The sequence below is a fragment of the Schistocerca cancellata genome, chromosome 2, assembly GCF_023864275.1.
Source record: "Schistocerca cancellata isolate TAMUIC-IGC-003103 chromosome 2, iqSchCanc2.1, whole genome shotgun sequence".
Classification (NCBI taxonomy): domain Eukaryota; kingdom Metazoa; phylum Arthropoda; class Insecta; order Orthoptera; family Acrididae; genus Schistocerca; species Schistocerca cancellata.
In genome coordinates this window covers 256,761,679-256,833,767 of record NC_064627.1, presented here as the reverse complement: position 1 = coordinate 256,833,767, position 72,089 = coordinate 256,761,679, and the positions used below count along the sequence as shown (strand labels likewise).

The 72,089-nt window shown below is 42.1% G+C and overlaps 1 protein-coding gene across 1 annotated transcript; it reads right to left on the bottom strand.

The window, feature by feature from the left end:
• Positions 1–21,270: 21,270 nt before the first annotated feature.
• Positions 21,271–70,466, bottom strand: LOC126161594 (hemolymph lipopolysaccharide-binding protein-like). Its single transcript, XM_049917541.1, has 5 exons — positions 70,344–70,466; positions 51,364–51,527; positions 51,154–51,289; positions 44,239–44,493; positions 21,271–21,771 (listed from the first exon to the last, which is right to left on the bottom strand). Exons 1-5 carry the CDS (start codon positions 70,393–70,395, stop codon positions 21,599–21,601), a joined length of 780 nt encoding a protein of 259 aa, XP_049773498.1. The 5' UTR covers positions 70,396–70,466; the 3' UTR covers positions 21,271–21,598.
• Between the last annotated feature and the right edge of the window lie 1,623 nt (positions 70,467–72,089).

The window sequence follows — 72,089 nt, the reverse complement described above, 5'->3', positions numbered from 1 at the left end:
CTATTTCGCAATCAAAACCATAATGTTACATTACTTCTGAGGTGTGGGACACAACCGGGTACCACATAGCCAGTAAAACCGGGTATCCTTGCGAGATGCCACGGTGGAGAACAGTTTGTGCCTTTTTAATTCTGACGAAATTTGCATGAGAACGTTGGTGGGTTGGGTTGTTTGGGGGAAGAGACCAAACTGTGAAGTCATCGGTCTCATCGGATTAGGGAAGGACGGGGAAGGAAGTCGGCCGTGCCCTTTCAATGCAACCATCCCAGCATTTGCCTGGAGCGATTTAGGGAAATCACGGAAAACCTAAATCAGGATGGCCGGACGCGGGATTGAACCGTCGACCTCCCGAATGCGAGTCCAGTGTGCTAACCACTGCGCCACCTCGCTCGGTCATGAGAACGTGACATGCACTCAGCCCCCTCCTTACCTACCACCTAGTTAACTATGTGCACAATGGCAATGAAGGGAAATGATGGTGGACCCTGCTAGTTAGTAAAATAAGCAGTGCACACTCACAATATTTTAATAAAAATCGTAATCTACACAGAATAAAAGAGAACTTTATCAGAATAACCAACAGGAAATGGGATTCTGCATATATCTACAAAATAATATGTGGCTTAAATATTACAATGAGATTTATTGTACATCAGAACATAGGCACATGATTATCGACAAAACCAATAGGTTAAAGGAAAGGATATTCTGAAGTATTATGCGAATAAGAGTTGGCTCGAGAACAAGGGCTACTACGCTCTGTGATGCAATAGCTTGATGATGATGACTAGAGGTCCTAATCAATCAAATACTACTCTCTCAACTATATTGCAGCATCGCGATTAGTAGTGAGAGCTGACTTGGGATCACATGCAGAAACAAGCAAGGTGGACTTGTGGCAAGGCGAGCTCGTGTACTACTGAGGACTTCAGTATAAAATTGATAGTTCCTACAATGCCAGAGCCGCAAAATACATTAACAATCCAGAAATTTGTAGCAGGTCATCGGTAGGCAGCTTTCTGATGTAGGTACCAACGTCTGGTGTGCAGCAACTCTGTTTCAACCCCTGGCCACGAACGTTGTCCGAGAATTCTAAGTTCTGCCGAAAAAAGGTGCGACTAAGTCGCAAGACCATCCGACTCTGACGAAGATCAGATCCCAAATACCTGCGCCCGCACAACGCAAGAGCGAAGCCAACATTGCTCAACTCCCTACCATCCACAAAAATCGCGAATCAGCATCCAGTTCTGATTCCAAAATTCCCTCACACTGTCTCAGAACATCATTCGCGCCAATAGCGACTGTTCCCTCCAGTTTCCAGCTGGGCTTTATGACCTCAACTAGCCTCAGTTTAAGTTGACCAATCATTCCACTGCTGTTCAGCTGAGGGCACTGAACTTGCCTTTTGACCAGCTACGAAAACAACATGCCTAGACCACCGGTCATCTGCCGCCAGACAGTCGCACTCAGTAGGGCACGGTCCACAAGTATTCTGAGAATCAAGAGGACAATGCAGTCAGTCGGTGCCAGGAGTCTTCCTTCTGGATGCCTGGAACGGTAAACATATAAACTGCGTCGACACTCAGACATCTCATAGGTCGTTTCGCCCTGCATAAAATAGGCGAAACTCGACCAACGTCAGTTATTCCGCCAGGCGCTAAAGTGCAGCCCCCAACCAGAAACGCAGTGTGCCGAATACTCCAATGCTCGCCTCGCACAGGCCACCCAGGGAAGTAACCCAACATGTATAGGAATCAAGCGAAAAGTATTTTGAGCTCTCAGTGCAACTACTCTCATTACAGTGACCTTATTAGGTCTGTTACCACTGAGCAATGACATGGAACATTAATAAAGTTGATGAAAATGAGAGGTGACATGCAAAAGAGGGCAAGGAACCTCTCATTTCCCCTCAGACACTTTAGATTATCTTTGATAGTGGTTGACTCACTTGACAGAGGTAGTGTGTCGATGACTCAAAGAGTCTAAACAGTTTCCAAAATGTCACAACAAATTGGCAGATTAAATTTGAAATTGATAATAAAATGAAAGGTAGAATTTTTCTTATGACTTTGCCAACATCTTACTCACCTTGACGAATAAGTCACGCCCAACACAGATTCACCCTCAGGGAGCCCACTGTAATTCATGGACATACTCACACAGTCATACAAATGTTGAACACATGCCAGAAGGCCAAGTTCGAAGTTGCAATAAAATGTTGACCTATGGGATCTGCAAGTTTCTCATTAAGGTAACATTTAAGAATTAGCTACTGGTGCCCAACTCAAACACACACATACTTCTGCATGAAGCCAAGAAGACAAACAATATTTCTATGCTTTGTGGTTGAAACAATTAACCACACTCACGCCGTCTCCCTGAATAGAAAGAATGATAATTTTTCACAGTGATTGATTGACTGATGGTCCATTCACCACTAACCAGAATTGCAACCGCAGATATCACGCTCACATACACATCCAAAAATACTCTCCTGTCACTGTGGCATTTTATTGTGTATAACATTTTGTAACTATTGGCATACACACAAGAAATTTGTAAACATAGTGACAATTGACAGGCAACAACATAAGTGAGATAGAGAGATATAGTGTACACAAAAGAAACAGAAATTTTGTATGTATACCTGTGTAATCAAAGATTATGTAACATAGTGTGCATCACAAAGAAGAACTTGTTCCAAAATGACATGGTGATAGGGAACCAGGATACCTTGAACACGAACATTTAGATAAAAAAAGGAAACTAGAAGCTATAAAACAAAACAATATACGCATAGTTGACATTGTATTTCCAGTTTCTAGTCACTGAAATAAAGTTTGGGAGGCAAAAAAAAATACAATGTTTTCATTAGGGGCACGAATTTTACTATGTTCAGTCAGTTGTCTGACCGAAAAAAAATTGATCATAACATCCTTCGCACGCTAACATCACATAACGAATCACTCAGCACATGGACATTCCACAGGCACTCGTCTGTGGAGTGGGGTGGTGGTTCCTGGTGTGGAGAAAGGGGCGCCTGTTGGGAGGAGTGCGACTAGTGGTGTGGGCCACCAATCTAATGTTTCTCGGAACCAGGGGCGGCACCCGGAAGTATCTCCAGTCATCCTTCCCTCTTTTTATAGGCGTTGTCAGTCGACAGTAAGCCCTTAGCGTTGTAGGACAGCCTATTGTTGACTTGCAGTACTGTGCGGTATGATGGCAAGCACATGTACAGGCTCTGATTATCACTGAGGACTGCAAGATTTGGGACACATCCATAGGGCAGGTGATTGGCTGTCCGAAGACAGTAACACTTGGTCTTATCTAGACCAAACACTACTCTGCAGGTATCTGCAACACTCATGGAGTCATGTGATGGGGGTTGATCGATAAACGTGGCCGATTGCTCGGAACTGTTCTCTGTAGGAGATTATCTCCTCAGATAATCACGACAAACTGCAGTCCAGCAATACCCAGCACAGAACTGCTTTATGCATGCAGTCCGGCCTATTACGGTGAGTTACGCGAACTCGTGCTGGAACTGTAAACGGCGTCAGTCATAAGTGCTTCGTGCCGCCATTGTTAGAGCATACCCTCATCGTGCGGCACCTCTTCTGTAGTGGAATCCCCATTTATGCGTCACTGCTGAGTGGCGCCGTGCTGTCTCCTCGGCCAGCCGCTCACGGGTTCGCCTGTCCTGGTGGGATTCCAATTGTATGTCCACCCTCAGCTGACCCAAAGCTGTCCGCCATATGAGCCGTCGCCTTACTTCCACTGCGCTGAGAACGTAGATGGCTCGCTCCTATGAACCCTCGGGTAGAGGGGGGATGTGTCATGACTGACAACCGCCTCCCTCAGGCTTCTCCCTGCCGCTTGGGACCATTTACTCCACACCGACCACCTTGTAGTGTCAATTCTCGTCCAGCAGTCACTCGTTGTTCCCAGTACCTGCACAATACTTAAATCCTTTTATAAAGTGTGCCTCCCCAAAACTTTTTACAAATACAGCATTACGAATTTCATACAACTGTCTCAGATAGTACATTGCACATTCAATAAAAATATTAATAGAAATGAATATTTACTTGAATAGAACTATTACGCTAATTCAATGTAAAGGATCTTATACTCTGCTGACAATAATTACCATAGTATTACATATAAAGAATAGTGACTTCAACTATGGGCCGGCCAGTGTGGCCATGCGGTTCTAGGCGCTTCAGTCTGGAACCGCGGGACCGCTACGATCGCAGGTTCGAATCCTGCCTCGGGCATGGATGTGTGTGATGTCCTTAGGTTAGTTAGGTTTAACTAGTTCTAAGTTCTAGGCGACGGATGACCTCAGATGTTATGTCCCATAGTGCTCAGAGACATTTTTTCAACTGTGAGCCCATTGTTAATACTAATGTGTGTGTGTGTAATTATTGATTCATTAAGATATAGAAAAGCTGAATTCCTCCACCCATAACCCTAAACTACCATATGTAATCCCAACTATAGCCTACTCATCACTGGAGCATGCTCACAACTACGGATGACAATTTAAATTTGCTAGCTACGCTATCTACAGTCGCCACTGCACGTCCCTCTCCCTCTCTGATCCCAGAGGCCTCGATGGACCCTGAAATTGCTCAAGACATGGCGGCCGCACTCATACACAAAGAACACATATTAGATGAGATAAAATTAGCCGCAGTTGCATTAGTAATGGAAATTAATAAAAATACTATATGTAACTTATCGGCTACATCCGTTTGCAATACATACACCCCCGTCATGCCCCGCTGAGACAAGTCGATGGACGTTGCTGTCTCTGGCGTGGCCTATACGATGATCGGTCGCTGCTCATCTGGATATAGTGAAACTTACGGTGGAAAATTTATAGAAAAAAACACGGCAGACTTCGCAAGTTACAATGAAAAGAATCTACCTCTGTAAATAAGTTCTTATAAATATCATACTTTTGGGCTTCTCTTGTGTGCTAGATCTCACACCAAGACACCAGTTACCGGACTTGTTGAGGAATTCCATACCTTCTGCATTACACCGCTCATATGATAAATCCCGACGACCGCACACGCTCAGAGACGTGACGTACCATCGTACGAGAAACTCGCCACACTCCAGAAAGGTTACGCCGAGCAGCACCGACATGGGCTGGCACAGTTGCCACCTTTGTACAGGGTGTTTCAAAAATGACCGGTATATTTGAAACGGCAATAAAAACTAAACGAGCAGCGATAGAAATACACCGTTTGTTGCAATATGCTTGGGACAACCGTACATTTTTAGGCGGACAAACTTTCGAAATTACAGTAGTTACAATTTCCAACAACAGATGGCGCTGCAAGTGATGTGAAAGATATAGAAGACAACGCAGTCTGTGGGTGCGCCATTCCGTACGTCGTCTTTCTGCTGTAAGCGTGTGCTGTTCACAACGTGCAAGTGTGCTGTAGACAACATGGTTTATTCCTTAGAACAGAGGATTTTTCTGGTGTTGGAATTCCACCGCCTAGAACACAGTGTTGTTGCAACAAGACGAAGTTTTCAACGGAGGTTTAATGTAACCAAAGGACCGAAAAGCGATACAATAAAGGATCTGTTTGAAAAATTTCAACGGACTGGGAACGTGACAGATGAACGTGCTGGAAAGGTAGGGCGACCGCGTACGGCAACCACAGAGGGCAACGTGCAGCTAGTGCAGCAGGTGATCCAACAGCGGCCTCGGGTTTCCGTTCGCCGTGTTGCAGCTGCGGTCCAAATGACGCCAACGACCACGTATCGTCTCATGCGCCAGAGTTTACACCTCTATCCATACAAAATTCAAACGCGACAACCCCTCAGCGCCGCTACCATTGCTGCACGAGAGACATTCGCTAACGATATAGTGCACAGGATTGATGACGGCGATATGCATGTGGGCAGCATTTGGTTTACTGACGAATCTTATTTTTACCTGGACGGCTTCGTCAATAAACAGAACTGGCGCATATGGGGAACCGAAAAGCCCCATGTTGCAGTCCCATCGTCCCTGCATCCTCAAAAAGTACTGGTCTGGGCCGCCATTTCTTCCAAAGGAATCATTGGCCCATTTTTCAGATCCGAAACGATTACTGCATCACGCTATCTGGACTTTCTTCGTGAATTTGTGTCGGTACAAACTGCCTTAGACGACACTGCGAACACCTCGTGGTTTATGCAAGATGGTGCCCGGCCACATCGCACGGCCGACGTCTTTAATTTCCTGAATAAATATTTCGATGATCGTGTGATTGCTTTGGGCTATCCGAAACATACAGGAGGCGGCGTGGATTGGCCTCCCTATTCGCCAGACATGAACCCCTGTGACTTCTTTCTGTGGGGACACTTGAAAGACCAGGTGTACCGCCAGAATCCAGAAACAATTGAACATCTGAAGCAGTACATCTCATCTGCATGTGAAGCCATTCCGCCAGACACGTTGTCAAAGGTTTCGGGTAATTTCATTCAGAGACTACGCCACATTATTGCTACGCATGGTGGATATGTGGAAAATATCGTACTATAGAGTTTCCCAGACCGCAGCGCCATCTTTTGTTGAAAATTGTAACTACTGTAATTTCGAAAGTTTGTCTGCCTGAAAATGTACTGTTGTCCCAAGCATATTGCAACAAACGGTGTATTTCTATCGCTGCTCGTTTAGTTTTTATTGCCGTTTCAAATATACAGGTCATTTTTGAAACACCCTGTATATCCGCCTCCGAACCCTAACACTATGGTGCAAGGCGCTGTGGTGTGCCCAACACGCCAACGAAAACAACAAACAAAGCCTCACTGAAAATAGGTGCAACACTGCAACTGTGTGCCCATAACGCCAGTGACAAATACCGCGAAAACAAACAAATGGTGCGAAGCTGTAAGGCGTGCCCAGAACACTGTCGATGTGCAGACAGTAGCTCTTCCTCAACAAAGACACAATAATAGGTGTGGCGTAAAGACAAAACACACATGAAGATCGAGTCTGTGTTACCACTGACTCGAAAGAGTGGTGGCACCCCCATGTAACGGAAACATCTACATCTATATGGATACTCTGCAAATCACATTAAAGTGCCTGGCAGAGGGTTCATCGAACCACCTTCACAATTCTCTATTATTCCAGTCTCGTATAGAGCGCTGAAAGAACGAACATCAATATCTTTCAGTACGAGCTCTGATTTCCCTTATTTTGTCGTGTTGATCGTTCCTACCTATGTAGGTTGGTGTCAAGAAAATAGTTCGCATTCGGAGGAGAAAGTTGCTGATTGGAATGTCATGAGAAGATACCGTCGCAAGGAAAGACGCCTTTCTTTTAATGACATCGAGTCCAAATCCTGTATCATTTCTGTGACACTCTCTTCCATATTTCGCGATGATAGAAAACGTGCTGCCTTTCTTTGAACTTTTTCGATGTACTCCGTCAGTCCTATCTGGTAAGGATCCCACACCGCGCAGCAGTATTCTAAAAGAGGACGGACAAGCGTAGTATAGGTAGTTTCCTTAGTAGGTCTGTTACATTTTCTAAGTGTCCTGCCAATAAAACGCAGTCTTTAGTTAGCCTTCCCGACAACATTTTCCATGTGTTCCTTCCAATTTAACTTGTTCGTAACTGTAATACCTAGATATTTAGTTGATTTTACGGCCTTTAGATTAGACTGATTTATCGTGTAACCGGAGTTTAGCGAGTTCCTTTTAGCAGTCATGTGGATGACCTCACACTTTTCGTTATATAGGGTCAACTGCCACTTTTCGCACCATTCAGATATTTTTTTTCTAAATCGTTTTGCAGTTTGTTTTGATCTTCTGACGACTTCGATAAACGACAGCGTCATCTGCAATCAACCGAAGACCGCTTCTCAGATTGTCTCCTAAATTGTTTGTATAGATAAGGAACAGCAAAGGGCCTATAACACTACCTTGGGGGACGCCAGAAATCACTTCTGTTTTACTCGATGACTTTCCGCCAGTTACTACCAACTGTGGCCTCTCTGACAGGAAATCACAGATCCAGTCACATAACTAAGACGATATTTCGTAAGCACGCAATTTCACTACGAGGCGCTTGTGCGTTACAGTGTCAAAAGCCTTCTTGAAATCCAGAAATATTGAATCTGTCCGAAATCCCTTGTCAATAGCACTCAACACTTCAGATGAATAAAGAGCTAGTTGTTTCACAGGAACGATGTTTTCTAAACCCATGTTGACTGTGTGTCAGTAGACAGTTTTCTTCAAGGTAATTCATAATGTTCGAACACAACATATGTTCCAAAATCCTGCTGCATATCGACGTTAACGATATGGGCCTGTAATATAATGGATTACTCCTACTCTCTTTCTTGAATATTGATGTGACCTGTGCTACTTTCCAGTCTTTGGGTACGGATTTTTCGTCGAGCGAACGGTTGTATATGATTGTTAGGTATGGAGCTAATGCATCAGCATACTCCGAAAGGAACCTAATTGGTAGACAATCTGGACCAGAAGACTTGCTTTTATTAAGTGATTTAAGTTGCTTCACTACTCCGACGATATTTACTTCTACGTTATTCATGTTGGCACCTGTTCTCGATTCTAATTCTGGAATATTTACTTCGTCTTCTTTTGTGAAGGCATTTCGGAAGGCTGTGTATAGTAACTCTGCTTTGGCTGCACTGTCTTCGATAGTATCTCCACTGCTATCGCGCAGAGATGGCGTTGATTGTTGCGTGCCGCTAACATACTTTACATACGACCAGAATCTCTTTAAATTTTCTGCCAGGTTTCCAGACAAGGTTTCGTTGTGGAACCTGTTATAATCGTTTCGCATTGAAGTCCGTGTTAAATTTCTAGCTTCTGTCAAAGATCGTCTTTCTTGGGGATTTTTCGTCTGTTTAAATTTGGCGTGTTTGTTTCCTTGTTTCTGCAACAATGTTCTAACCTGTTTTGTTTACCAAGGAGGATCAGCTTGTTAATTTATTTGGTATAAAACTCTCAATTGCTGCCGATACTATTTCTTTGAATTTAAGCCACATCTGGTCTACACTTATATTATTAATTTGAAATGAGAGGAGATTTTCTCTCAGGAAGGCATCAACAAAATTTTTATCTGTTTTTTTGAATCGGAATATTTTTCGCTTTCGAGGATTTAGGGATTACGATATTCAGTCTCGCTACGACAACCCTTTGTTCTCTAATACCTGAATCGGTTCTGATGCTCGTTATTATTTGTTGCCAAGAGGTCAAGTGTGTTTTCGCAAACGTTTACTATTCGCGTGGGCTCATGAACTAACTGCTCGAAATAATTTTCAGAGAATGTTTTTAGCACAATTTCGGGTGATATTTTATGCGTACCTCCGGAATTAAACATGTATTTTCGCCAACGCATCGAGGGTAAATTAAAGTCACCGTCAACTATTATAGTATGAGTCGGGTACGTGTTTGAAATCAAACTCAAGTTTTCTTTGAACCTTTAAGCAACTGTATCATCTGAATTGGGAGGTCGGTAAAAGGATCCAAGTATTATTTTATTCTGGTTGTCAACAATGACCGCTGCGCATACTAATTCACATGAAGTATCTACTTCAATTTCGCGACAAGTTAAACTACTTTTAACAGCAACAAACACGCCACCGCCAACCGTGTTTAGCCTATCCTTTCGGAACACCGTTAGGTTCTTCGCTAAAATTTCGACTGAGCTTATTTCCGGTCTTAGCCAGCTTTCAGTGCCTATAACGATTTGATCAGTGCTTTCTATTAGCGCTTGGAGCTCTGGTACTTTCCCAACACAGCTACGACAAGTTACAACTGTTATACCAATGGTTCCTGTATCTACGTTATTCCTGTGTTCAGCCTGCTCCCTTTGTGACTGAAGCCCTTCTTGTGTTTTCCCGAGACCCTCTAACCTAAAAAACCGCCCAGTCCACGCCACGTAGCCCTTGCTACCCGTGTAGGCGCCTCCTGCGTATAGTGGACACCTGACTTATTCTGCGGAACCCGAAACCCAACCACCCTTTGGCGCAGTCGAGGAATCTGGAGCCTACACGGTCGCAGAACAGCCTAGTCTCTGATTCAGGCCCTCCACTCGGCTCTGTACCAGAGGTCCGAATCGGTCCTGTCGACTATACTGCAAATGGTCAGCTCTGCTTTCATCTTGCAAGCAAGGCTAGCAGCCTTTACTACTTAGCCGCTCGAAACCAGACGGAATCTCTTGTGATCCAAAGCGACACACATCATTGGTACCGACGTGAGCAACCACGCTCTGCTCTTCACGGCATCCGGGAGAACCCTCTCCACATCTGGAAAGACTCCACCCGGTATGCACACGGAGTGCACATTGGTTTTCTTACCCTTCTTGTCAGCCAAGTCCCTAAGGGGCCCCATGAAGCGCCTAACGTTGGAGCTCCCAACTACCAATAATCCCTCCCTCTGTGATTGCCCGGATCTAGCAGGCTGAGTGGTTCCCTCTGAAACACAACAGGTGACAGCATCTGGGTCAGCGACAGTGTCAGCCACAGACAGCACCTGAAACCTGTTTGTCAGACAAACCGGGGAGGCCTTAAGTGCGGCTGCCTGGGAAGTCTTTCACCGCCTGCTTCGCCCTGGGGCGACCTCCCACTCGACCACAAGTGAGGGATCAGCCTCAGTGCGAGCAGTAACTGGGTTGGCCACCGGTGGGGACCGATCGGAGGACTCGGACGTGCTGGACGTCTGTGGGATCCCCACGGTCGGCCGACAACAGTGGTGCCCATCCACTGCAGCCTCAAGCTGTGTAACCGAAGCCATCACAGCCTGAAACTGAGAGCGAAGTGTCACCGACTTGGCTCACATCCGCACACAACAATCGCAGTCCTTGTCCATACTAAAGATCGTGGAAAACTAAAGTATGCAGATAAACGGACTATTGACACGTGCTGCGCAACACTGCTGTAGACCCTGACTAAAACGCAGGAACTGTGTTAAGTAATACGCAGATATTGAAAAACCTAACTACCGAAGCACTCAGGTGAAACTAAATAATTCGCCCCTGATTAGGAACCCGTAATATTTCACAAAATCGGTTTACTTTCCGACGCAAACGAGAGCGCGAGGACTGTGGTTATTAGATTTTAAATTTGTACGCTGAAACTCAAGAATCTAAACTATTAAAGCACACACATGATATAATAAAATTCGCTCCTGTTTAGGAACTCGTAAATTTCACTAAAGCCATTACTTCCCTGTTGCTGCGTCTGTCTCGGTCGGCTACTACTGCCTGACTGAAAGTCTGGAAAAGTGAGTTAGACCGACACTTCGCCTTCAGAGTTAACCAGTATCGCGTAAGATCATATGTCGCTTCGTAGCCCCTTCAAGTTACACACGTGCATGTTAAAGAATATAAATAAAAACAAATTATCACACTTAATGTCTAATCTGTACACAACAGAAAGATGTTTTCTAGCCCAGCTTTTTTCCTTTTGTTTCACACACAAGACTTATTTCACTAACGGCTTGATGTGGGATATGTGGTGAGTACCCATGGATTTCTTGCCCTTCAATGTCTGCAGTTCGTACTTGTTCTGGTGGACGATTCTTTTAACCCTATAGGGCCCATTGTACACTAAGAAAAACATTTGGCATTTCTGTTTTTGTTTATTCGAAAGCCGAAAAGATTTCACCAACACTTTTTCTCTATAAAAAAATACATTCTCGCGCTTCTTACATTTCAACATTTGTACAAGGCTCTGTTCGCGTATTTATGCGGATTTTCCGTGATCCGAATCTGCACGGTCCTGGCTTCAATCTCGCCCTCCATTTCTGTTTCGGTGATTGGATCTCGTGTTAGAACCACGTATTTCGATTGACTCATCCCGCCGTTCGTCTGAATCTCTGCGCCTCCAGTTCGTGTCGTCCTGAATTTTGTCTCCCTTAGTCCTGCCTCCTAGATGTTCCATCATGTTCAATCCTCCTGTCATTGTTGATGCTATTGCGCGGTGCTCCACGAAAGTCACCGTTGTAATGGTTATATTGCCCTTTCCTTCGATCATGCGCTGCTTCTTTTTCAAAAATTAACTCCGACTCTCGTAGGAGGCTTTCGAAGGTTTCAATATTCAATCCGTACTTTCCTACACCCGCTTGCTGGTAGCTGCTTGCCAGTTTCGCGAAACAGAACTTAATTATTTCATCTTCACTAAGTGGCACATCAAGAAACTGATTCTTTTTAATTAAAGCCTCAAAGAGCTGCGTGGGGCTCTTGTATCCTAACGCCTCCAGATTTGGACACAAAATGATTTCTTGTTTTATTCGGTCTTGTATTTCGTGCGATCAATACGCACAGAGAAACGCGTCGGTGAATTCTTGGCACCTTCGACATGTACCCGCAACACCGCGCATTTTCTCAGCAGCCTTGCCCTCGATGTGCCCGCAGATAAATTTTAATTTTGCTGTCAATGGGCAAGATACTGGTAGCGTGTTACAAAATTGTGACAGCCAAATTTTTGGGTGAAGTGAGCCTCCATTTTCCCGGAAATTTCGGAATTTGAAGACCGATAAAGAGTGTTTGTAATCAAACTCTGATCCATCTTGAACATTTCTATTGGTTCTAGTATCACACATGCCCGTCTGTTCGACGCGAATTGACATCATCCGGTGCATACGGTGACCACAGAGTCCTGCCTCATAATAATACTGGAACTGAGCGTTAGTTGGTCCGATCGGGCTGTCATTTTGCGTCCGTTCGCTCCCTGGGCTGTAGTGCGCGCTTGGTAGTCCACTATGACCAAAATGGTACTGAAACAGAGGATGACAGACTAAAGGCCGAAATACTAAATGTCTTTTTCCAAAGCTGTTTCACAGAGAAAGACTGCACTGTAGTTACTTCTCTAGATTGTCGCACAGATGGCAAAATGGTAGGTATCGAAATAGAGGACAAAGGGATAGAGAAACAATTAAAATCGCTCAAAAGAGGAAAGGCCGCTGGACCTGATGGGATACCAGTTCGATTTTACACAGGGTACGCGAAGGATCTAGCCCCCCTTCTTGCAGCGGTGTACCGTAGGTCTCTAGAAGAGCATAACGTTCCAAAGGATTGGAAAAGGGCACAGGTCATCCCCGTTTTCAAGAAGGGACGTCGAACAGATGTGCAGAACTATAGACCTATATCTCTAACGTCTATCAATTGTAGAATTTTGGAACACGTATTATGTTCTAGTATAATGACTTTTCTGGAGACTAGAAATCTACTCTGTAGGAATTAGCGCCGGCCGCGGTGGTCTAGCGGTTCTGGCGCTGCAGTCCGGAACCGCGGGACTGCTACGGTCGCAGGTTCGAATCCTGCCTCGGGCATGGGTGTGTGTGATGTCCTTAGGTTAGTTAGGTTTAAGTAGTTCTAAGTTCTAGGGGACTTATGACCTAAGATGTTGAGTCCCAGAGTGCTCAGAGCCGTTTGAACCATTTAGGAATTAGCATGGGTTTCGAAAACGACGATCGTGTGAAACCCAGCTCGCGCTATTCGTCCACGAGACTCAGAGGGCCATAGACACGGTTTCCCAGGTAGATGCCGTGTTTCTTGACTTGCGCAAGGCGTTCGATACAGTTCCCCACAGTCGTTTAATGAACAAAGTAAGAGCATATGGGCGATCGGAGCAACTGTGTGATTGGATTGAAAAGTTCCTAGATAACAGAACGCAGCATGTCATTCTCAATGGAGAGAAGTCTTCCGAAGTATGAGTGATTTCAGGTGTGCCGCAGGGGAGTGTTGTAGTTCCGTTGCTATTCACAATATACATAAATGACCTTGTGGATGACATCGGAAGTTCACTGAGGCTTTTTGCAGATGATGCTGTGGTGTATCGAGAGGTTGTAACAATGGAAAATTGTACTGAAATGCAGGAGGATCTGCAGCAAATTGACGCATGGTGCAGGGAATGGCAATTCAATCTCAATTTAGAAAAGTGTAATGTGCTGCGAATACATAGAAAGATAGAGTCCTTATCATTTAGCTACAATATAGCAGGTCAGCAACTGGAAGCAGTTAATTCCATAAATTATCTGGGAGTACGCACTAGGAATGAGTTAAAATGGAATGATCATATAAAGTTGATCGTCGGTAAACCAGATGCCAGACTGAGATTCATTAGAAGAATCCTAAGGAGATGCAATCCGAAAACAAAGGAAGTAGATTAGAGTACACTTGTTCGCCCACTGCTTGAATACTGGTCAGAAGTGTGGGATCCATACTAGATAGGGTTGATAGAAATAGAGAAGCGCGCTTCGTTACAGGATCATTTAGTAATCGCGAAAGCGTTACGGAGATGATAAATAAACTCCTGTGGAAGACTCTGCAGGAGAGACGCTCAGTAACTCGGTACGGGTTTTTGTTGAAGTTTGGAGAACATACCTTCACCGAGGAGTCAAGCAGTATATTGCTCCCTCCTACGTATATCTCGCGAAGAGACCATGAGGATAAAATCAGAGAGATTAGAGCCCACACAGAGGCATATCGACAATCCTTCTTTCCACGAACAATACGAGACTGGAATAGAAGGGACAACCGATACAGGTACTCAAAGTACCCTCCGCCACACACCGTCAGGTGGCTTGCGGAGTATGGATGTAGATATCTTGCGCTGAGCCGGTGCACGGTGGACCGCCGTCCGGCGCCACACTTCCATGTCCAGTCGTCGCTTTTGGACGCGATGTGACAATTTGTACTTGGCGTTCCAGGCGTGCTACACGTTTTTCTACGCTTTCGTATCTTTGCGTGGTATCCGCAACTCTTTCTTCAACGCTTTCCATTATTTTCCTAGTACTCGCAAGTGCTTCCTTCTCCTGAGCTTGTATCACATCAGTTCCTACCACATTGACGTGTCCAATTCGTCTATCGATTCTTTCCCGGTTATTTGCGGTTTTTGCCAGTTTTTTGGCACCAGCTGCTTCTACCCTTGCTAACTCTGCACCCTTCTTGGCTTCAACGGCCCTTTTCTTAGCCTCGACAATCGTCTTACCGACCACAGCTGTTTCACTCTTGACTTCGTTCACAACCGCAGGTTGTCCACTGGATCTGACGGGATACCAATTCGATTCTACACATGGTACGCGAAAGAACTTACCCCCCTTCTAACAGCCGTGTACCGCAAGTCTCTAGAGGAACGGAAGGTTCCAAATGATTGGAAAAGAGCACAGGTAGTCCCAGTCTTCAAGAAGGGTCGTCGAGCAGATGCGCAAAACTATAGACCTATATCTCTGACGTCGATCTGTTGTAGAATTTTAGAACATGTTTTTTGCTCGAGTATCATGTCGTTTTTGGAAACCCAGAATCTACTCTGTAGGAATCAACATGGATTCCGGAAACAGCGATCGTGTGAGACCCAACTCGCTTTATTTGTTCATGAGACCCAGAAAATAGTAGATACAGGCTCCCAGGTAGATGCTATTTTCTCTGACTTCCGGAAGGCGTTCGATACAGTTCCGCACTGTCGCCTGATAAACAAAGTAAGAGCCAACGGAATATCAGACCAGCTGTGTGGCTGGATTGAAGAGTTTTTAGCAAACAGAACACAGCATGTTGTTATCAATGGAGAGACGTCTACAGACGTTAATGTAACCTCTGGCGTGCTACAGGGGAGTGTTATGGGACCATTGCTTTTCACAATATATATATAAATGACCTAGTAAATAGTGTCGGAAGTTCAATGCGGCTTTTCGCGGATGATGCTGTAGTATAGAGAGAAGTTGCAGCATTAGAAAATTGTAGCGAAATGCAGGATGATCTGCAGCGGATAGGCACTTGGTGCAGGGAGTGGCAACTGACCCTTAACATAGACAAATGTAATGTATTGCGAATACATAGAAAGAAGGATCCTTTATTGTATGATTATATGATAGCGGAACAAACACTGGTAGCAGTTACTTCTGTAAAATATCTGGGAGTATGCGTGCGGAACGATTTGAAGTGGTATGATCATATAAAATTAATTGTTGGTAAGGCGGGTACCAGGTTGAGATTCATTGGGAGAGTCCTTAGACAATGTAGCCCGTCAACAAAGGAGGTAGCTTACAAAACACTCGTTCGACCGATACTTGAGTATTGCTCATCAGTGTGGGATCCGTACCAGATCGGGTTGACGGAGGAGATAGAGAAGATCCAAAGAAGAGCGGCGCGTTTCGCCACAGGGTTATTTGGTGACTGTGATAGCGTTACGGAGATGTTTAGCAAACTCAAGTGGCAGACTCTGCAAGAGAGGCGCTCTGCATCGCGGTGTAGCTTGCTCGCCAGGTTTCGAGAGCGTGAGTTTCTGGATGAGGTATCGAATATATTGCTTCCCCCTACTTATACCTCCCGAGGAGATCACGAATATAAAATTAGAGAGATTCGAGTGCGCACGGAGGCTTTCAGACAGTCGTTCTTCCCGCGAACCATACGCGACTGGAACAGAAAAGGGAGGTAATGACAGTGGCACGTGAAGTGCCCTCCGCCACACACCACTGGATGGCTTGCGGAGTATAAATGTAGATGTAGATGTAGATGTATCTTGTTCTCTACTTCGTCCATTATCCTTTCTAGGTTCTGCTTTATGTCCTTTACCACCCTCAAAATCCCTAGTAATTAATCCTTCGGCTGACTACGTCCGACTTCAAGAATTGGTGATTTTACTCTAGACACTTGAGCACTGTTATATTGTCGTGGCCGAATTTTCCTCGGTGTGTTCGTATTTATACACTCCTGGAAATTGAAATAAGAACACCGTGAATTCATTGTCCCAGGAAGGGGAAACTTTATTGACACATTCCTCGGGTCAGATACATCACATGATCACACTGACAGAACCACAGGCACATAGACACAGGCAAAAGAGCATGCACAATGTCGGCACTAGTACAGTGTATATCCACCTTTCGCAGCAATGCAGGCTGCTATTCTCCCATGGAGACGATCGTACAGATGCTGGATGTAGTCCTGTGGAACGGCTTGCCATGCCATTTCCACCTGGCGCCTCAGTTGGACCAGCGTTCGTGCTGGACGTGCAGACCGCGTGAGACGACGCTTCATCCAGTCCCAAACATGCTCAATGGGGGACAGATCCGGAGATCTTGCTGGCCAGGGTAGTTGACTTACACCTTCTAGAGCACGTTGGGTGGCACGGGATACATGCGGACGTGCATTGTCCTGTTGGAACAGCAAGTTCCCTTGCCGGTCTAGGAATGGTAGAACGATGGGTTCGATGACGGTTTGGATGTACCGTGCACTATTCAGGGTCCCCTCGACGATCACCAGTGGTGTACGGCCAGTGTAGGAGATCGCTCCCCACACCATGATGCCGGGTGTTGGCCCTGTGTGCCTCGGTCGTATGCAGTCCTGATTGTGGCGCTCACCTGCACGGCGCCAAACACGCATACGACCATCATTGGCACCAAGGCAGAAGCGACTCTCATCGACACGTCTCCATTCGTCCCTCCATTCACGCCTGTCGCGACACCACTGGAGGCGGGCTGCACGATGTTGGGGCGTGAGCGGAAGACGGCCTAACGGTGTGCGGGACCGTAGCCCAGCTTCATGGAGACGGTTGCGAATGGTGCTCGCCGATACCCCAGGAGCAACTGTGTCCCTAATTTTCTGGGAAGTGACGGTGCGGTCCCCTACGGCACTGCACAGGATCCTACGGTCTTGGCGTGCATCCGTGCGTCGCTGCGGTCCGGTCCCAGGTCGACGGGCACGTGCACCTTCCGCCGACCACTGGCGACAACATCGACGTACTGTGGAGACCTCACGCCCCACGTGTTGAGCAATTCGGCGGTACGTCCACCCGGCCTCCCGCATGCCCACTATACGCCCTCGCTCAAAGTCCGTCAACTGCACATACGGTTCACGTCCACGCTGTCGCGGCATGCTACCAGTGTTAAAGACTGCGATGGAGCTCCGTATGCCACGGCAAACTGGCTGACACTGACTGCGGCGGTGCACAAACGCTGCGCAGCTAGCGCCATTCGACGGCCAACACCGCGGTTCCTGGTGTGTCCGCTGTGCCGTGCGTGTGATCACTGCTTGTACAGCCCTCTCGCAGTGTCCGGAGCAAGTATGGTGGGTCTGACACACCGGTGTCAATGTGTTCTTTTTTCCATTTCCAGGAGTGTATAAACAAGATCCTCCACATGTCTATTCACTTCTACCTCCCTTTCTTTCTCACTCATTTCACCGCTCATATCCTCCTGCTCTCGGTCTGCTTCCGATTCGCGTCTATTGTCTGTGTTCCACACCTCCCGTCCCGTAGGAAAACTCAACATTTCTTCATCTGGCAACTACCCTGATCCTGCTCCAACGTGTGCAGTCTTTTTATTTGAGATGCGTTCAACAACAGTCGCGCCCCGCTACGAGTGAACATTCATTCACGGAACATCAACAACAAAAAATGTAACAGCGAAAACGACATACAACCTTCGACTCAAAAGTTGCTATAGTCCACTCCTAGTACTAAAAAAATGAATTTAACCTAAATTACAAAATAAATTGAAATTACAAAATAAATAACCAAAATCAATGGCTATTACATGCCCGCCGCAAAATGTATCTAACGCGAATTCTAATTACAGCATAGAAAATTAATTATGATGTTTTTCTTTAATCAGAAAAGTTATCGTTCAAGTTCTGACAGCGTCTCAGCAGTCACAGGAAATAACCGAGGCAAGGGTCGCCGTATTATGCGAGGTGCCGGGGAGGAGACGAGTTTGTACCTCTTAATTCTGACGAATTTGACATGAGAACAAGACATGCCCTCGACCCCCTCCTTACCTACCACCTAATTAATTATGCGTACAACGGTAACGAAGGGAAATGATGGTGGACCCTGCTAGTTGGTAAAATAAGGAGTGCACACTCACAATAATTTAATAAAAAGCGTAATCTATTCAGAAGAAAAGAGAAATTTATCATAATAAACATCAGGAAATGGGATTCTGCATATATCTACAAAGTGATATGTGGCTTAAATATTGAAATGAGATTTATTATAAATCAGAACATAAAGGCACATGATTATCGACACAGACAGTAGGTTAAATGATAGGGTATTCTGTACTACTATGCGAATAAGAGTTGGCTCGGGAACAAGGGCTCCTACTCTCTGCGATGCAACAGCTTGACGATAATGAGTGGAGGTCCTAATCAAACAAATATTACTCTCTCGACTATATTGCAGTATCGCGATTAGTAGTGAGAGCTCACGTGAAACAAGCAAAGCGAGCCCGTGCTACTGAGGACTTCAGTATAAAATTAATAGGACCTACAATGCCGGAGCCGCAAAATACTTTATCAACCCTGAAATTTGTAGCGGGTCATCGGTAGGCAGCTTTCTGATGATGTAGGCTCCGACTTCAAGTGTGCAGCAATTCTGTTTCAACCCCTACCGTCGAAGGTTGTCCGAGAATTTTAAGTTCTGCCGAAAAAAAGGTGCGACTAAGATCGGATCCCGAATACCTGCGCCAGAACAATGCAAGAGTGAAGCCAACTTTGAACTCCCTACCATCCTCGAAAACCGCGAATCAGCATTCAGTTCCGATTCCAAAATTCACCCACACTGTCTCACAACACACGCGCCAATAGCGACCGTTGCCTCTAATTTCGAGCAGGGCTTTATGACGTGAACTAGCCCGAGTTTAAGTTTACCAATCACGCCTCTGCTATTCAGCTGAAGGCACTGAACTTGCCGTTTGACCGGCTATGAAAACAACATGCCTAGACCAACGGCCATCCGGCGCCAGACAGTTGCACCCAGCAGCGCAGGGTCCACAAGTATTCTGAGAATCAAGAGGACAATGCAGTCAGTCAGTGCCAGGAGTCTTCGTTTCAGACGCGCCAGAATGTTAAACACATAAACTGCAGCGACATTCACACGTCTCGCGAGTCGTTACGCCCTGCATAAAATGGGTGAAACTCGATGACGTCAGTCGTTCCGCCAGGCGCTAAGCCCATTGTACGACACTCTCAGTATTCAGAGAAATGCAGCCCTCAACCAGAAACGCAGTGTGCTGCGTCCTCCGATGCTCTCCTCGCGCTGACCACCCAGGGAAGTAACCCATCATGCATAGGAATCAAGTGAAAAGTATTTTGAGCTCTCAGTACTAATACTCTCATTACAATAACCTTATTCGGTCTGATACCACCGTGCAATGACGTAGAACATCAATAAAATTGATGAAATTTAGAGGTGACATGCAAAAGGGGGCATGGAACTTCTCACCCTGTTCTAACCCACACTTAGACACCCAGTTTGACCCAACAGCGACTTGTTGACATGAAAATGGCATCACTAGGTTATGTATTGCTGCAGGAGTATGAAAAGAACGTCAAAATATGCAGTTAAATATACTTAATCAAGATATGCACTTACCTCTATGTTTAGACAATGTTATACTGCTTCAGACTCATTAAACAAACAGAACATGACTGAAAAATTTACGGCTTAATACTTTAAAAATTCATAGAAATAAGAAAACGTGCTTCTCTGCTGCTGTTGTTCTCTCCAACTGCATGAATTGGCTGCCGCTATTAGTACCAGTGTTCAACCGCTAGACAGAAGCACCCGTCACAAAATTTGCGAGGTACCCGGTTTGACCCTCCTACCCAGTTTTGTTCGATTCTCCGCTACACGAGCTCATGTGATTACGTCTGCAAGCACCGAGATGGACGAAGTAGCTCAGATCACGACCGCCTCTCGTGCGCGATTGCTTTATAGTGTTAGCATTTGTAGAATTTTTACCAGTTGTAAACAAATAGCTTTCTATCGCTATCTATACTTCGGTGAAAAAGATAAATATTTTGTTCCTGTGTGTGACAGACTGCATTAAACAAAATGATGCCGCTACGTTCCACTTTAGAGACATTCAGTACCAAATTCAGAATTATTCTGACTGTAGAAATCTAATTTTTTTCTGATATTAGGCAAAGGGCATGATGAGTTGGAATTGTCGCCATCTTCTTTACTATTTTCACACCGCAGATACTAATGATACTTGGTAGGAATCCAGTCTAACATCAATTCCCGTACGCATCTTTCAAATTGCAAGTGTTTGTAGTTATTGGCACACAGAATTATTACCGATGTATGAAAACAAAAATTCATGACAATGCATTTTTCTGTGGGTTATTGGAGGATTAATTATACTGGCTGCTAGCAAGAATGTGAGTTAAAGTACTTGCTGCCAACTCATCCACGGAACCGAACGCTTTAATAACATAAATTTGCCTTGTTTTGACATTCGTAGTAGAGTTTGAATACGTAGATAATGAAAGACTAAACATGGGAATAAAACTTTTAATCTAACATAGGAGGTAAATACACCCAAATGTGAATTTAAACATGAGAGTTTTGATACAAAGTATAGTGATAATGAATGCAAGTTCCACACACGTTCTCATTGGCTCCTTACAGGAATAATTAATGCCAACAGAAATAGAAACCATTTTTATTTTATATTTTGCGTTGTAACTTCTTCCTATTGGTGAAAAAAGAAATCTGACTCGCTGTTTGTTTCCTCCATAATTCGCAGCCGGCCACAGTTGTCGAAGTTTCACCATTTCACCGCTGACGGCAGAACATGAAAGAGAAAGAGTGAGTCCCTAGAAGCACTAGAGACTCTGCTCGCACACAAATAGCCTCTCCGCGTTGCACCTGACGTCGTTGAGGGTTCCGTCGTTGTAAATAGTCCCACAGTCCTCGCCTTCTGGAGAATTTTGGAGCTCTACGTTATTAGGCTCACCTTCTCTCCAGTTTACGTGGCCACTCGATATCAAAGGATGACCTGGAGCACAGGAAATAATCATTTCATTCACGTATAATGTATTATGTGGTTAAATGTGAAAATTGAGCAGTCAGGAAAAAACTCTTATGTCTGGTTATAAGAACACAACTCTGTGGATGATCATACAGTCTGTTTGAATAAGAACTACCTAGTTTTAATGTGTTCTAGAATCTGTACAAAGTGACACACTAGTCTGTGGTGTTTGACTCATCATCTCTCCAAGTTTGGCTCCACTGCAGTTGGCAGGCCTGCTTGACCTTGACACGGCACCAGTGCTGTTTTTTTCCACTGTTCCTTCAGTTCAGTCCAGGTTTGCGTGCAGTGCAGTGCAAAGCAACTGAGCAACAATGTGTACGTTGAGTCTACAATTAATCTCAGTGGAACAGTTAATCGTCATAACTGCAGAATTTGGGGGGGGGGGGGGCAGAGCATCCACATCAAGTTATTCAGCATCAACGTTACTCTCCCAAAGTTAATATCTGGTGCTGTTTGATGGAAGATCATGTGATTGGTCCTTTCATTTTTGTAGAAAAAACAGTGAATGGAGACGATACTGCGACATGTTGAATGTCTTTCCCTAAATGGACTATATTGAGGTGGAAAAGGGGCTTGTGTTTTCCCAACAAGGTGGCACCTCACCTGATTACAGTAACCATGTGTGTGCAGTTATTGACACTCGCTTTCCAGGAAGGTGGATAGGCAGGCCTGGCCCAATACCTCTTCCACCACAGAGCCCAGACTTAACCCCACTGGACTTTTTCTTTTGCGTCCATACAAAAAAATGTTGTGTACAGTGAAAATATCAGAGACATCAATCGCTTACAGGAAAGAAACGGCGGTTGGGACAGTTACACATGAAATTTGGTAAATACGTGGCGAGAAATGGAATATCCTCTCAACGTGTGCTGGGCGACAAATGGATCCCACGTTGAAGTCTATTAACATTAAAAAAAATTTGAAGGAATACTCTTTCATGATACGTACTCATTGACGTATTTTTTCATTAACTTCCCCATTAAATTGATACTTAAAACTAGAGAGTTCTTTTTCAAACATGCTGTAATGTTCTACGTGTTTTACGAAATTTGTTTTATTAGTTCTGCTGAATATTATTCTTGTAAATATGTTGTCAAGTTACAAAGGCCGTTTGATACTTAAGAAAGAGAATACGCATGAAATGTTGACTTTTGTAAGTAGACACGCTGGCCCAGTGAGGGAAAGTATAAAAAAGTGTAAATGCATTATCGTTGAACGTGCGAGCGCACCAAGAAAGTAGCAGTTCGGAGTCACAAGAAGACCGTTGTTGTCGTTGGTTGTGTGTATTCGCCGGTGTGGCTATGCAAAAGTGCGGAGATAAAAAGTCTGTTTCCGAAGCGCAGAGCAGCGAAAACTGAAATGGTTGTTTTGGCGGATGTTTAATATGGACAAGCTATGTGCATGGCATTTATTGGGCACAGTACAAATGCAGCAAGAGTAATTCACATAACGTCAAGAGTGGGCCCTTGTTATTGGCTAATGTATGGCAAGAAGATCAACCTGTGTCCTATTTTACCGCTAAATGATGCCGCTCGACAATTCAACGACATCATAAAGTGCGGTAACATCTAGACTTTTTACAACTAAAATTCTAATAGGCTGGCCAGCATAGTCGGACGTTTATTGCTTAAATAACATTGTTTTCGTGCATATTGTCATGTAAATAATTTTCCTAAGTCGTTAGCCAAGTATTATCCCTCGCATCCCTTTGTACGAACCGAGATAATCAGAAAATGAACTGAAAATGAAGTGAACATTAATTTATTAGATTATCGAAACATAATTTTTCCAGCTTTTTGACAATTATGTAATAATGTAATCTTGAGCTGCAGTACGAATAATGTTACAATAGAATAATGCAAAAGCCAGTATTAATTGATTTGCTAAAAATAGAGGAATTTTCACAATAAAAAATTGGTAGCATGGACACTGAATTTCACTGTCAAAGCGCAGTCTCTAATTTATAGCTTGTGGCATAATTTATAACTTTTATTACAAAGAAATATGAGAGTAACTGCTAGGTAAATGGCAGTCCTTACCAATGAGTAAATTCAAACAATCTTTCTGCTTGCTACAATTACGACAGTAATATGGTGAGTAAAATTAAAATTTTCTGTCCACATCCAGTAAACAATCTTACTTTAATTGATCCTCGAAAATTAATATATGTTTTATGTGTTTGCTATTTGATTATTGTTTGTCTACTGTGACATGTGTGGTGTGAAGTACTCTAAATATTGCCTTAGGTACTGTTCCTACGTCATGACGCCAATAACTGTTCTTACGTTAGATTCCTTACTAGTATAAAGTTCAGTTTCAGTTTAATTATTCTCGTTCCAGTGAGGAACTGGAGACCTTTGGTTATTTTTATTAATGACATACTTTGAGAACTTTATCCCAAATTTTCCACTAACTATGTTAATTAAAAATTAGTTTACTCCATAAAAATATATAAAGTTAACCAAACTTTGTTTGTAATCATAATTCCTAAAGTACTGAGCAGTGGTGATTCGGTTATAACTTCATCAACTTCAGTCTATGTTGCATTATTCTTTGGAGTAGATGCCTTTTCCCCACACATGAAATGAAATGAAATGTCGTGCAGCTAGGACCTCTCGTCCGGTAGACCATTCGCCTGGTGCAAATCTCCGTCCCAGCGCGCAATCGAACCCGGGTCCCTTTGCATAACATTCCGTCGCACTGACACTCAGCTACCGGGGCAGACACAGTGTGGTAATGTGGAGCCGGATAGGTGAAATCCTCTGGATTCAGTATGCTGCCGCATGATAGCACAGTGTAGGTGTGAGTATTCTGATTGTACCAAAACTACTGTCAAGTGCTTTTCGTGGTGTACCAAATGGAATTTGACATTTTGATTTTGAACCTAAAAATATAGCCATGACATATTTGGTGTCCTAGTAATAAGTTATAGGGTCTTATGCTTGTCTGCATTTTCATAGCCATTCCTCCAACACCAACCTCATACAAAATTTTTGTCGGTCCATTATGGTCGGAGGACATCGGCTGGTATATAGTTCTCGATTCAAAAAACTTCACCAACAGCCGCATATTTCGCTTTATTTTATTTTACACTCCTGGATATGGAAAAAAGAACACATTGACACCGGTGTGTCAGACCCACCATACTTGCTCCGGACACTGCGAGAGGGCTGTACAAGCAATGATCACACGCACGGCACAGCGGACGCACCAGGAACCGCGGTGTTGGCCGTCGAATGGCGCTAGCTGCGCAGCATTTGTGCACCGCCGCCATCAGTGTCAGCCAGTTTGCCGTGGCATACGGAGCTCCATCGCAGTCTTTAACACTGGTAGCATGCCGCGACAGCGTGGACGTGAACCGTATGTGCAGTTGACGGACTTTGAGCGAGGGCGTATAGTGGGCATGCGGGAGGCCGGGTGGACGTACCGCCGAATTGCTCAACACGTGGGGCGTGAGGTCTCCACAGTACATCGATGTTGTCGCCAGTGGTCGGCGGAAGGTGCACGTGCCCGTCGACCTGGGACCGGACCGCAGCGACGCATGAATGCACGCCAAGACCGTAGGATCCTACGCAGTGCCGTAGGGGACCGCACCGCCACTTCCCAGCAAATTAGGGACACTGTTGCTCCTGGGGTATCGGCGAGGACCATTCGCAACCGTCTCCGTGAAGCTGGGCTACGGTCCCGCACACCGTTAGGCCGTCTTCCGCTCACGCCCCAACATCGTGCAGCCCGCCTCCAGTGGTGTCGCGACAGGCGTGAATGGAGGGACGAATGGAGACGTGTCGTCTTCAGTGATGAGAGTCGCTTCTGCCTTGGTGCCAATGATGGTCGTATGCGTGTTTGGCGCCGTGCAGGTGAGCGCCACAATCAGGACTGCATACGACCGAGGCACACAGGGCCAACACCTGGCATCATGGTGTGGGGAGCGATCTCCTACACTGGCCGTACACCACTGGTGATCGTCGAGGGGACACTGAATAGTGCACGGTACATCCAAACCGTCATCGAACCCATCGTTCTACCATTCCTAGACCGGCAAGGGAACTTGCTGTTCCAACAGGACAATGCACGTCCGTATGTGTCCCGTGCCACCCAACGTGCTCTACAAGGTGTAAGTCAACTACCCTGGCCAGCAAGATCTCCGGATCTGTCCCCCATTGAGCATGTTTGGGACTGGATGAAGCGTCGTCTCACGCGGTCTGCACGTCCAGCACGAACGCTGGTCCAACTGAGGCGCCAGGTGGAAATGGCATGGCAAGCCGTTCCACAGGACTACATCCAGCATCTCTACGATCGTCTCCATGGGAGAATAGCAGCCTGCATTGCTGCGAAAGGTGGATATACACTGTACTAGTGCCGACATTGTGCATGCTCTGTTGCCTGTGTCTATGTGCCTGTGGTTCTGTCAGTGGGATCATGTGATGTATCTGACTCCAGGAATGTGTCAATAAAGTTTCCCCTTCCTGGGACAATGAATTCACGGTGTTCTTATTTCAATTTCCAGGAGTGTATATCTCAAATGCTACCAGTTTCAGCAGGTCAATATTGCAATCTTGAGGCCCCTGCATAACAAGGGGTATACCTGTGGTGATATAAGGGTGTACATTTCAAGTTTACAAGTGACAGGTATTCATAATAGCTCTTAAACTTGAAAATAATGGAAATAATAACTTTAAATCCAATCTATGTGTACATCCAGCGCAAGTATGCTAAAACATTTGTATATATTGTTAGTAGCATTAAACCAAACCTCTCTGTATATATAGGACAATAGATTAAAACATGTGTACACATTTGTTATTCATAAAACTATTTTACATGACAGATTTACTATGGAGCATGTAAAATCATTAAAATGATCAGTACTAGACAGCATACATTCAAGAGCTCCATACAAACAAAACACTTCATTCTTTTAAATAATGATGAGGGACCTCCTATTGTATATGAGACCCAATAATTCATTTAAAGTAAAATGTGACATAATAATATATGAATTACAATAGTTCGCATATTTACAGCCTAGGCAATATCACAGATGGTAAGACAAGTAGTTGTCACAGTATCAAAAATAACTTGACACAAAACCCAATGGCAATCAACATGTTAAGGGAAAATAGCATGCATAGCGAACACTACGAATAATTACAATTATTTATTCTTTTATTTTATTTACCTTCTATTCCTATCCGTATCTCCATACCTTATCGCTACATAACTTGTTAGTCTTAGTATTTAGATGGTTTTTCATCTATAGATAGGTCGTGTTAGGAATGCTTTATCCTCCCAGTGACATCTTCATGGACTCGCCCTGCTTAAGCAGGATTGGCTTTCTTAGTTATTTAGTTCACTGTGGTAATGCCAACCTGTTCTGAGATATAAATTAAACCAATCATATCTTTTACTGCGAGTTACTGTAAAACTTAGGCCACCAGTTATTTGTCAATATCCGTAGTGTTCGCTATGCATGCTATTTTCACATTTAGTAATCAGATTTGTTCTGAATCACCTGAATTAAGTCGACTACAGTCACTTACCATTGCCTGTTAATGTTCACCTTATACTCTCTTTTCAAAAAGCTACCCATTTCACCCAACTGCTACTTCACGTCCTTTGCTGTGTGTGAGATAATGACAGTAACAGTGCGAAAGGTCAGAAGTGTAATTCCCTCTCCAAATATTTCCTTAGTTGCCCTTATTGCTTGCTCAAAGTGCATGTTGTATACCATCAGGGAAAGGCTATAACCCTGACTCACTCCTTTTCCACCGTTGATGAGGATGATGACCATCGACTCTTATAACTGCAGTCTGATTTGTGTGCAAGTTGCAAACAACCTGTTACCACTGATGCCTTCAGAATTTCAAAGAATGTATTTGAATCAACATTGTCAAAAGCTGTCTCTACATCTACAAACGCTGTAATCGTGATCTCCCTGACGTGCGTTAAGCCCAGTATTTTTTTTTTCATTTTTATGTAAATAATTCGTGTCAATAAGTTGCAAGTGTTAAACAGCAGAAATGTATTACGGACGACTGTAGCGTTTTTTCAGTGTCCTCTCTAACCAGTCAAACGCCAAGGCAAGACAGGCCAGTATCCCGTGTCGCAATCAAAACGATAAAGAGGCAGAAAGCCGACATTGTCGAAAGCAGAACAAAACCGCAAAAATTGTCTCACTTTGCGCTAGTGAGACGCCGAAGTTGTAAACTCAGTAGCATGACCTCAGCAAGGATAAGATGTCATTCATTCTAACAGCACAGTTTGATTTAGCAAGAAAAAGTGGTGTCAAAAGAACGCTGATATGGTGGAAAGGAAACAATCAGAAGCCCAGAAAGCCATTCTTGTGAAATAGAGGGATGGTCAAGACTAGTGGTGAACTCAGAAAAGTAGTCCACATTTGGTCATCGCAAGGTAGGCATATTGTCATTGCCTCAGACGAGCAGTAATACACAAGCTTCCAAGACTTGGCATCTTTTCGTTGCAGTATACCGGCTACTAGGCCGAGCCTGTGATATGCTGCTAGCATTCGCCAAGATGGCTTCAGTCTTCGAAACTGCTACCTATCTGGTCTGCTGCTCTCATTATGTTAATTGAGGCTGACGAGGGGAGAAAGGAAAGGGAAGGGAAGGAACTAATGATATCAGCTGCATCGAAACAGACACCAAGCACTCATATAATTGATTCACATCGATGGGCAATGAATCCACCAACTTCAGTGCAGGTGCACAATTACGTTCGATTTCCTGTGGGAATCTCAAAGTAGTGAGCATGGAGGACGTGGATGGGGACTGCGAATACCTGGTGCTGGTTGAGAACGAGGGTCTGCTGGGGAGCGAGGCGACTCTGACCACATTAAATACTAAGTCCGGATGGTGCAGTGGTTAACGCAACTGCCAACTAAGGAGAAGGTCCCGGGTTCGAGTCACGACATGGCACAGATTTTCACTCATCGCTGCTGATTCCGCATGATGTCCCGAGGCGGCTGATACCATTAGTTCCTTCCCTTTCTCTTCCTTTCTCACCGCTCCAGCCTCAGTTTGCATAACATGTATCACAGCTGCAGATTCCGTGTGGTGTCTGTTCTCTCAGAAATCTAGGAAAGAACAGACACTACACATTCATACTCCTCTCGCACTCGCTCACTGTGAGTTGTCGAACTCACACCGACTGATGAGAGGACTAGGAGAATTCTGCCTCAAGCCTCTCGAGCCGAAATGTTGGTGTTTGGCACACAGACCATTTGTTGCATTACATGGAGATGAATGAAATAGATGTAACAGTGAAAAATTGAAGAACGGAAATGCAACGGGGACAGACAATATGAATGCCGAATTGCTTAAATACGGAGGTCTTTCACTGAAGGAGCGCATACTTCCTCTCATTAACCTGCGTTGGACAGCGGTTAAGGTACCGTAGGAGTAGAATATGGCCAAAACATTCTCGATATTCAAGAAAGACAACAGAAGCGACGCAAATAATTACAGAGGAACTGCATTTGTTAATACAGGCTATAGAATCTGTATCAGTATCATAAATAATTAACTGTGCCATGCTGGTGATACAGTTTTAGTAGAAAAAGAAAATGGTTCTAGGAAAGGACGATCCTGCACTGATGGTATTTTTATTAAAAACAATGTGCAGAGCAAAGGAAAAAAATTAGCTTACAGATACCACATAGCATTTATGGATTAAGCAAAAGCTGTGGCAGATTATGGAAACAAGAGTCTTCCCATCTAATTACAGCTGCCAAAGCTTTTTACAAAGATGTTAAAATTATAATCGAAAATGAAGATAACTTGCCTCTACAGTTAACAACAACACAGGGAATTATACAAGGATGTGGACTGTCTCCAATTCTTCTGCATGGACGACCTGGTCAGAGCTTCGAAACAAAGCATAACCTACGGCATTAAAATCAACGGAGAGAAATATTTTAATATCCTATGATATCCTATGGTTCAAATGGTTCAAATGGCTCTGAGCACTATGGGACTTAACATCTGAGGTCATCAGTCCCCTAGAACGTAGAACTACTTAAACCTAGCTAACCTAAGGACATCACACACACCCATGCCCGAAGCAGGATTCGAACCTGTGGCTGTAGCGGTCACGCGGTTCCGAACTGGAGCGCCTAGAACCGCTCGGCCACCGAGACCGGCCCAACGTCCGAATACTGCGTCATGAAGGAAGTGGCCGACCTAGAGATACGCCATAACTAGCGGATCGACAATCATCGGGGAAATACTCATAGCCCATGATTTATCATTATTACCGATCCAACGTGCAATAGTTGCTTGGGTGACCACAGTGGCCGTTAGTAGGTAGCTCACAGAAACGGGGCTGAGATCATGGCGCCCCTTGCACCACTTCTTTGCACCAACAGCCCGATTACAGTGGTATTGGACAAATTTGGCCTGGAATATAACTGACTGGCGTAGTACTGTCTTCGATGAAGAGTTCCACTTCGAACTGAGCCCCAATGACCAGTGAAGAAATTTCTGGAGACATCCCAGGTAGCGGTGGAACAAAACCTGACCCGCCCACCATACGATCCGAAAGCAGGGGTTGTGGTCTGATGTGTCGTTTCATTTCATAGCAGGAGCCCTTTTGGTTCTCATCCACTGCATCTTTACAGCAGAGCGTTACGTCGACGACATTCTACACTACATTTTGTTATTCTTCATGGTAGGCCATCCTGGGATTACATTTCAGCAAGAATAATGCCCACATACACAGAGGTTCTACTGCTTGTGTTCCTGCTTGCCAAACAATACATCGGACAGCAAGGTCATCGCATCTCTCGCTAATTGAGGAAGTATAGATCGTAATGGGTGGTGTCATTCAGCCAGCGCGAGATTTTGACGACCTAACGCGCCGACTGATCAGAATTCTTCACGATATCCCTCAGGAGGACATCCAACAAGTCTGTCAATGAATGGAAAGCCGAATAACCGCTTGCATAAGGGCCAGGGATGGACCATCTCATTACCTGATGCCGATTTCCGTCCCATTCGGATAAATCCTTCGTTGTACGTCACTTTTTTGTCTTAGCTTGTATATACGGTGTAGTCAGAAATAGTCTGAAATGCTTTGTAAGAATGTTGGAGGGTAGATTGTGCTGAGAAATGATTGTTAAGGGGAAAAATTCGATCTGTTGCGGCGCTCCCGAGTTAATTATCATCGAAATTATCCAATCAGACTGTTGCACGTGCGATTTCAAGCAGCCTGCCAGAGAAGGTATTGCCAGGGGCCCTATTCTGTACCGTTCATATCGATCGGTGTAGTTGGTTTGATTCGATAGTGACGTCATTTTCGGTTCTTTATCGAAATATCCTATTCAGTAAGCTTCTGAGACCTGTTATCGAACGGTCCCCCCTACGATTTTATGACAAATGTACCGAGAGGCTTTGGATTTCGGTGTGGCCCTGTCGATTGGTGAGCTGTGGTTTATGAAACCTATAATTTGTTACTTTAAACATATTTTAGCTTTGGATTTAGTGATTCTGTTACTAAAGAAACACCAGAGGACGCATCCAGTTGGAAAGTGAGTTCATAACAGACTATTTCCCTTTGTTAGAAATATGGTTGTGCTTGGTTGTTACTGTGAATGATTACATCCAAAAATAAAACGTTTTCGGTCAATATTCTCTCAAAATACGTGTTATTTTAGTGCAAATAAGAGTTTAAAGATCATTAAATAGCAAGACATCGGCTCTGCTTACGTATATTACATGAGTGTGAACTGACGTTACTAGTGACTTTGTGTACTTTTTCCCACAAATGGTTTAGTTAGTAACTATCGAAACGTGTTAATATTTTTCTGCAATATTACTTACATGTAAGAGCGCACTTTCTCAGTAATGATTTCGTGATTTCTGTGTGTTTAAAATACGAAATATGAAATTGTTAGAGATGAAGTTGCTGTGAGTGAAACAACCGACAGCGACCTTTATATTTTTTCTTGTCACAAATAATTCACCATTTTTTCCGAATATGTAGCGATTTCCGAGTATGTGGTTAGACAGGAATAATAAGAGCACAACTTAAATTACTGGGAATGTAACTAGTAGTAGTCATCTTCATAATCTTGCTTGTCACAAGTCTTTATCTGCGATCGAATCTTCAACAACAGTAAACATATATGAAAGATCTCCGCCGTAATATTTTTAGACTGTAGCACCATATACGATACATTTTCATTCTTGAGATGCATGTTATAAACTTCAGTGAACTGCAGGAGGTCTCGAAAACCCGTTTTTTCAATTTTATCTTTAAGACCGAAATCGTTGACGTATCATATAGGGAAATGGGCTACTTAATTATTTGGATCTCTAGGAGCGAGTTATAACCACATTCTGTTTATCTTCTTATTCTTTGAAACTCTCAATCAATTTTTCGGGTGTTTTTATAGAAGTATCAGTGCAATGTGGTACTACACACTATTCCTAACGCATTTTCCGAAAATTAAAATCCAAAACACGATGTCAGTGTGAATGAGAATAAGATGACATAATGTGGAATATACGACAATGTGCAGAATATAGTCAAAAACACTAACGTTATTATACATGCATGGAAACATGCGGTCAGGGAAACTGTAAAAATTTCTATGCATTTCAGCTGAGAATCATTTTCGTCCGACGTTTCCACTGGTATTTTAGCAACACTTCGTACTGCGAAAACCCAAGTTAATACTGCGAAGAATAGTGCGTCTGCATTGTCTGCTAGCCGCTTTGTGTTCGTGGCGCTGTGAGCGCTACAGTGCGCATGCGCGGATGTGCGGCCGCTTGCTTTTGATTGGCTTGCGCGACGCGAACCGACAACAGCGCTTCGGTTCTCTAGACCCGAACGGTATCGCTACCGAAATGCATACAGAATAAAGATGGGATTCTAATTCGAGTACTAGACTGTTCGGTGCTCTTGAGTACCTAAACGATCGGCACAATGGCGGAAAAATACAGAATAGGCACCCAGATGTGTTCTTCGTTTGATTTCGTAAAACCGAACAACAGGCCGTACTGGAAATGGGATGGCAGCAAGGATAGAAAGCCAAAAGCTGAGCAGTCTCGTGCGCTATCATCTGCGCCAGAGGTTCCCAACATGGGGGTAATTAACCCTGAGGGGTAAAACGAGAATTTATGAGGGACAAATAAGAAGTGTTCAACTGAGTTTCGGCCATGAAACTAAATCCTGTCTGTTATTTCTAATTCGTGAGAGTGTAATAGTGATTACATAAGTTACTAAAAATCCCTTTTTCTAAATACTAGCATTAACATGTGACACAATGTGGTGGAGATTACAGCTTGTGAAACGAATTTATGAACAAAATTTTACTCACATAGTCCATTCACAACATACATAAATTTTACAATGCATTTCAGACAGTAAAATGTAAACTTATACGTCACAGCATAATATTAATATGTGAATGAGAAAATTAAAGTATCAATTTTAATATTAATGACACAAGCAGGACAATGAGACTTAAATAATTTGAAAGATACTGTGACACAGAAGCGTACAAAAACAAATTTAAAAAATTTGTGTACATTCCTGTTAAGAGCGATAAAAGGAAGCAAATGGTTTCATATTCATATCTCTGTTTTGCATTAAAATCTCCAATACGTGAGCATCGAAAATTTACGTACTACCAACTTCTGCCCTGCATACTGATCACGTGTTACTATAGGAATGATACCCAAAACGACGTTTCGTGAAATCGTATTCTAGGGTCATTCATGTTCACATGGTTCATTTGCATTAACACACGCGTACAGGGCAGCTGCAACCCAACAGCAACTAGGTTGATGGTGCTATCTGCAGTGGAAATCAGAATGTTGTGTTAACGAATTCTGTAAATTACGTATTTAGGCGTCGTTATTTTACTTACTTCTCTATATGTGTAGCTTTGCAGACATATGCAGCCTTTACCAGAAAATTTCGAGTAAGATCCTGATATTTAATTTATTCGTTTTGAACAACTACGACTTCCACGTTCACTTATTATATGGAAACTGTATTTATGCCTAGAAGGAGAAAGTTGAAGGGTTGGACTGAAAAGTAAAGAGCCATAGAAATTTATTGTGTAGATGAAGTAACAGGAATAACGTTGGCAATGATAATTATAATTCTATTGTTATTTTCAAAGATACATTTAAATGTTCACTGAATGTAATTGTAAACAATTTTGACGGTTATAAATGTGGTTCGATGAATTTACAGTGCGGTATTTCGTACAGCGAAACAATTCACATCTGAGGTTACTTCAAGTGATACAATGGCATTCAAATTGTATTGTCGTAAGTTAAAAGTTAAGTTGCCACCGTTGAAACAAATTTATTTTTCAACACACTTTATCAAAGACTCACTTGAAATGCTCCAAAAGTTAAAGACAAATCAAAGAATTATTTCAATATTCGTAACTACAATGTAGCATTTTTTATGGTCCAGTCTAAGCCTAAAAATGCAGAAGTAGTTTTACATGCAGTATATCACTTTCAAGATACACAAAAATTATTTTATCATTGATCAGGTCCAGTGACTTCCAGTACGATCGTTCTCCATGTTATGGCCTGTTATGTTATTTCGACATTGACACTCTTCACCCTTTCTTATTCTTTCTTCATAGCGTTCATGTAAGAACTTAAGTTTTGCATGCATTCAGGTGAGAACTAAGAATTAGTGTATGAATAAATTTCAGTTTGTTAAGTAAAGATATCGAACGAACGTTACTTGACAAATACAATACGTCGAATTTCGACTACAGGAGGTACTTTTTTTTTTGGGGGGGGGGGGTGTACTCAGTCTTCGGACTGGTTTGATGCGGCCCATCACGAATTCTTCTCCCGTGGCAGCCTCATCATATCAGAGTAGTGCTTGCATCCTACATTCTCAATTATTTGCTGGATGTATTCCAATCTCTGCTTCCTTCTACAGTTTTCGCCCTCTACAGTTCCCTCTAGTACCATGGAATTCGTTCCCTGCTGTCTTAACAGTTGTCCTAACATCCTGAACCTTCTCCTTATCAGTGTTTTCCACATGTACCTTTCTTCTTCGTGTTTGCGCAGAACCTCCTCATTCCTTACCTTATCAGTCCACTTAATTTTCAACATTATCTGTAAGGATAAGAATGTCATCAGCAAGTATTATCATTGATATCGTTTCACCTTGTATTTTAATTTCACTCCTGAACCTTTTTTTATTTCCATGATTGCTTCTTCGACGTCTGTATTGAACAGTAGAGGTGAAAGACTACATCCCTGCCTTACATTGTTTTTAATCTGAGCACTTCGTTTGTGGTCGCCCACTCTTATTATTCCCTCTTGGCTCTTATACATATTGTATATTACCCATCTGTCCCTGTAGCTTAACCTTATTTCGGACATCTTGCACCATTTTACGTTGCTGAACGACAAATCCTATGAATGTGTCATGATTTTTCTTTAGTCTTGCTTCCATTATCAACCGCAACGTCAAAATTGCCTCTCTGCTGCCTTTACCTTTCCTAAAACCAAACTGATCGTCTTATAACACATCATCAGTTTACTTTTATATTCTTCTGTATATTACTCTCGAAAGTAACTTGGATGCCTGAACTATTAACCTGATTGTGTGATAATTCTCGCAGTTGTTGGCTCCTGTAGAAGTCGAAATTGTGTGGATGATAATTTTCTGGAAGTCAAATGGTATGTCGTGAGACATACATTTTACACACCGACGTGAATAGTCGGTTTGTTACCAATTCCCAGAATGCTTTTAGAAATTCTGATGGAATGTTAGATCCCTTCTGCCTTATTTGATCTAAAGTACTCCAAAGCTCTTTTCAATTCTGATTCTAATACTGGATACCCTATCGCTTCTAAATCGACTAATCAATATTCGGTGACTTGTGCTTCTGTATTCCTGAATTTCCTTGAACATTTTTGTACTTCCTTCTATCCTACATTAACTGGAGTACGTCTGTTAGCCATGGTTCCTTCACAGTTATCATCTTTGTACCTTTGTTTTTCTGTCTAAGGCGATACAAGTATACTAAAATATCTCATTAAAATGCCTTGTCTGAGTTGTGTACAGTTCGCGCAATAGACCAGAAATTGCTTCATTATTTACTTCACAACACAAATCAAAATGATTGGCACTGCAACGCAACAGTAACTATGTAATGGCTACTCACTGATGTAGGGCCTGCACTGTATTATTATTATTTCTGTCCTTTCTCAGACGTTATGCCTGGTTAAAAATGCAAAGTGACGCGGACCTTGATCAAGCGTGACTTCCTTTTAACTGTACAGTATATGTTACATTGCATTTAGGAACTTTCGGGTAATTGAACATGTATCAATAATTACAGATTTCTATAGTTGTATATATATATATATATATATATATATATATATATATATATATATATATATATACGTTTGGATGTAGCTGTATTGCGTTGATGTACTGGTGGATATTGTGTGGTATGACTCCTGTAGTTGATAGTATAATTGGTATAATGCCAACTTTATCCTGATGCCACATGTCCTTGACTTCCTCAGCCAGTTGGATGTATTTTTCAATTTTTTCTCCTGTTTTCTTCTGTATATTTGTTGTATTGGGTGTGGATATTTCGATTAGTTGTGTTAATTTTCCCTTTTTATTGTTATGTGGTGTTGTTTTATCTGTTATAACGGTTCTGTTCCAGTATAATTTTTATTCATCATTCTTCAGTACATTTTGTGGTGCATACTTGTATGTGGGAACGTGTTGTTTTATTAGTTTATGTTGTATAGCAAGTTGTTGATGTATTATTTTTGATACATTGTCATATCTTCTGGTATATTCTGTATTTGCTAGTATTGTACATTCACTTGTGATGTGATCTACTGTTTCTATTTGTTTGCAAAGTCTGCATTTATCTGTTGTGGTATTGGAATCTTTAATAATATGCTTGCTATAATATCTGGTGTTTATTGTTTGATCCTGTATTGCAATCATGAATCCTTCCGTCTCACTGTATATATTGCCTTTTCTTAGCCATGTGTTGGATGCGTCTTGATCGATGTGAGGCTGTGTTAGATGATACAGGTGCTTGCCATGTAGAGTTTTCTTTCTCCAATATACTTTCTTTGTATCTGTTGATGTTATGTGATCTAAAGGGTTGTAGAAGTGGTTATGAAATTGCAATGGTGTAGCCAATGTATTCATATGAGTGATTGCTTTGTGTATTTTGGTAGTTTCTGCTCGTTCTATAAAGAATTTTCTTAAATTGTCCACCTGTCCATAACGGATTTTTTTTATGTCGATAAATCCCATGCCACGGTGGTCTAGCGGTTCTGGCGCTGCAGTCCGGAACCGCAGGCCTGCTACGGTCGCAGGTTCGAATCCTGCCTCGGGCATGGGTGTGTGTGATGTCCTTAGGTTAGTTAGGTTTAAGTAGTTCTAAGTTCTAGGGGACTTATGACCTAAGATGTTGAGTCCCATAGTGCTCAGAGCCATTTGAACCATTTTTTTGATAAATCCCCTTCCTCCTTCCTTTCTGCATAATGTCAATCTTTCTGTTGCTGAATGTATGTGATGTATTCTATATTTGTGGCATCGTGATCTTGTAAGTGTATTGAGTGCTTCTAGTTCTTTGTTACTCCATTTCACTATTTCAAATGAATAGGGCAATATTGGTATAGCATAAGTATTTATAGCTTTTGTCTTGTTTCTTGCTGTCAATTCTGTTTTCAGTATTTTTGTTAGTCTTTTTCTATATTTTTCTTTTAGTTCTTCTTTAATATTTGTATTATATATTCCTATTTTTTGCCTGTATCGTAGATATTTATAGGCATCTGTTTTTTCCATCGGTTCTATGCACTCGCTGTGGTTATCCAATAAGTAATCTTCTTGTTTAGTGTGTTTTCCCTTGACTGTGCTATTTTTCTTACATTTGTCTGTTCTGAAAGCCATATTTATATCATTGCTGAAGACTTCTGTTATCTTTAGTAATTGGTTGAGTTGTTGATTTGTTGCTGCCAGTAGTTGTAGATCATCCATGTATAGCAAATGTGTGATTTTGTGTTGGTATGTTCCAGTAATATTGTATCCATAATTTGTATTATTTAGCATGTTTGTTGGTGGGTTCAGAGCAAGGCAGAACCAGAAAGGACTTAATGAGTCTCCTTGATATATTCCACACTTAATCTATATTGGCTGTGATGTGATATTATTTGATTTTGTTTGTATATTAAATGTGGTTTTCCAATTTTTCATTACTATGTTTGGGAACTGTATCAGTTTAGAATCTACTTTGTATATTTCCAATATCTGTAGTAACCATGAGTGGGGTACATAATCAAAAGCTTTTTGGTAATCAATGCATGCGTAGTGTAGCGACCTTTGTTTAGTTTTAGCTTAATATGTCACCTCTGCATTTATTATCAGTTGCTCTTTACATCCTCGTGCTCCTTTGCAGCAGCCTTTTTGTTCTTCATTTATAATTTTGTTCTGTGTTGTATGTGTCATTAATTTCTGTGTAATAACTGAAGTTAATATTTTGTATATTGTTGGTAGGCATATTATGGGGCGATATTTTGCTGGGTTTGCTGTGTCTGCTTGATATTTATGTTTCATATGAGTTATTCCTTGTGTAAGTGTATGAGGGACTGTGTATGGGTCTGCAATGTAACTGTTAAATAATTTAGTTAGATGTGAATTTGTTAAAGTGAACTTCTTTAGCCAGAAATTTGCTATTTTATCTTTTCCAGGGGCTTTCCAATTGTGCGTAGAATTAATTGCTTGGGTGACTTCATGTTGCAAAGTTATCACTTCAGGCATTTGCGGTATCATCTTGTACGTGTCTGTTTCTGTATGTATCCACCATACATGTCTGTTCTGTTGTACCGGGTTTGACCGTATGTTGCTCCAGAAGTGTTCCATGTCTGTTATGTTTGGTGGATTGTTTATTTTAATGTGTGTGTTATCTATTGTCTGATGAAATTTCTTTTGGTTTGTGTTTAATGTTTGGATAGTTTCCTTCTATTTTCACTTTTTTTGTCTCTTCTAAGTCGTTTGGCCAATGCTTGTAATTTCTGCTTCTTTTCATCTAGTTGTTCTATCGCTTCTTGTTGTCTGATTTTACCTTACCTTTTTCGTTGTTTGTCTGATATTTCATTTCTTATAAATTGTTTTAGCTGTCCGATGTCTTTTCTCAGTTTTTCTATTCTGATCTGTAGCCTGTGTTGCCGTGCTGGTTTTGTGGGTTTCTTCTGTGTGTTGATTGGTTCTGATCTCTGCCTAGTGTGTATATTTAGTGTAGTGAGTGCTCCTATATAAACCAGTGGTTATAACTCTTCCATAGTTGTATTTTCATTTATTTTGTTGTGTATGATTGTGTTCATCATCATCATCTTGGACAGTTTCCAGCCACTGGCTGGGTCTGTCGGGAACACAAGCCTCTCCATCGTGTTCTGTCTTTCCACCATTCCCCCTCTTCCACCTTCGTCCAGTTCTCTCCTCTTCTCGTCACACATTCCTTCACTCCCTTCACCCATCTATCTCTTGGTCTTCCTCTGGGCCTCTTCCCCTCCAGTTGCAGATCAAACATCCTCTTTGGAATTCTTCCCTCATCCATTCTCTTCATGTGTCCATACCACTGCAGTCTTGATTTTTCTATCCTGTCCTGTACTGGTTCCTCCTTTAGTCTTTCCCTCACATACACATTTCGCAATCTGTCTCGTCTTGTTACACCCAACCTGCTCCTCTGGAACTTCATTTCGCTAGCCTGTATTCTACTTTTGTCGCTTTTGTGCATTACCCATGTCTCACTTCCGTATGCCAATATGGGGACAAAGTAGGTTCGGTATATAATTCCCTTGGATTTCTGTGGCACCTCCTTGCTCCAAATAAGCCCCCTAATGCATTTGTAGAACTGCCCTGCTTTTCTGCACCTTTCATTTATTTCCATTGCGTTTCCCCCCTTACTTTCAATCACGCTTCCCAGGTACTTGAAGTTCTCTACCACTTGTAGTTTTCCCCCTCCACAAGTTATATTCACATTTGGCCTATTCGTCTTCCTTGTTGTGACAATTATTTCACTTTTCTTTGGAGAGAAATGCATTCCATATTGTGCTGCCGTTGCCTCCCATGCATCTAACTGCTCTTGCACCTCCTTCTCGCAATTTCCCCATAACATCAAGTCATCGGCAAAAAGCACTGCTTTCATTTTATGATCTCCAATTGCATCTGACACTTGCTGTAGGATTTCATCCATAACAATAATAAACAATAAAGGCGAAAGTGCACTTCCCTGTCGCAGCCCATTTTCCAGCTTGAACCATGCAGTACGTTCCCTCCCCACTTTCACACAACTCTCACTTCCCTCATACATTTTTCTGACTTTTCGTGTTATCTCTTCATCTATCCCTTTCGCGTTCAGCACATCCCAGAGCTTGTCCCTACAGATACTGTCATACGCCTTCTCAATATCTAAAAAGGCCATGATTAAGTCCTTCCCGTACTCATAGTGCCTTTCCTGCAGTTGCCTTACCGCAAATATGAGGTCCGTTGTTGATCTTCCCGGTCTGAAACCATACTGCTCCTCTTGCAGTCTACTTTCAATACTGCTTCTTATTCTCTTCTCCAGGATCTTTTCATAGATTTTTCCACAGTGGCATAGCAGGGTGATTCCTCTGTAGTTCTCACATCTCCTTTTATCCCCTTTCTTGAAAATCGGGACTATAATTCCTTTCTTCCAATCCTCAGGAATTCTGTTCTCCTTCCACACCACCCTCAGCACTCTGTATAGCCACTGGGTTCCTACTTCTCCTGCTGCTCGTATCATATCCACTGTTACTTCATCCCAACCTGGTGCCTTGCCCCCTTTCATCCTCTTTATGGCTTCTTCCACTTCATTCCAAGTTAGATCATCAATTTCCCCACTATTATCATCGTCTGCTGCCTTAGGCTCTCCATCGCTGTTAGTTACCAGCTTGGCGGCATTCAACAGATCTTCAAAGTACTCCTTCCAAATCTTTTTGAGCTCATGCATTTCCTCCACAACTCTTCCATTATTATCCATGATCCTCAGGCACTCACTTCTGTCGTTCCTCCTATTTCTTACCATGGTGTAAAGTACTTTTTTGTTCCCTTCACTGTCCTCTTCTAGCATTCTTGTCCATTTTTCCATCCACTTCTTCTTCTCCGCCCTTACTATGGTCTGTGCCGCTTTCTTGCTTTCCTTATATTTTACCCTAGCTTCCTCTGTTCGGGTCTGGAACCATTCTCTAAAGGCTTTGTTCTTTCGAAGTACTGCCTCTTTACATATGTTGTTCCACCATGGGGTTTCCTTACTTCTCCTCTTTGTGCTAGTTCTTCCGCACACAATCTCAGCTGCCTCAACTAGGGCCCTCTTAAAATCTCCCCATTCTTCTTCCACTGTTCTCTGATCTTCCTTTGGCAGCTTCTTCCTGATCAGTGTCTGGTACTGGGTCCTCCGTTCATCCTCTTTCAGCATCCATGTCTTCAACCTTTTCTCCTGTATATCTGTTGCCCTCCTATCTTTTTTCTCTCTCAGGGTGGCTACCAACAGCCGATGGTCACTGTCTAAGGCCTCAGATGGAACGACCTTAACATCTGTGAGGCTGCTCATCATCTGCCTATCCACTAGTACATAGTCTACTACTGAAGTTTGGGACCAGTCCCCACTGTACCAAGTTATTTTGTGACTACTTCTCTTCTTGTACCAGGAATTTGCGATCGTCAGCCCATTCCTCTTGCAGAATTCCAGCAACAATTTTCCTTCTCTATTTCGGTTCCCCCAGCCCTCTGGTCCCATTATCTCCTCGAATCCTTTCCTGTCTGTGCCAACATGTGCATTGAGGTCCCCTATTATAATCTGATTACCTCCATTTAGCTGCTTTTGCATGTCATCTTCAAATTCCTCCTTCTCCTTTTTTGTACACCCCACCTGTGGGGCATATGCTTGGATGATTTCAATGCTTTTTCCTTTCACTCGTACTCTGGCTTTTATCATTCGATCATTGATACCTTCCACCTCCTCCTGCAGACCCTCTCTGACCACTATTGCCACTCCATTTCTTCCCCTCTCATTCCCTATCCAGTACAGTTTACATCCTTTACTTAGTGGTTTTTCACCAACTCCTCTCCACCTAGTCTCAGCAAGTCCCAAGATGTCCAATTTCCTCCTTTCCATCATTTCTACAATTTCTTCTAACTTCCCAGTTAGAGTCCTTACATTTAAGGTGCCCAGTCGTAAACCATCTCGTAATCCTTTTCCATTGCTTGGTCGGTTTCCTTTAAATCCGTTCCGTGATCCGAGGCATGTTCCCTTTTTTAAAAGCAGTTGATTTATCCACTACTGGCTTGCTAGGCCTATCGCAGCTTCACCAGAGCCCCGTTAGCCGTCACGTTTCAGGGTTCCCATAGAGCCTTCTCAGCTACCGTAGCGGTCCTGGGGCACACGAAGTCCCCGCTGTACATCGCCCCTATAGGCAGTCCCCTACTTTGTGCCGTTGCCCATCTCCCACGACTTGGACGAGGGGTTGGACTTATGGGAGACCGTATGATTGTGTTGATAGTTGTTATTGTTGTTTCGACTTCTGGGTTATTTGGGGGTCTATGCAAGAATGGTCTAATGTCTGTATTTGTGTCTTTGTATTCTATATATGTCAGCTGAAAGTTTTCTTCTATATCTAACATGTGTGTCGCTTCGTGTTCTATTTGTGCTTGTTCTGGTGGCTGTCTTAAGATTTAGTTTTCCTCTGATTCTTTAATTGATGTGTGTTGTTCTTTGGTTGTTTGCTCCTGGATGTTTGAGTCCATTACTGTATTTTCTTCTTCTTCTGATTGCACATTATTTTGTTTCAGTACTTGTTGTACTTGTTGTTTGATGTTTTCTAATTCTGACTGGGGTATCCTCTTATTTTTGATTATTACACGGATCTGATCAGCTAGTCGTTGTTCTGTTAAAAATTTTAATTCTGGGTATCTGGTAATAAATGTTGTGTATACTTGTGATCTGTATCCAGCTGTGTTGGTTCCTAAGTTTGTTGCTTGGTAATAACAGAACATGAGGTGTCAGTTAACCTCATCGGACCATCTCATCCTCTGTCTTCGTTTTCCTTCTAGAGTGGTTGCAGGAAGCATATCCTGCAAAACACCTCTATCTGGATTTAAATCATTTTCCGTGTGGCTAGCAATGTCGTTACCCTTGTGGACGGGCTTAGGGTTCAAGCGTCGACCCCAACCATGACAGCGCTTGTCCGAGGCTTCATTAGTTCTGTCCTGAACCAACTGATCACACTAAAAGTGGGGTAAGCCCTATTAGTGGTTTGATCTTTTCGTCGCCTGGCAGAACATACCGGAGGCCTATTCTTTTCCCGGGCCTCCACGGGGTTTATTATTATTATTATTATTATTATTATTATTAGCGACACTCACAGTCTGAAATTGCCCAATTTCTGCCAATTCAGAAGTAAGGAGTCCAGCGATCAAGTGATTTTCAAGGAAGAAGTTCAGTGCACATATTTTAAATTGGCTTATTTTAAATCGGGGTGGGTAGTGGCTGAAGCAAGAGTCAGTAGAGAGAGAAGGGATTGTTAACTTCCTTTTCCAAGATGAATTTGTAGGTAACAATCGCTATGCACTGAAAACTATTTCATCAATCTTTAAAAAAGCGATATTAGATACACATTAGTTATTAGAACTCATTAGTTCATAGTATAATGAAATATCAGCAAACACTAAATATCATTTATCCTTCATCGTTTGTAATTGAACTGTTCAATGTAAGGTTAGTTAGTGCTAATGTTGATGGTTGATAGTGGTGATGGTATGGTAGGGAGATGGATGTACTAGCTAATATCTGACTGCACTAAGAGCTAACGGTTGAGAAAAATTGGGAACCACTGATATACGCAAACAGAACAACTGACATTAATTTTAACTGGCAGGCCGCTTGAATTTGCTCTTAAAATGGCCTTCTTGGCTGACTTCAATGCCAACTCGGAAACGGCGCAGCGTATCGAATTTTTTTCTTAACAATAGCTTGTCAGCCTAATATACCGTGCAACACCCAAACGAGCTTTCTGTACTGTTTCTGACCATCCTGTCTGATGAAAGAGAAAATTAGAAGTCCTGATGTTTGGATGCTTCCTCAGGCTGTAAGAACCACAACTGAAGCCATCAACAGGACGTCAACCCCTAATAATCATTCCTGCTGTGTTCGCCATACGCTTAGCTACTCCAAGTATTATTAGCAGAAGAAATAATGCCGTGGAAAGAGAGTAGAAATTTGCTCAAATATTGGCCCTACTTTGGAAATTGCGTACGAGAAACTGACTAATGTCTTGTGTGAGTTTCGCTTTTCTTCATGTTAGAGTACTGACATACGAATCTTTCCAACCAGCCTCAATTTGTCATTTACATAGGAGTGATACTCACCCAAGACCGTGAGGTATTCTCCTTCCTTGAACATATCGTGGAAACCGATGAAAGCATCGAATTTTTCTGTCGAGTGAGCTCTCATCACTTCCCGTATAGCATTTTCTTCCGCTTTAGAGTTCACGATGGCGAGGTGCGCTCCTTCCTTTGCGCACGTTCTCCGAGCATTTTCCCAGTTCGTTTTGGCAGTGTGCAGCTTGTAGTATCCAACATTTGGAAAGAATTTGTAGTCGGCACCAACACGGGCAGGTGGTTCTGTCCGTGATATACCAAATGATACATCAGGTCCATGAAACAACAGCGAAAATAAAGTTAAACATACATATATATAGGTCAACAACAGGCTGGAACAGTAACAGTGTGCAGTCTTGTAGGTAGTCCACAGAATGCTGCTATCGAATAACTTTGGGATGTGGCTAATTAAATTAATATACAGTGTGATCAGAAACTGTCTGAAAAGCTTGTAAAGATGTTGCAGGGTAGGTTTATCTGAGAAGTAATCGTTAATCAAATGTTTCTATACGTTTTGCTGGTAATGAGTCAGCACTGAATTTGTTCAATCAGGCTATTGTGCGCACAAATTCATGCAGCTCTCCGGATCAGAGTTGTAGAACTGTGGTAGGCTACCGTAGATTATCGTAAGTAAGCGTAGACCTCGACGGTTTTCATAGTAGCTTTGGTCGGTTAATGTGCCCGTTAGAAGTGTTGCATACCTATTGGGCGTTAACTCATAACGCTCGCTTTCCGTGTGCATGCGATGATTGCCTTAGTAGAGTCCCCAAGAAAGCGGAAGCGGTGAACCGTCTAAAAAGTGACTGAGGATATGTAAAGAGCTGCTTAACCTATGGGAAATCTTTGCTACATAGTTATCCTCCTGTTTCTTACTTAAAAATTAGCAGTATTTACAGTAAATCTGGAACTGACAATGTTTAATTCAGATTTCTTTCGAAATTTGTTGATCTTTAAAGTCAAACAGAGGAAAGTTGTGGTAAAAATTTTAAAAACGCAGATATATCATATCGCGCTAGGATACGCCCTTTCGTAAAAAAAAGGTAATATAATGAAAAAAGCGCAAAACAAAGCTGTATCAAACATCACTTCAGTACTTCGTTGATCTTACATAAACCATGTTTCTGTTATTCATAAAGAAATTTCACATTTGTCAATAACAGCAGCAAAGTATTGCCTTTGATCATGATGGAGAACATTCTATTGAGTACAAAAGAACAATAATTATTTATATATAGCTTGCATTTCTGCATGTAAACTGTACTTCTATCAAAAGTAATATGTTTAGTTAAGTAAAAACACATAAGTTACACGATCAACCAATTTATATTGCTCATAAAATGAAATTTTTTGTTCTGTAAGGATCTGAAATACAAAATGTACTAACACTAAACAATGTGCGGTTCTAATTACGTGCAAAACTAACAACCAAACAAACAAGAAAAACAAAGAGAAGATGTCGCTCCTGGTTTCTCTCTTACACACTTATTTTTCTTTTCCTACCAATGCTGCCAATACTATTGGCAATCGTACAATTTACTACTCCATTTATGCACTCCACCAAAAACATCATACCTTAGATTTACTATAGAGCAACTCCATGCCAGGTACAGCAAGCGACAAATGCTCTCATTGCCTACATGATAGCGCACGAGAGTCCTCAGCTTTTAGCTCAGGTTCGTTCCATACTACCGTCCTATGACCAGTTTCTGCGTCCCTCACTTGTTCGGTTTTAGGAACCTGAATGAAGAACATGTTTGGCGACACTCTCTCTGGTGGGCCGTTTGAGTCTGCTCATCTAACGGCCTGACTGACTGACTACAATGGAATTAAGTACGGAACGGAGCAACATATCGATATCCTTTTCTTAATAATTATTTCTCAGTAGAGAATACACTGCAGCGCTGTCACAAGCTCTTCAGATTGTTTCAGACCAGCCTGTAAAAGATGGTAGGGTTGGAAAAATTATAAAACTCAATAAATTCGTGTAAAAGTTGATAGTATTCGATATATCTTCATTAATATAACACTAGGCATGTAAGTGATTTCTTAGCGTGAGAATATTACCTGCAAGGTATACTCATTCCATACACTCCAGCCAGGTGTAGAGGCATACAAACAGTACAAACATTATGTCTCAGCGAGACGGTGTGTGTAGATTTTATTGCATTTGCCGGACTCATAGAGAACCAAGACCTTGTTTAAATACACGGCGATCGGCATAGCTCAATGAAATGGACATAGAATAAGCCTTCAGTCCATCTTCCTGTTGTTTTGAATTTGACTACAGTGCAATATTTTCAGACAGAACAGTGTGATATTTGTTAAAACACTGAATGTGTTAATTAAACTTTCCCAAAACAGCATATAATTGCTTCATTATTACAATCCAAAACGTAAGGTAAAAAGGAGTATAGTCGTTCCTGAAGTTAATCATCAGTAGACAGAGAAGTGGAAGAAAATTGAATACTTGATGTAGCAGGCGAAGTACCTATGTATCGTTTCTATCTCTAAGTCTCTTCTCGCTGATCTCGTAGAAGAAGACCGAAACACAACTAAAATATTATCACCGTTTCCACACTATATAGTAATTCTCTGACACGTACTGCAGAAAGTACTATAATGCATGATGTATCCCATTTGGTGCAGCACTGCTGTTCCCATGAACACTTTTCTATTCATTTGATGCAGAAAATTCATTCTCCCCTAGTTACGTTTTTATAATCGGAGAGATAATCAATAACTATAAACACTACTGGGAAATGCAGTTGGCTTCACTTCGTTTTTTGCAATTTTGTTCCCCTATCTGACTGCTGTTTCGCGTCTGGATTAAAATAGTGGAAATAGTAACAAAACCAGTTGAAAGTTTCTTGACACTGTGAAACTATTCTGAGAAACTCGTCTAGAATTTTCGTTTAGTCAACATGAGGGATGTCACCTATCTTATGTAAATCTTTCTCACTCGAGTATTTCCCTCATCCTTTTACAGGTGCTGCCCTTTCCTTATTCATATAATATCAGATGCGTCATAGACTTTTCCACTTCAGTGGTCCAATGTTAATTTCTGCACCAACTCCACGTAATCAGCTGTCATGTAAGCTTTGGACTCCCATTCAACTTGTTCCTCTTATACAAAACTGTAGCACTTTGCCATTATGAAGTAGAAGATAACAAACACATCTTCACCAACTTGAGATAAAATCATCTGGCGACAAATTAAAAATAACAGTAGTATACGAAGACGTGGTTTTACAGTTTATTCATTCAACAAAATTACTAGAACACTACTACTTAAGTAAAAGCATATTCGTCGCAGTTGACTCTTTCATCACGTACTTTCACTACAAGTGCAACATAAATACCTCCTAATATTTCATAATGTGAATATAATTTTTGCGTCTATTGGAGAAATTTTTACTCTGTTGTTTCATGAGAGCTATTTTGGAAGTACATTTACCTTTTTTATGAGCTACACTACTTGAATATTGACTAAAAAGAAACGGGCAACCCAGTCACTAGTTTCTCAGCTACTTGTACCAACCTAAAACTACGAATTTTTCTTTAAAAAAAAAGCATAAGATTATGTAGAGATTGTTGGACCGCTGACTTTCAACATTCATATCCTTCGAAAACTCCTCAGTAATGAGAAATATTTAAGACATCCGTTTGCATCTTTACGTTTGTTTATTTAAGGGATTACATTTCACTCTGCATGAGGTACTATTATGGTTAGTCAATGAGAGACACCGCACAGTTTTAAGTGCAGCTGTGGAAGAAAAATGTGAAATTGCAATGGCGTGTAAAAGTTAAGGACGAAAGTAACTTGCGCCATGTGTCACTGCCAAGCAACATAGCTCGGTGAAATTTGGACTATACATAGAAAGAACTGTGCAGCATAGAACAAAGGAACTGACATAAATTCGGAATGAGAGGAACAAAAAAGACACTTCCATTCCAAGACAATAATTACAATGAAGCCACCACGATCTGTGATGGGTCCCTGTACATTACAAAAAGCGTTTGTAGTCACCATGTACGACAATGCAAGCACTGCATCGTGTTTCCATGCTGGGAACAAGGTTGGTAAGGACTTCTTACGGTATGACGTTGCATTCCTCCATCAGTGCGGATGACAACTGCGGTTTGAAAAGTGCGGGGTGATCGTTGATGCAAGTTTACGTGCCACAGCAGTACGTCACCTGTCGCATTCAACACCTGCCCCATCAGATTAAAGTCGGGGGAACGGGCAGGTGAGTCTACCCGCCAAATATCATTTCGCGCCAAGAGCTTCTTCACCTGCGCTGTCGACGCAGTCGCGCATTGTCATCCACAAACATGAAGTCAGGACCGAATGCACTGGTGGAAAAATGCACACGGAGTAGGAATTCAGGGTAACGTTTTTCCGGTGAATGTACCGCGTTCAAAGATGTGGAGATCAATGCGTCCGTGAGATACTATGCCTCCCCACACAATAGCACTCCGACCATCAACAATATCGTGTTCAAATATGTTCAAATGTGTGAATTCTTAAGGGATTAAACTGCTTAGGTCATCAGTCCCTAGACTTACACACCACTTAAACTAACTTAAATTAACCTATGCTAAGAACAACACACACACACACCCATGCCCGAGGGAGGACTCGAACCTCCTGCGGGAGGAGCAGAGCAAATATCGTGTTCGACAGCAGTCCTAGGTGCCTTACATACCCTCATATAGCAAGAGGTGGGAATACGTAATGCAATCAGGAACTGTTTTACATGTCTTATGATACCTGATGATGGTAAGAGCACTGAAACTTGGCGGTGAACAACAGACACGGAAGAAAAACGCAACACCAAGAAGACGCTGTGCGACGTAGACGAAAGTCTACAGCTCAGAGATGATGTCCATTCCAGTTTCGGGCCAGTCGGGCTAGTAGCGCCACTACGACGGTGAAAATAAGTTTCTTTTGAATACACGCGGTAACCGCTGTGGGCGTGTATTACCTTTGAGACTGCATGTGATGAATTAATGTTAGTCAAGAATGCCTTGAAGACGACAAAGACGTCATTATTGATTTGAAAGAGGCCGTGTAATAGTGCTACGAGAAGACGGGTGTTTCTTCTACGATACTGCAGAAAGACCTGGCAGTAATGTAGCCACTGTACAAGATTGCTGGCAGGGTTGGTCACGAGAATGTACTGTCGCAAGAGACTGTGCTCCGGACGGCTACGTGGCACTACCGAGAAGGAAGATCGTCATGTTCAGTGTATGCCACTGGTTCATCATACTACATTTGCAGCAGCAACTAGAACAGCAAGTGGCACCACAGTGACACAACGAACTGTTACAAACCGGTTACTTCAAGGACAGCTCAGAGCCAGGCACCCAGAAGTATCCATTCCACTGACCCCACTAACATCAGTGGTTTAAGCCAGAACTCATTGGCAGGGTAATATCTGCAGTGTTTTCCGATGAAATCTGGTTCTGCCTCGATGACAGAGACGGCTGTGTGTTGGTTAGAAGGAGGCTAGTTGATGGCCTGGAACCAAGCTGTCTGCATCCTAGACATATTGGATCTACATCTGGTAGACTGGGATGCGATTTCGTATGGCAGCAGGAGCAGTCCCGTGGTTATCCCATACATCTGACTGCAAATATGTACGTCCATCTATTGATTCGATCTGTTGTGGTGCCACTCATGAACGACATTCCCAACAGGATAACGCTCGCCCACATACCGCTGTTGTAGCCCAACAACCTCTACAGAGCGTCAACATCTTGGCTAGACCTGCTCGATCACGAGATCTATCTGCAATCGAGCACATATGGGACATCATCGGATGAAAACTCCAGCTGTCATCCACAAACATCTGTAACCGTCCCTATGTTAGCGTAGTGTCCGCCCCCGGTAGGTGAGTGGTCAGCGCGACAGAATGTCAATCCTAAGGGCCCGGGTCGATTCCCAGCTGGGTCAGAGATTTTCTCTGCTCCGAGACTGGGTGTTGTGTTGTCCTAATCACCATCACGTCATCCCCATCGACGCGCAAGTCGCCAAAATGGCGTCAAATCGGAAGACTTGCATCCGGCGAACGGTCTACCCGACGTGAGGCCCTAGTCACATGACATTTCCGTTTTATTGGCCTAGCGACTGCAATAGACATAGAACTCCATCCCATAAACTGACATCCGGCACCTGTTTGCATGCTAACATTCATCATTCGGCGCTTACTCCGGTTATTAATGTACCAGCATTTGACATTTGCAATGGCTTATCTTGAGTTTACATTATTCTGTGATCTTCCAGTGTTGATCACTTAAATATGTTATCTAGACAAATGTATTTCCACAATTTCATTTCTCTGCTTTAAATGTTTTTTGTCTTGCAATTTTTTTGCATCAGCGTATGAAGATTTTAGAAGGAAGAAAGTTTCCTTTTTACACGCATTCGTAGAAGAGGTCGTCAGAGATGGTGCAGAAATTGCAATTCCGGAGTAGAGAAAAGGAAAGCGGCCGTGCCCTTGAATAAAACCAACCGGGAGTTTGCCTCATACGATTCAGAAAAAGTACGGAAAATCTAAAACTGGATGGCCGGTTTGAATCGCCGTCTTCCTGAATACGTACAAGCAAGAAGTGCGAATAACACGGTATGAGCATGGAAGGAAATGGAAACCAACAACGTCATCGAGTATCACAAGCATTATTCGCTACAGAGCCTAATTCGCAAGGAAAGAAGCAGAAATAGAAACGAGATACGTATGCATGAAAGGATTTCAGCATTTCATTGTAAGTCTTTGATTCTCATCGAAACAAAATTTTCCTCCATTTATTGGTCTTCGTTGGCAATCGGAGGTGAAGCTACACTTCACTAAAACAAAAATTTGCGGGAACTCGGAAGCCCCTTTGGTGATATTTAATACTGACCTACAACAGTGAAAACTGTCGTCAGTTTTTCGTCGTCACCACAGTTTTGACGGGTAATGTCGATGTCGTAATGCAGCGGCCTTTGCTCAAACGGCAGCTCGCTGATATCTCGTCTACTTTTGCGGATGAGAGCCGCCTGTAACAGACCACACAACTGATGAGTTTGTCTAGTGTGAAAGTAGTGTTAGCGACAGAGGAATCTACACCCACCTTGGTAATCCAGTGGCCCGTAAGGTTGCGGAAGCTGCTCGCCCAGAGGCTAACACCGCTTGCAGAGGAAGACACACAGTCGTCTGCGAGAAGCTCTCGAGGCGATGCCATAATGAGAAGTGCTACCAGAAGCTGCCAAATGCATTCCCAGACCATAGTGCCCTCTACAAAATGAGACAGACACACTTCGAAGTACCCTGGCACGATACATGGGTCGATTCGAAAGCACAGTGCCTGACAAAATACTTGAAACATGGTCTAATGTCAATGTAACTGTATATGTACGCTCCATCGCCGAGTGTGTAAAATGTTGCACTTCAATGCAACACATTGAATGGTCACAAGAATGCATAAATGTTGCTCGTGCTGAGTGTTGTAACCAGCCTTGGTAGGGTACACACTGAGCTGACAAAATTCATGGGATACCACCTTCTGCCCGACATAGTGCAGCAACTTGACGTGGCATGGAGTCAACAAATCTCAGGAAGCCATGCTGCCTTTATAGCCGTCCATAATTGCCGGTGCAGGATTTTATGCACGAACTGACGTTCCGACTATGTTCCATAAATGATATATGGGATTCATGTTGGGCGATCGGTGACATGGCGCATTGTCACCAGGAGAACTTCACTTCGATGAATAGCTGAAAATGGTCCCCAAGTATCCAGAGGACCCAGACCATTCCATACAGACACAGCCCGTACCATTATCGAGCCACCACCAGGCTTCACAAAGCCTTGTCGACAATTGGGGTCCATGGCTTTACTTAGCTGCGCGAGCTTCGAACCTTAAAACCAGCTCTTGCCAACTGAAATCGGGACTCATTTGACCAAGTCACGGCTTTCCCATCGTCTAGGGTCAAATGATACGGCCGCGATCCCTGGACAGATGCTGCAGGTTATGTCGTGCTGTTAGAAAAGGCACTCACGTCGGTCGTCTGTTGCCATATAGCGTTAATGCCAGATTTCGCCGCATTGTCCACACGTCACCGTTCTCGGTCATTAATGAAGGTCGTCGGCCACTGCGTCGTCCGTGGTGAGAGGTAATGCCTGAAATTTGGTATTCTCGGCACACTTTTGACTCTGTGAACCGCGGAATACTGAGTTCCGTAACGATTTCCGAAACTGGATGTACAGTGCGTCTAGCTCCAACTGCCATTACGAATTCAGAGCCTGTTAACTTTTTCACATGAATCATGTGGGTACAAACGACAGCTCCGATAATGCACTGCCCTATTACACCATATCGCTGCCCTACGTCATTTGTCACCTTGGAGCACAAAGAGCGTGAGCAACGTCCGATGCTGCGTGATCAGTTTGAAGGACACGGATATACTGCGTACTCCTGTGAGAACACGTTGTCGGCACCTGACTGAGTTTGAAAGCCGTGTCATCGTGGGTCTCAGCTATATCGGCTGGTCGAATCGCGCGATATTCTGATTGCGGCGACACACGCTTGTGACAGTGGCGCGATATTGGACTGCATGACATTGTGAGGTCAAGCATAATCGTCGTCAAGGTTCTTATCGAACATGTCTGACAACCCGAAGGGAGGATCACCATATTCTGTACATAGCACATCCGCGCGTGCCTTCCGAGAACGTGTAATGGTCTCCCTGCAGTAAACTGTATCCTTCCCAAACGTTGGTTGGACACTGGCAGCAGCCGAAACAGGGAATTATCGTCCCATGCGTAGACTGCCATTAACATCACAGCACATGTGGCTGCGTCTGGAGGGATGCCCTGGCGGAGAAGCGCGTACTGCTGATGGATGGCGAGGTAGTGTGTTACCAATGAATCGAGCTTCTGCACGACCATCGCTGGCGAGTATTGCGGCGAGCTGAGGAGAAATTCCGTTCTTGCAGTGTTTTGGAGAGACGTCATGGTGTGGAAACCATCGAGTTTGGCTGCAGGACACGGCTTGAATTCATGTTACGGTTGGCTATAGCTGTGGGAACTCTGATGGCACAACTGTACCTCATGGACATCTTGAATCTTCATGTATTACCTCTCATGCGACGGTAATGTGGCGCCATTTATCAACAGGGCAATATTGCGTGATCTTGCACTTCCATGTCTCCAGTAGACCATGTCTGGGACCAGCTCAGACGTCCATTCCCCTCAGCTGAGACGTCCATTCCGTCCCATGACCAGTATGCAGTATATCAAGGACCAGTTTCATCACTTGTGGCCCAGCTAGCCTTAGGAGACGACACTTTGGCTTTACGAGACCCTTTCTAGACGAATAATAGCATGCATCTAGGCCAGAGAAGGTGTGACATCATACTGGTAACAAAGCTCGTAATGCCAAGTTTTTTGCTCCACTTTGTATTGACTGAAATAATCGCCCAAGCCCTTTCACGCCGTAAAATTTCATTTTGTTGTGTCTCCCCCTTCGGGGTGCTTCCCTTTTTCCGCTAGACACTGTAGCAGTCAAGAAGTTCCTAAAGCAGGAAATGACACATACACGAGTAAGCCGTATGTTTCTCAAAGTACGTTTCTTCATGAATCTTTAACTTAATTTACAGTCAAAATGGCACATCTGAAAATATTTTGTAAGTAGAATCACTTTAGAACAGGACGTAGTATCGTCCCGTGATTGCCCCTACGTTGCTACGTTGACAATCAGAGTTAAAAAGAGTCAAGCAAATGGCAAATCTGTGTTGTGGTCGAGACACATATTGAATTTACGACAACACGTTCCCGCTTCTTTTCTGGAATGTACCTATTACGGCTATGTTGGGGACTGTCTGAGCATGCAGGAATTTATCCAAGAAGGGGGAGGAGGTGAGGAAGACTTTAAAATTACCATTCTCATAAAAATGAGTTTACTAGATACGAGGTGTAACATATCAAAAGAATTAAAATGTACAGTTGACTCAAAAAACTTTTCACATCCCATACAAATTATCGTCAAGAATGGTGCAGAGACTTCTACAACGAATAAATCACTAATTGTCACACTAATGAACAGAGACTTATTAATATTATTATATGTCTGATGTACTATAAACTGATGAAGTACTACGAAAACGAAATACAATGTACGACGAATTCATGCAAAAAAGGACAATGTAAACACTAAAAGTTAATGAAGCGATGTAAATTTTTAAAACTTCTTACAAAGACTTGACAAACTTTTAAAAATTTATGGAGATGTGTAATGTTTCCCCAAGTGTTAGCGGTTTCGTGACTGTGTGTTTTCGCGCAGTAGCGCTGAGACGATTTTATCTTTGACAATACACACAGCGATTACACGAAATTAATATCTCTGTCATTGGATTATCTATGTAATTCAAGCGAATAAGGGCTCGCAACTTTTTTGTTCGCTCTCTTCCTTTTCAGCCATTATCTGGTACGGTCATAAAATACACTCCTGGAAATGGAAAAACGAACACATTGACACCGGTGTGTCAGACCCACCATACTTGCTCCGGACACTGCGAGAGGGCTGTACAAGCAATGATCACATGCACGGCACAGCGGACACACCAGGAACCGCGGTGTTGGCCGTCGAATGGCGCTAGCTGCGCAGCATTTGTGCACCGCCGCCGTCAGTGTCAGCCAGTTTGCCGTGGCATACGGAGCTCCATCGCAGTCTTTAACACTGGTAGCATGCCGCGACAGTGTGGACGTGAACCGTATGTGCAGTTGACGGACTTTGAGCGAGGGCGTATAGTGGGCATGCGGGAGGCCGGGTGGACGTACCGCCGAATTGCTCAACATGTGGGGCGTGAGGTCTCCACAGTACATCGATGTTGTCGCCAGTGGTCGGCGGAAGGTGCACGTGCCCGTCGACCTGGGACCGGACCGCAGCGACGCACGGATGCACGCCAAGACCGTAGGATCCTACGCAGTGCCGTAGGGGACCGCACCGCCACTTTCCAGCAAATTAGGGACACTGTTGCTCCTGGGGTATCGGCGAGGACCATTCGCAACCGTCTCCATGAAGCTGGGCTACGGTCCCGCACACCGTTAGGCCGTCTTCCGCTCACGCCCCAACATCGTGCAGCCCTCAAGTGGTGTCGCGACAGGCGTGAATGGAGGGACGAATGGAGACGTGTCGTCTTCAGCGATGAGAGTCGCTTCTGCCTTGGTGCCAATGATGGTCGTATGGGTGTTTGGCGCCGTGCAGGTGAGCGCCACAATCAGGACTGCATACGACCGAGGCACACAGGGCCAACACCCGGCATCATGGTGTGGGGAGCGATCTCCTACACTGGCCGTACACCACTGGTGATCGTCGAGGGGACACTGAATAGTGCACGGTACATCCAAACCGTCATCGAACCCATCGTTCTACCATTCCTAGACCGGCAAGGGAACTTGCTGTTCCAACAGGACAATGCACGTCCGCATGTATCCCGTGCCACCCAACGTGCTCTAGAAGGTGTAAGTCAACTACCCTGGCCAGCAAGATCTCCGGATCTGTCCCCCATTGAGCATGTTTGGGACTGGATGAAGCGTCGTCTCACGCGGTCTGCACGTCCAGCACGAACGCTGGTCCAACTGAGGCGCCAGGTGGAAATGGCATGGCAAGCCGTTCCACAGGACTACATCCAGCATCTCTACGATCGTCTGCATGGGAGAATAGCAGCCTGCATTGCTGCGAAAGGTGGATATACACTGTACTAGTGCCGACATTGTGCATGCTCTGTTGCCTGTGTCTATGTGCCTGTGGTTCTGTCAGTGTGATCATGTGATGTATCTGACCCCAGGAATGTGTCAATAAAGTTTCCCCTTCCTGGGACAATGAATTCACGGTGTTCTTATTTCAATTTCCAGGAGTGTATATTGCTTGGTCTATGTTACGTAGAGATTTTGCTATTCGTGCTCATTTTGCATATTAATAACTATTGAATTTTATTGTGTTTGTTATTACGACTAATAATACCTTTTTTCCTCCGCTTTTTTTCATGAATTTGATAATTAAATGTGGCTTACTTTGTGTGGGTCGCATATTAACGGCACGAATCAGTGTAACACGTTTGGTTTGCTTTCAGAATGGAACCTGTATCTAAAATTTCACTTTTCATAAAACGAAGTCCGGTAACTTTTAGGCGTAAATCACGTCCCAAAATTATACTCGCCAACAGACAATCCTGGCAGAGGAGCCTAGGTAAAAAATATGGCGGTAATGTCTGGCGAATTGCATTCAAATTTCAATATTTAAAAATATTTATTACATAATTTTTCAAGTACATAATTTTGTTGCTTTAATTGACGACTCATTTAGCCAAAGATAATTTTAATCTGGTTTACACTTGTATTTGAGTTCAAACATTTTAAAAGCTAGAATAATGAATACACCCAACAAACAATAAATAATAATAATAAGCCACCATTAAAGAATGTGGATACGGTATGAGGAATGAGAGAGAAGAGGGCTAATTGAGTTTTGCTATAAATTTCAGCTAGTAATAGCCAATCCTCCGCTCAGGAATCACAGGAGCATGAGGTGTACTTGGAAAATAGCGGGAGACACGGAAAGACTTCAGGTAGAGCTTCCGAAATCAGATACTGGATTGTAAGGAGTCCCCAGGAGCAGATATAAACTCAGCAACTGAGTAATGATGAAGAGTAGGCTGCAGCTTAATAGACTAGTCAGGAAAGAATCAACGCGCAAGGAAATGGAGTACGAAAGTACTAAGGAATGAGGAGGTACGCTTGAAGTTCTCTGAGGCTGTAGATACTGAGATAAGAAATGTTCAGTAGCAAGTTCAGTTAAAGAGGAATGGGCTTCTCTTAAAAATTACAGTCACGGAAGTTGAAAAGAAAAACATAGGTACATAGAAGGTAACCAGGGCTAACATGAGAAATACTTCAGTTGGTCGATGAAAGAAGAACAAAGATGTTAAGGGAAATTCAGGAATACGCAAATACAAGTCACTTAGTAATGAAATGAGTGTGGAGTGCAGAGAAGCTAAGGAAATGGCTGTAGGAAAAAATGAGGAAATGGAAAAGGAAACGATTGTTAGGACAGCCTCAGTATATAGAAAAGTCAAAGCAACCTTCTGTGAATTAAAAGCAATGATCATAACACTGAATCCATTAGCGGATTCAGTGGTGTATCACTTACTGCTCCTGGATATTTTTAAGACCTGTATGCACTTTATTGTTGACACTCGGAAGTAATGCGATTAGTATAACCTTCTGTAGAAGGGAACCAAGTGCCCGAAACCGGTAACAAAATTAAACTTCTTTTATCCAACTAGTTGGTTATTATTTCGTTATGGACACACAATCCTCGGTAGTAATGTGCCTTCCGGAGTAACCATAGGGCCCATGGAGTTCCACGATGTGGCTGATCAGATAATTACCGAATCCCCGCCATGTTTCACTCTTGGGACGCTGGATGGGAAGCTGACAGTTTTAATGGTTTCAGCACTACGTTTTCCAGTTACGGAATGTGGATCGGTGATACGTGGTTTTGAAATTCCAGATCACTTTGCAATTTCCTCTTGTGGAGAGCTGTTCGTTTCGTTTTAGTGCTGGCAAGGATCACGAGGCCGACATTCAGTTCTGTAACGACTTTTACTGCTGTCGTCCTCCTATTTTTCAACACTATTGCCTGCGATGACCGTCTGTCACGATACTTATCACAAATTATCACCACCGTTTAGACTTAGCGGATGATGTTTTTCCGTTTTCCCCGTATGCTGTATAAATCTTCATTGTGGTGCGCCTTGAAACACCAAACGCTTCGGTTCCCTTGGTTACGGAACCACCTGCCATACGAGAACCAACACCTTGCTCGGTTTAGAATTCTTTGAATTGTGATATAGCTCTACACAGATCACTGTTCTGGTCACGAAGAACGCTTCCATCGTATTGAGGATACTGCACACGTGCCGTTCGTGCTTAAATACAACAGCGCAACCTCCAGCCTAGACTAGCATCTGCATTTATGTTCATGCACTCATGTCTCGCGGTGTTTCTGTATTTTCATCTAATCTCGCTATTTAAGACATGTTATTCAGAATGATATGCTCATGGGTATGAAATGATATTACAATGAATGAAATTGTATTTTATGGGAAACCGAATTTTTAATGTTTTTATGGACTATCATTTTCAGAAGTATTCGAACGACATGAATTGCTTGCCGCCTGATTTGCATACAAGACACGTAACGTAACTTTCTTGCAGATCCCATTATCTCTTTCCAGTACACTCGTTTGACTACATAGAATGGTTACTACTACTGACTGCCAAACAAGACTGTTCTGTATTGCTATCAGCCCAGATGCAAATTAATTCCGTGATAATGGAAATATCAGCAAGCACGTTATTAGGGGTGTCACAGTCTTTAACGTTATAAACTCAAACTTATTATACCAAACAAAAGTTAAAAAGCAAGTCTCAACTTGATATTACGTGACAAAATTTTTTGTCCTGTGGCAGGACCCGGATATTCTACTGAAGAACTAATATTCTCGTTAATTAACCATCAAACATATTACATATGGTTTCAGTCGCAAGTAACATAGTACACGCATGTTTAAAATCGAAATGCGTAGCGTGAAATATGTACTGGACGAAGATTCAAATCTACCACATAATCTAACTGTTAAATAATAACAATAATAATAAGCACAGTCAACTGTTAGGTAAAGTATGTATTGGACAGTCATTCAAATCCAGCACATAATCTGACTGTTACATAACAATAATAATAATAACGATAATAATAAGCACAGTCAAATGTTAGATACCGACCTTATTCAACAGACTTAACAGACATAACTGAAACTGAAACGAAGAGAAGAAAAAATTTTCTGCTTATCCGCATTTGAACCCAGCACCTGTCGCCCAGATTTGTAGACACAAATAGAGGTCAAACAGCGGTTTCTTTTACCATTTGCAACAGGGACGCATGTTTGAACTGGAAACGAAGTGACGAAAAGTTCAGTGTCTTACTGGCACTAAACGAGATTGTTGACAACTCATGAAAAAACGTTAGAAACCAAGATTTGATTTAGCTTTAGTTTACTGTGAGCATGTTACATGAAGTAAATTTTTCAGCCGGACCAGGATTCGAACACAGACACGTGCGTTCCGTGGAGACCTCGAACAGTTTGCACGAAAAGATGAAACTGTATCACCCCGAAGGGGTCAGATCAGCGAAAGAACAGAGCTCTCTTTGAATTCCAATCCATCACATGTATTTCCAACATCTCAGGTACAAATGTAATAAGAAATAAGTGCTCTGTGACCTTACGTAGACTGGTTTATTAATAAAGTAAAATTTGTGGTGTAAGAACGGTTACTGTTGATTGCGTTTAAACTTGCCGCGACTTTCCACCCTGCATCCTCTCTCTTCTCGTCGGTAGGGAAAGGACATGTGTACTTGGAAAAAAAAGGTGCAACCCTGCGCTATTCACATGTTGTTCCCAGAGGTGAAGCGTCTGTTCGTGCTTATTAAAAATTTGTTTTCTAATATGTGGATCGAACTCAGGCGTTAAGCATATAAAGTCATAATCATTCCAACAGACTAGCGAACTACACGCACACAGCTGGCTCATGATTTTCTCGTAACAAAGGGTGCTTCACTCTCGATTAGAATACTGACTTCCAGGAGCTAGAATGCAGCCTGTTCGAAACATTCTTTTCCTTGTTCGTCCGCGTCGCCTAAACGAGTTACCGAGACAACCCAATACGTTCTTTTGATCTGATTTTGTAATTACTAAAATAAAGTCACATGACGGCCATCTGCATCTTTCATGGTCAGATAGCTGAGGCGAACGTTTCTGAATATGATATCGGGCTAGAAGAACAATTTTCAGAAGGTAATATGAAGTTGAAATCTGCTTTTTAAATTTTGTTTATTGTAACAAATTTGAGATGACGATTATGTTATCTATAATAACGTCTTTTGTGATATTTGTATTATCACGGTATTATTTTGCATCTGTACTGATAACCATACAGGGCAGTGTTTTCCAGTGGTCTCTTGTAGTATCCGGTATGTGTAGACAAACGACTGTACCGGAAAGAGATTAAAGGGCCGCGAGCAAGTTATGTGATCTCTCTTTCGTACAAAGCAGACAGAAAGGAATACTTTTAAGCATCGTAGTCACTGTTGATCATACAGCTTGGTTATGTATTGAAGTCAGTAAACATACGCCTTTCATGCAAGGAATCGGTGTTTTTATATTTTGTTTTAATTATTTATAGCTGCGAACATTATATCTTGTATTCACAGTTATGCGTAAAGACACACATTCACGTGGTTGACAATGAACACCTACGATAGGCAAGCTTAATTAAGATGCGAATTATAAACCGAAAAAATAAGTGACAATAGTTAATATTTTCTTGTCTTTTATATCACCCTCCGGAACTAAATCTTATAAGTGATTTTGGAACGTTACATTATAGGACACTATCGTTCGACGCTTGATAAGTTGTCTTTGTTGACATAATTTCAATGACTTTTTCCTGTATCTTGAGGAGACAATGACACTTGGTTGTATGCCGGGGAACTTCAGTGGCCTAACAAGTCTCACACTGCAGTAGCCAGAGGATTTAGATACGTCTGTTTCCAAACCTATGATCCGGCGTTGCACTGTGCGTCCGTCTTGCAGTACCAACGATGAAGGGGGGGGGGGGGGGGGGGAAGTATACTTCGGCCCAAGTAGTGAAAATATCGTAACCTAGTCTTGTACTTGATATTTGCTATTTTTTATGATTTCTTGTATCAGATTCGGTAACTGTTTTAAATTTGTCAGTAAAACTCAACCCAAAAATTTAAGTTTTGGTGGTGAATCTGACTTTTCACAAGAAAAGTCATATTCATATTTTCAGCTTCAGGAGCCTTCTTAGACATCTGCAGGGTATTCGCAAATTTCCGTTACAGGCTTCTAGGATTTGCAAAGAGGAGTGAGTTACATATTTTGAATGAGAGCCTGGTATCTTCAGTTTCTAGCGGAGCGTCCAGAACTAGTGCCAGCAGATCTTCCTCTTCCTCTTCAGAAGTATCGTAAATCAAACTTTGCATACGACGTTAAGTGACATCGCGTCGTCTTCTGACGTAGTAGACATGAACCTGTCTACCCCGTTGCATACCAGGGCAAGCAACTCTGAGACTTTCCTCTTTACCTCAGCTGTCGTGGACGCGTTACACATCTGAACCTAAACCATCGTAGAACGAAAACGGAACTTTTCCGGGCACGGATTCATGTTCAAAATATTATATACTCATTCCCTTCTACAGGCCCTAGAACTTTGTAACAGGGAAAACACGCGGTATACAACTTTGAAAAATATTCTGCGAATGAATCTCAATAAAAATCAGTGAAATTTGTATTTTTCTAAAGTGCCCCTCAACTCGGTGTAAACACTGTGCAAAACGCGCTGGTGTTGCTATCACTGTACTGAAAGATATTGTCGTGTTCTGTACCCTACTTATAGAAATACATTTAATGAGTTTGGCTCTTTAGGTTTATTTGGTGCTGGGTACAAAATAGCCCCTACCCCTCCGTTGGTATTAAGCGTTATGGAAAATGCGTTGGAATTTCCACGGTTAAGATGCGTAGGAAGATTGAGATGTCAGAATCGAGTGACGCTAAGTTAATTTAAGAGGAACTCAAGTATATGATGCACGTAAAGGAGCAGAAATTTGTTAGTACGTTTCCGAAGGAAGCATACGGGTATTAACATTCGTTTGTATAAGGGAACAACTGAAAAACCAGATCTGAATTGCTGGGTGAGTGTCTGAATCTTCTTCTTTCGAACGAGTGTCCATCGCTTATACCCTGGCAGCATTTTAAGCGCAGTTCTGTCCCCAAAATATGTAAGCAAATTTATTACACAGTCTCTTCTCGTGAATGATTTTGCAGTTCTCTAACTTTTATTTATTCTTACATCACAATGCATTAGGAAGTAGACTTTAAGAAAGGACGGTAGAACGGGCAGGAAAGGCTGACAATAGGTAAAGCTCAAAAACACGAGTAAAATAAACGTTATAAAATTCATTTGCGTTTTTAAGCCACTAGAGTTAGACATGTTGGCAGAATCTGCAAGATTTTTGCATCAAATCTTTATCAAAAATTTATCTTTTTACCACACACGAAGACAAAAGACTTTGTGTATAAAATTATTCAAACGGTGTATGTCTCCCGTAATTTAGAATGCAATTGTTACGATAGGTTTTTTTATGGATCTATATAGCCCTTCCATCACAGGGTGCTAGGCTACGGTTATCTTGGGGAACTTAGAATACAAGTAAGTGTTTTCCCGATCGGCAAAACCTCTCCTCGTTTACACTACCAAAAATGACTCGAAAGGCATATGTCCTGCGGATACACATTACACTAAGGTTACAAATATCTTGCGAAATCTCCTAATATCGCGTCTGACTTCTTCTTACCCGGCATAGTGCTGAAACATGACGTCGTATCGACTCAACAAGTGTTTGGAAGTCCGCTGCAGAAAAAATATGGAGTCATGCTGACTTTACAGTCGTCAATAACTGAGAAAGTGTTCCATTGCAGGATTTTGTGCACGAACTGACCTCTCGATTATGTGTCATGTCGGGTGATGTTGGTGGCAAAATAATAGTCTCGAATTACCCAGAATGTTCTTAAAACCAATAGCAAACAACTGTGGCCTAGTGATGTAGCGCGATTTTATCCATGAAAATTTCATCTTTGTTTGGGAATATTAAGTTGATGAATGGCTGATAAGAGTCTCCAAGTAGCCGAACTCTACCATTTCCAGTCAATGATCTGTTCAGTTGGATCAGAGGATCCAGTCCATTCCATGTGAAAATTGAGGAACGAAGAGCTCGGATTAAAAAGGGTGTAAGACAGGGGTGTAGTCTTTCGCCCCTAGTGTTCAATATGTACATCGAAGAAGCAATGATGAAAACAGAATAAATATTCAGGAATGGAAGAGAATTCAAGGTGAAAAGATATCAAAAATATACTGATCACCTTGCTATTCAGAGTGAAAGTGAAGAAGAATTACAAGATCTCCTGAATGGAATGAACAATCTAATGAGTACAAAATATGAATTAAGAGTAAATCTAAGAAAGGCGGAAGTAATGAGAAGTAGTAGAAATGAGAACAGCGAGACACTTAACATTAGGATCGATAGTCACGAAGAAGGTGAAGGAATTCTGCTACCTAGGCAGCAAAAAACCAATGATGGACGGAACAAGATACGTTAAACCTTAGTTTTCCTAGTTTTCCATTGCTGATTGTATTATTTAAGGATATTGTTGTTGTGGTCTTCAGTCCTGAGACTGGTTTGATGCAACTCTCCATGCTACTCTATCCTATGCAAGCTTCTTCATCCCCCAGTACCTACTGCAACCTACATCCTTCTGAATATGTTTAGTGTATTCATCTCTTGGTCTCCCTCTACGATTTTTACCCTCCACGCTGCCCTCTAATACTAAATTGGGGATCCCTTGATACCTCAGAACACGTCCTACCAACCGATCCCTTCTTCTAGTCAAGTTGTGCCACAAAATTCCCTTCTCCCCAATCCTGTTCAATAACTCCTCATTAGTTATATGATCTAGCCATCTAATCTTCAGCATTCTTCTGCAGCACCACATTTCGAAAGCTTCTAATCTCTTCTTGTCCAAACTAGTTATCGTCCATGTTTCACTTCCATACATGGCTACACTTTCAGAAACAACTTCCTGATACTTAAATCTATACTCGATATTAACAAATTTCTCTTCTTCAGAAACGCTTTCCTTGCCATTGCCAGTCTACATTTTATGTCCTCTCTACTTCGACCATCATTACTTATTTTGCTCCCCAAATATCAAAACTCCTGTACTACTTTAAGTGTCTCATTTCCTAATCTAATTCCCTCAGCATCACCCGACTTAATTCGACTACATTCTATTATCCTCGTTTTGCTTTTGTTGATGTTCATCTTATATCCTCCTTTCAAGACACTATCCATTCCGTTCAACTGCTCTTCTAAGTCCTTTGTTGTCTCTGACAGAATTACAATGTCATTGGCGAACCTTAAGGTTTTTATTTCTTCTCCATGGATTTTAATACCTACTCCAAATTTTTCTTTTCTTTCCTTCACTGCTTGCTCAATATAGAGATTTAATAATATCGGGGAGAGGCTACAATCTTGTCTCACTCCCTTCCCAGCCACTGCTTCCCCATCATGTCCCTCGACTCTTATAACTGCCATCTGGTTTCTGTACAAATTGTAAATAGCCTTTCTCTCCCTGTGTTTTACCCCTGCCACCTTCAGAATTTGAAAGAGAGTATTCCAGTCAACATTGTGAAAAGCTTTCTCTAAGTCTACAAATGCTAGATACGTAGGTTTGCCTTTACTTAATCTAGCTCCTAAGATAAGTCGTAGGTTCAGTATTGCCTCACGTGTTCCAATACTTCTACGGAATCCAAACTGATCTTCCCCGAGGTCGGCTTCTACGTTTTTCCATTCGTCTGTAAAGAATTCACGTTAGTATTTTGCATCCTTGACTTATTAAACTGATTGTTTGGTAATTTTTACGTCTGTCAGCACCTGCTTTCTTTGGGATTGGAATTATTATATTCTTCTTGAAGTCCGAGGGTATTTCGCCTGTCTCATACATCTTGCTCACTAGATGGTAGAGTTTTGTCAGGACTGGCTCTCCCAAGGCTGTCACTAGTTCTAATGGAATGTTGTCTACTCCCGGGGCTTTGTTTCGACTCAGGTCTTTCAGTGCTCTGTCAAACTCTTCCGCAGTATCGTATCTCCCATTTCATCTTCATCTACATCCTCTTCCATACCCATAATATTGTCCTCAAGTACATCACCCTTGTATAGACCCTCTATATACTCCTTCCACCTTTCTGCTTTCCCTTCTTTGCTTAGAACTGGGTTTCCATCTGAGCTCTTGATATTCATACAAGTGATTCTCTTTTCTCCAAAGATCTCTTTAATTTTCCTGTAGGGAGTATCTATCTTACCCCTAGTGAGATAAGCCTCTACATCCATACATTTGTCCTCTAGCCATCCCTGCTTAGCTATTTTGCACTTTCTGTCGATTTTTGAGACGTTTGTATTCCTTTTTGCCTGCTTCATTTACTGCATTTTTATATTTTCTCCTTTCATCAATTAATTTCAATATTTCTCTTGTTACCCAAGGATTTCTACTAGCCTTCGTCTTTTTACCTACTTGATCCTCTGCTGCCTTCACTACTTCATCTCTCAAAGCTACCCATTCTTCTTTTACTGTATTTGTTTCCCCCATTCCTGTCAATCGTTCCCTTATGCTCTCCCTGAAACTCTGTAAAACCTCTGGTTTAGTCAGTTTATCCACGTCCCATCTCCTTAAATTCCCACCTTTTTGCAGTTTCTTCAGTTTTAATCTACAGTTCATAACCAGTAGATTGTAGTCAGAGTCCACATCTGCCCCTGGAAATGTCTTACAATTTAAAACCTGGTTCCTAAATCTCTGTCTTACCATTATATATTCTATCTGAAACCTATCAGTATCTCCAGGCTTCTTACATGTATACAACCTTCTTTTATGATTCTTGAACCAAGTGTTAACTATGATTAAGTCGTGCCTTGTGCAAAATTCTACCAGGTAGCTTCTTCTTTCATTTCTTAGCCCCAATCCATATTCACCTACTACGTTTCCTTCGTTTTCCTACTACCGAATTCCAGTCACCCATGACAATTAAATTTTCGTCTCCCTTCACTATCTGAATAATTTCTTTTGTCTCATTATACATTTCTTCAATTTCTTCGTCATCTGCAGAGCTAGTTGGCATATAAACTTGTACTATTGTAGTAGGCGTGGGCTTCGAGTCTGTCTTGGCCACAAGATAGGTTGCTCGTATGATTTTCGGTTGCCTAAGCAGATGGGGCTTTTGGAACCAGACAGCCTTTATGTCTATCACTTGCATCTCACATCAAAGTTATCATTGTTGTTTCGGATGCTAAACTGTGTGAAACAGCCTTATGTGGTCATATGACTGTTAGTGACCCGAAAAGTACAGTAGCAAAGCGAAAGCCGAAAGTTTTTAATATGTAATCGAATATTTTTCACCCAGAAAAAGGTAAAAAACGTTGCTACAATTTAATTTCTAATATGAGAGATGTAAATGTATGTACTAGGGATATAGAACTTGAATTCAAATCGCTCTAGTTCTAGAAGGCTCCAGTGACCAATGGGGCTCGTATAGTAATCCACAGCGAGTTTGCAGCACAATTAACGTGGTTGTTGATCATAATTTACAAAAGATCACTTTAGCAAAGAAGGATGTCTCATCTATATGAAGAGCACAATATGCGGCTCTCCGCAGCAGAATAATGGAATATACTGTTGTATTAAAGACAACTTTACGTACCCAAAATTACTTGCACTGTGTAAATGGACACAGACTCGGGAAAATAGTGATCATGTGAAGCAGAACTAACGAGGAAAATACAGCAAATGCCATCAGCCGATTTCGCAAAAACGCTACTCAGTGCAAGAGGGGTGAAGATAATCGTGACTCGGTTTATCCTTAGGTACTCAAGCGTTTCTGAGAAAACGACGGTCAAAGTTGGCGACGTAATTTTTGTTTTTCATTTATCTAATCAAGTCAGTAGATGTGTACTACATAAATGTTTTCAAATCTACAGTGCAATTACGTTGCCCTTATGCATCTACTAATTGTATTTAAAATGACCAATAAATGAATGAGAACATTATTTGAAATTGTTTTCGGTGAGATTCCTGTAGTGAATCTTGGCTCACAATTGTTTGCAAGTACCAGTTCTCCATAAGGCGATCCGTCCTGTATGGTTTGTGACCATATTATTGACAATGTGCGAAATCTTCAGCAATATTAACGACGTTTCCTCCCCGAATGAGGTCCATACGAAGGAATATCGCTGCGACAAACCTGCCGTCGTACGCTGGTCGACGTGTTAGGAATTTCTTTGTCTCGAATGCTTCTACGAGTGGCATCATCCACGGGAATGAATCAATTATTCCTCAGAAATAAAGATAAAAACAGAATAGGACTGCTAGAATTAATATAAGAATTGACATTAAAATGAAATATAAGAATGTGAAAGTTTAAAAAGACTGTGACGCTGAAAATAACATACACACAAATAAGATATAATAAATGTATGTATGACACTTATCGTAAAACGATGTTGTAATTTTACAATTTATATAGCGCCCCTGTATCCCCCAATTCGATAAGAGACATCCGTCTAGTAAGTTCTACACGTATACGTAGATTAATGAAAAAATAAATAAATACAGGATACAAAATAAAACAAAAAAGTAATTGGTTTGCGAACACAGGGCGCAATACTGAGCGTCCACGACCCTACCCACTGCACCAACATTCCAGCTGAAAACTTCGTGTCGTAGAAGTCGTCTGTATCACGTCGAAAACAATGACCGTCGTTTCCCCAAACACGTCGAGAATCTACGTCATGTCCAATATCGTTACGAAAAGGGTCCCAAGATCAATAAAAGTACTACAACTACTTTTTAATCTCACAGCGCATTATGTTACAGCAAATCTCGTAGATTTCACGATTTACATTCTTGTATATAGTATTCAAAACATAAAGAAATACGAAATCACGTCTGAGATCTTTCACTGAGACTAATGTGAAATTTCACAAGTACAGCTCTAAAAATAAAAGATATCCTAAAAATAATTGTAATAGAATATCAATAGACGGATAAATTTACGAAAATTGTTTAAGGTTTATGCCGTAACTGCGCTCGTGTTTGTTGGATAAATGTCACGTTGGATTAGCAGAGGTCAGTGCATATGCTCATAGGCTTGTTTGCTTAACAGGAGAGCTAGTGCACAGTGGCATATATTCCCATAGACGTCGACAAAAATCAGAGAAGCGCACTTTTTAATCTCATACATGTTATTCTGTAATTTGATAAAGATGCCACCTCTGCATAACACTGTGGAATACTGTTATAGTAATTTTGTCCTGCAAGCATAAGCGATAGAACGGGTCAAAGTAACTTATGGTAGTTGCGCGACGCTCTGGCCATATACCTGCAGCATAAATTAGAGCGCTATTGAAAATCCTTAATTTTGTATCAGGAGATATATTTTTCTATTCTTCGTAGTGTAAATTGTTAGTGAAGATATAATGTATTCCGTTTGTTGCGCAATATTAATTATTTTCATAGTATAAACACCACCCATTGAGAATTTGATTATTGTACTGAATCTGTGTAGTACAGGTATAACCATTTCTTTCTAAGTCTGTTCATTAAGCCACAGATTTTGGCAGAGGGGCTACTTTTACTTTGTCAGAGAAGCGGTCAGTGTGCGTTAGACAATCTGGCTATGTACTTGCCTAGTGAAGAATGAGGGCTGGACTGCCTTGTAGCAGAGTCAGCATTATTTGAAAAGCATTTTGTATTAATTTACTCTGAGGAAAAATCTCGTGGAACTGAGTTGATATTAATGTGAGAATGACAGAAGGGAAGTTTCCTAAAGTAATCTAGCTTTTTTATATATTCGTAACTGTGTAGTGTTTATTGTTAGAACATTGTGTACGGATAAAATTTACGGTAAGAAGCTTTAAAGTGCAGAACGTGGATTTGTCTTATAATTGAAATAAATGTCAAGAAAAGTAAGTTTACACAGGAAAATTAGTGAGAAAAATTTTTGATAACTTGTCTAGTTGTGAGAAATTTGTGAAAGAGTGTATTGTTGGTAAGGAAGCATAGTTACACTTGAAATCTTTGTTTTCATTTAAGAGTCGTTAAGTTTAGTTTCTCATTTTTCATTTTTAGCTTTATGAATGTGCTTTGGATACTCACATTGCACATCGAGAGTTCTGTGCTGAGGAAGTATTTTTATGAAAAGTGATAAGATACTGTCTTGTACTGCACTTCGTAAGCACTACAAATGAAATTTGATTGTTGACAGTTTCTTCATTTTCCTAAAAGTGAGAGGTAGCAGAACAGATGAACGTACCGTGGGGACAGGTAGGCCAAGATATTTAATTTCAAAATCATGTCGACTGTATGGTACAGTGATTCTGGGAAAGTATTTGTGAAAATACCAGTTCAGATATTTCATATGAGTAAAAGATATCAGAAAAGTGCTGACGTGTAAGTTATCAGGCTGTTTACCACAAAATCAGATGTCTTAATTTATACGTACATTTTTCTTTAATTAAAATAACAATTCTGGTATAGTGATTGTTTACAAGTGATTACCTATATTTAAGTTCACAATTTTAATCTGAATCATTTTGTTTTGCAGTCAGACAGTGTACGTATATATTTTTGAAAACGGACTGCTCTCTCGCAGGCGAATTGTGTGATGTACTGGGTAACCTGGATTTCACATCGTATAGCATGAGCTCCATACACTTCCGTTCGAAATTCAATTTTCACATAGTTCATTTGCCCTGCAAATTTACGTATTTTAGAATCAAATGAAGTTTTACCAATTTCTCAGACATCATCCAGACCCAAAAACGACTTCAGAAGTAGAAAGGTCTACACAATCGTTTTAAAGTTCGTCGCGTTTTCCTGTACAACTGGTCGAGCCTCGTTTGAAGCGCATTTTCATCCGAAAAGGAAGATTGTTTCAAGTATTAATTACGCGCGTGAGAGAATCTGTAGTAAAGCCGTCAAGAACTTTTCGAGATTTTTGGTGAGAATGTTTACCCATTATACGTTACATATTTGTATTAAAAATAGGTGTAACACACGTATTCCATTGCAGTATTGTGTCAAAATTTCAAATCAATCGACTGACTACTTTTCGAGTTTTACGAGCGCAAACATACGCGAGCTGAATTTTTGTATATGAAGATACCAGATTTCGTATAAGTGTAAATAGCATTAGGATCAAAATTGTACATGGTAGTAGATCACACTGTAATTAGAAAGTACTCTGAAAAGTGGCATCATATTCTATTGAAACAAACACTTCAATTTCTTCTGTTTCAGGGCTTGATAAAGGTTTAGTGTGTAACAGTACTGCCATTTCACAAAGCTGACTTTTACTTACGATGACGAGGATCGGTGACGGTGTCTCCTACAGAACAGAGACGACTGGCCATCTCCGTATTTACGTGTTGGACTAATCGCTATGACCTCACCATAGGTCAGTTCCATATCCTTTCGAGGAAGAGCTGCGTACACGGAAAAATACAAATAAACACAGATAAGGATAAGGACGATAAACGAGATTCTTGATGGTCCAGAATTATTTTTATTTTTTTAGTGACTGAAAGAGTAATCTTACTACCAATAATTAGTCCGAAAGTCTGTCTGGTACACGCCTGGTGAACATTAGTACTATTACATCAAACATGAGAACAGAGTAGAGCTCCATCTGCGGAATCATCCGCCTATGTTCCTGTTACATAAGCGTTACTACCTCACGGTGTACATATTTATACTTAGGGGTCCATGCCTTGGAGTCAATTCTTTGACTTTTACTTCAAATGGTTGAAATGGTTAAAAGCACTATGCGACCTAACATCTGAGGTCATCAGTGCCATAGGCTTAGAACTACTTAAACCGAACTAACCTAAGGACATCACACACATCCATGCCCGAGGCAGGATTCGAACTTGCGACCGTAGCAGCAGCGTGGTTCCAGACTGAAGCGTCTAGAACCGCTCGGCCACAGCGGACGGCTGACTTTTACTGGCATATTAGTTAGACGCAAAGTAGTTTACTTGACGTTTGGTTGTTCTGAAAGCGAAAAAGGGTTTCACGTTTTTCTATAAATGCTTTAGTTACTTTCTTCCTTTCGTGGACTCAGAGTGTTTCACTCGCAATTCTGATATGCAATTATTTACTGGCCAGCCGCTGTGGCCGAGCGGTTCTAGGCCCTACAGTCTGGAACCGAGCTGCTGCTACGGTCGCAGGTTCGAATCCTGCCTCGGGCACGGATGTGTGTGATTCCTTAGGTTAGTTAGGTTTAAGTAGTTCTAAGTTCTAGGGGACTGATGACCTCAGATGTTAAGTCCCATAGCGCTTAGAGCCATTTGAACCAATTTGAACCAATTATTTTCTCAATCTGTCACTCACGGATGTTGAAGTAGCCAATAGAAAACAAAGAAGTATGAACAATTTGCCAGAAAAGAGATCGTTGCGTCTGTTAGCTCACATTATCAAACAGTATATTTGTACGTGAAACGTAGCAATGTAATTTGACCTCACAGTCCGCTCAAAATATGACGAGAATGTGTTTATGCACTGTTGGTCGATATTCATATTCTGTAAGTTTTTAATTCTCGTCATGTTTTAAGGGATTACGAGGCCAAGATAGACAGCACGGAATAATAGTAATAAATTCCACAGTGTTGGATTCGGAAGCGCTACATTGTTTCAACCAGTATGCGAGTAGATACCTATTGCAATTAACAGACTTAACATTAATGGGGGCCTGATTAATTTTCTTCTGTTCTTGAATAATAGAATGTTTAAGAAAGACTGGTTTTAACAAAAAAACTCTGCAAACTAATTTTATATCACTAAATAACAACATAATTTCGAGACACATATTCTCTCCACAAGTCCACACTAATACACTCTAACCACTAGATTAAAGTGAGTCCATTGATATGATGGAATTAAACCGCAAGCTGCAGCGTGGCAATCCCGTAACGTTAACTTATTTGAAATACTGATATGCAAATGTAATGAAGAAAAATCATGATGTAGCTGCATAAGACAACGCTTTTGGTGAAAATGTGAACGGATTCCATTCCTCCAGTACTGCTTTGGATGGTCTGCAAAATAA

Coding starts and splice junctions, on each gene's coding strand:
- LOC126161594 (XM_049917541.1), bottom strand. CDS start 70,395: ATGGCCAGTCGTCTCTGTTCTGTAGGAGACACCGTCACCGATCCTCGT. Junction 51,528..70,343: donor CGTCACCGATCCTCGTCATC/GTAAGTAAAAGT, acceptor CTCATTTTGTAG/AGGGCACTATGGTCTGGGAA. Junction 21,772..44,238: donor AGAATACCTCACGGTCTTGG/GTGAGTATCACT, acceptor CCTGTGCTCCAG/GTCATCCTTTGATATCGAGT.